The following is a 58,989-nucleotide window of genomic DNA, read 5'->3' as shown; positions in this document are numbered from 1 at the left end:
GGGCAAGATCACATGAGAATGCTCCTTACATGAGAAATGAGAATGAATCTCAACCACACGATTAGATTAGAGTTACAACACTTGTTCATTACAGTTCTACCCCCCTAAAAAATTTATAGCCTAAAAAAAAATTTTTTTTGAATTTTTTTTCTAATATTCTTTTTTTTGGAATTACATCACCATTTCATTTAAGTTCCATCACTTATTCATAAGAGTTATAGCGCGTAGAATTCATTCTCATTTCTCATGTAAGTATCCATTCTCATATGATCGAACTCTTATATATATATATATATATATATATATATATATATATATATATATATATATATATATATATATATATATATAGGGTTGGGATCCAGTGAGAATACCCCCTTATGTGAGAACACATACTTATATGAGAACACTTTAAAATTTAGAACACAAACATATTTTTTTTAGAACATGAGAGTATAATCAATACATATCCATATATACATTGTTCTGAAATATCAAACTTAATTATGTTCTAAATTTATTCAAACATGTTCTGAATTATTTAAATGATGTTCTGAAATATTGCAAGTGTGTTCTAAATTTATTCAAACATGTTATTATTATTTCAAACATGTTCCAGATTATTTTAATTATGTTCAAAAATTTTCCAAACATGTTCTGAATTACTTCAAACATGTTTCAATTCATTTTAATTATGTTCTGACATATTTTGAGTCAAAACATATATCATACGTGAGAATAAAGGTAGTTCAGAACATGATGTACATTGTTTTAGAACATGATGTACAACGTTTTAGAACATGATCTACATGGTTTTAGAATATGATGTATCCGTCGTTTTAGAACATGTTGCTCAATATTTTAGAACATGATATACATTAATTTAGAACATGTTGCTCAGTATTTTAGAACATGATATACATTAATTTAGAACATGATATACATTTTGCATGTGTTGATCATGTATGGTGATAACGTGACTATAATCGAAACGATATAATGTGGAATACCAAAATTTCAATCGATACCACTATAATATTTTTTTTTGTTTTTCTGGTTGATGAAGTAGGAAGGCTTCCTACTTTCGCTCATTCATTTAAGTTGGTAAAAAGGATAAATCATATAGTAAGAAAACAAAATTCAAACAACAATTTGCACTTAAGATGAATGATGCCATTGAAATCGAACAAAATTGAACAAAAATCTGCATTGAAATCAAAAAAAAAAAAAATCGAACAAAATCTGCAAGTCAAGAATATCAAATTAAAAATTTCGAATAAAACCTCTTGAATTATGGAAAGAGTAGTGTGGAATTCGTAAAAAATCGAACTAAAAATTTGAAAAATTACTCCATGAATGATGCCATAGAGGAGAGAGAAAGCTGTGCAAAACCGAGAGAGAAAAAAATGACGCCATAGACGTGAAAATTTGTGGGGAAGAAGGGGAGTAAGGGTAAACCTAATTACAAAAATGCCATGACTCATAAGTGTATTTAGAATAGTTAGATTAGATTACATCTAAAGGTCCAGATTTGTTCTCACATAAAAAAGTGTTCTCACATAGAGGAGGTGTTCTCACAAGATATATATATATATATATATATATCATTTTTCACTACAAATTATCATTTTTACACAAATAGAGAGAAAATAATAACTGAATTACATTAGTTCGAAGCTAATAGGCGTGTCGCGCACCTAACAAAAATAAATAACCTAACTAACCTCCTAAGTATGTAGTAGGGTAAGTCAGGATCGATCCCATAGAGAGAAAGTTAGTCTATGACTAGCCCTTAAATAATGGTAAGAGTAAGAGAGATTAATATCAAGAATGATAGATTGTGGAATAAACTATGCTAAAACAATATCAAATTAAAAGACTCTAGAGTTAAGTATCCCCACTAGCATGAATAATTAATACAATAATAATTCATACACCAAACTAATCAATTAAATGTTCACAAGGAAACGTACACCCTATAAAATACCGTAAATCTCTCCTGAGTATGTATGACTTTCCTAATATGCACTCAAGCTTACTCCTGTGAAATCATGCAAATTAAAGACATTAAACGTGGCACTCTAACTTCCTAAAAATCCATTCTACCTACTCCCATGAAGAACTTCTTGCCCTTGAATGAAATGCTCAAATCCGTCAAAACCCAACTCCTGTTGTGATCTCGACAATGGAATAATAACAATACTAGTTATACCTAATCTAGTATTGGAATATACACAACCAATTAAGCAAGAATAATTAAGCAATTAATTTGGAAATTTAAAGAAATTAAAAATGAATTAATTGACACTAGGGTTCAACTTAACCATAGATTATAAAATTATGGAAGCATAATTAAAATAAAAGAAAGAAGAATAATAAAATTTCATAATAGAAAACAAGGAGAATAGAAGAGATACTTGAATTAATGGAGGAAAGGTAGAGTCTTGAAGAACAATGGAGATCTACAAGTTTGTCTCTATAACTTCTCTCTCTAAAAACCCTAAGTATAAACTAATAATGATGATATAATATCAAATCCCCTAAATATAAGGTTTTTAGTACTTTTTATAAGCTAAGATTAATATAAACCGGCATAAGTTAGGTCAAGCGAATGATATGGCATTATAGTAGGTTGCATGGGTAAGCAACATCTTGCACGGGCGTGCAGGGTCATGCACGGTCGAGCGAAATCTCGCTTGCTCATGCGAGCAAGGCAGAAACATCCATGGCTTTTGATTGCAGGTTGCATAGTCAAGCATAGATCAGCACGGGCATGCGGGCGAGGCAGTGGTTTCATCTCAACTTTGAACAGCTATAACTTTTGATCCAGAGCTTTGTTTTGCACATGTAATATATTTTTGCTGGAAAGATTTTGATGTCTAGATTATAACCCAATTATAATTACCTCATTATCATTCTTGTTTCAAAAGTTATATGTAAAATGGTGCAGAGGTGTAATATTTCGCACAAGTACACAAAGTCGTGTATATATTCTTCACTTCCAATCCGTTTTGGGCACATAAAAAAAGTATTGAAGGTCATTTACGTGTAATAATCTTTGTGTCCTGAAATTTGAGTCAAAATTACCTGAGATTACATCAAAATACCAAACAACCCATGAAAGCATTGTAACTTATGAAAATAGATCGCAATATGCATAAATGCAATGTAAATGCTTTAATTCTACATGAAAATATACCCTAATATGCAAATAAATGAGGTTAGGATATGCACATATCAAACTCTCCCAAGATAAACTATTGCTAGTAATCAATCAATCCAAACTAGAAATTAAAGGGAAGAGAAAAATGAGTGTTGTAAAGGAATTATACGTTCAACAATTCAATCTCCAAGACATGAAATTCGAGCATATATATGAAAGATATTATAATTATAAGATTAGAATAAGATAGACCACATATCACACCTCATATAAATTCATGTAATCGCAACTTGACTCACCATGGCAAACAACAAACCTTTCCCCAAGCTAGACTCAATTAAACTCAATAAACCACACTTTAGTCGAGCACACTTTCTCTCATGTGTTTATAGGTTATGAAATATCCACTCAAACATATATACCAAGTCGACTCGAATGCAATATTTTTCTTTAAACTTGACTATCGTCTCATTATCTATTTAAAAATGGCAATAAGATGCATATAGATCATGAGGACTTACCAAGGATTGTAGCGTGGCTGAGGTAAGAGTGGGAAAATATTTTGGAATGTGGTGTTAAAAACCAGCTAGTGGAGGAAATAACACTTTAAAATCTATGGCCATCAGATGCAAACGCCACAAAAACTTCTACTAGAATTTCAACAACACAGTGCCAATAAATCAAGATGATGCTTATCCTTATCAACTCCAACAAATTTAATTCACCTTTTATTCAGATCTTTCTTTTTTTCCATTTTTTTTTTGAAATAGTCAGAATTATTTTTCACAACTTATTCATCATTATTTTCGTTTGCACTTTCACACTATTTCAAGCAACTTTCTTTCAACACACTTTTTTTTTCTAATAATTACCGCACAACCACAAACACAAGCTTCACATAAGAACTTTAATGCTACTCCACTTAAGAAGGCTTGAGTAGACAAATCAGAAAAGGCTAGAGGCTTGTAATGTAGGTTGATCAAGAGAATGGGATATCAAAAGCTCAACATAGGTTAATTAAAGGGAATAATATATATGAAAAGAAAAATGTCTGCAGGCTCAAAACAATGAAAAAAAGCCTCAATCATATCAACATATGCATATGCCACGCATAAGTCTCAAAGAGTGCCAAGGCAAGTTCAAGAGTCATACTTCATGAGAAACTATCACGCAACAAAAACAGAAGATTGATGTGGATGTGTTAGTCCATAAGGCTTGAAAGATTCCTCATTAGGCTTATGCTACCAAGTATAATCAAGTCTTTCTAAGAGAATGTCAACCAATCTTACCACAAACCATTCAAGTTGCAAAATAATCGTACCATGAAGCGGTCAATGTAGTTTAACTCAATCTTGTAAAATTTGATTATAATATCAAAGATATGCCTAAAACTCATGAATTATCAATCTCATAAATTAGAATATATATTTCCTGTATAAATGCGAAAAAAATGCAAAAACTAACTAATATGCTTCTAATACTAAGAAAGCAATAAATCTTAACTCACTTTCGTAGGAATCACGATTGCACATTGCATGTGCAACAAGCCCTTTAAACTCCTAGGCCGCCCTAGTGGATGAGTAAGGTCTCGTGAAGGTTTTTAGAAGGCATACCCACAAAGCCAAAATATGCAAATATGCAGAAGAAATAAAATATATAATGAACCTAAACAAAAATATATGCAAATATGACCCCGAAAGTAAACCCTCCCCCAAGCTAACTAACACATTGTCCTCAATGTGACAAATAGGGAGGGAAAGAAAAACCTCCACAACCACATAACAGGATCAACTTTCTCAATTACACAATCAAGTTAAACCAAAATAAATGGCAAAAAGAGATATGACTCTCAAAAACTTGAATAGAGGAAAAGGAAAGAGTATACCAAAAGTATTATGGGGGAAATCCTTAATTGAACATCCTCATAGAGCATAAGATCAAGTACCTAGAAATTAACCTCAATGAATAACAGGAACTCAACCCATGGATCAAAAATTACACAAAAACTAGAAGTTATTAATTAAATAAAAAAATTAAAATTTCCTAAATCTAAAATTAAAAAGCAAAAAAAAAAGTTTAGAAAAGTTGGGTTGCCTCCTAGGAATAGCTCATCAAAGCCCTTAGTAATTTGTCAAATGCATCTGCATGCATCTCACAAAAAAGCCAATAATATACAAAAGAAAATGTAAAATAAATTAGTTCTAATTCTCTACAAAACCTGCAAAAAGGAAAATCAAAGAAAAAGTTATATCCACAAGAGAAGGAATTCGAAGAAAAAGAAAATTTATTAGTACTTCTACATGGTCCAATAGATTGGGAAGAAACTGAATGTAATTACATGATCGCAGAAGTCATTCAAAGAGGGAGAAATAAGGAATGATGGAGGATATAATATAAGGAAATAAGGAATGAGGTCATGTTTTTGAGAGAAAGAAATATGAGACTCAAAAACAGTAGGTAGAACCGACAAAGACTCATGAATCACATCACTCTCATCTATAGACTTCTCCAAGGAAGGTTTTTCAACGAAGGTTTCTTCCTCCTTTAAAATATCCATCATATTGATCTCTCCTATAATTTGATCATCATCCTCATTCTCTGTACAACCCGCATCATCATTATCATAAATATGTGGTTGGGGATGAGAATTTTGAGTATAATAATCAAATTCATATTGGGGTGAGGGGGTGAAATCATTCACTAAAATCACATCACAAGACATAATATCATGAGAACTAGAATGAGAATTAGAACAATAAGGAGGTGGTGTATTGTAAGTTGGGGATTAAGGAATTACTCTAACTGATAAAGACATCTCCCACTCATAAGTATCCTAGCCAACCACTCAATTAAATTCCAATAGTATAGAAGATTGGAATAGAAATCTTCCATTAGACATAGATTCTACCACCATCCTAGTTTCTTCATTTAACCCTCATGAATCACTAGGCACATATCCCATTGTTCAATTCCATGATTAGGACCAATGAAAGTACCAAGTCTATGATAGTATTTCCAAAACACTTCAGTCTCATATTGAGGAAAAGAAAAAGTTGCTCTAGAATTACTAGCATATACATGGGATTCACATAACATATGAGGTAATTCAGGAGAACTTATGCAGAATTTGAGAGGATTTTGGCATGATGCATCAAAACTGTAAACACGAGAATCCCAAGAATTATAAATATGCTGCCTAGTAAAAGAATTTTCCTCATCATCAAAATAGCAGAGCTTCATGATACAGAAAAGTTATTCAAAAAAACTAAAATAAAATATTCACAAAAGGGAAAAAAATATAGACATACAATTTAATCTCGCCAACAATAAAAACTAAATAGAACAAACTATCTCCCCAACAACGTCGCCAAAATTTGATAGGCGGGTCGTGAACCTACCAAAAATGAATAACCTAACTAACCTACTAACTATGTAGTAGGGTAAGTCAGGATCGATCCCACAGAGAGAAAGTTGGTCTATGCTAAATCAATATCAAAATAAAAGACTCTAGAATTAAGTATCCCCACTAGCATAAATAATTAATACAATAATAATTCCTACCCCAAACTAATTAATTAAATGTTCACAAGGAAAAGTACACCTTATAAAATACCGTAAACCTCTCCTAAGTATCTATGACTTTCCTAATATGCACTCAAACCTACTCCCGTGGAATCATGCAAATTAAAGACATTAAATGTGGCACTCTAACTTCCTAACAATCCATTCTATCTACTCCCATGCATAGAGAACTTCATGCCCTTAATTAAAATATTCAAATCCGTCAAAACCCAACTCCCATTGTGATCAAGACAATGGAATCATAATAAACTAGTTATCCCCAATCTAGTATTGGAATATGCACAATCAATTAAGCAAGAAAATTTAAACAAATAATTTGGGAATTTAAAGGTATAATCATGAATTAAGTCACACTAGAGTTCAACTTAACCATACATTATAAAACTATGAAAGCATAATTGAAACAAATAAAAATAAAGAAGAGTAATAAAACATCATAATAGAAAACAAGGAGAGGCGAAGAGATACTTAAATTAATGGAAGAAAGCTACAGTCTTGAAGAATAATTGAGATCTACAAGTTTGTCTCTATAACTTCTCTCTCTAAAAACCGTAAGTATAAACTAATAATAATGATATAATATCTAATCCCCTGAAAATAAGGTTTTTAGTACTATTTATAAGCTAAGATTAATATAAACTGACATAAGTTAGGTCAAGCAGAAGATATGACATTACAACAGGTTGCACGGGCAAGCAACATCTTGCACGGGCGTGCAAGGTCATGCACGGTCGAGCAAAATCTTGCTTGGTCGTGTGAGCAAGGCAGAAACATTCTTGGCTTTTGATTGCAGGTTGCACGACGGAGCATAAATCCGCACGGGCGTGCGGGGAGGCACTGTCTTCAGCTAAACTTTGAACATCTATAACTTTTGATCCAGAGCTTTGTTTTGCACATGTAATATATCGTTGGAAATCATTTGAAGTCTAGATTCCAACCTAGTTAGAATTACCTCATTATCATTCATTTATGAAAAGTTATGGGTAAAATGGTGCAGAGGTGTCATATTTTACACAAGTACACAAAGTCGTGTGTATCTTTTTCACTTCCAATCCATTTTGGGCACATGGTATATCGTGTTGAAGGCCATCTACGTGTCTTAATCTTCATGCCCTCAAATGTGAGTCCAAATTACATAAGATTACATAAAAATACCAAACAACCCGTGAAAGTATCGTAACTTATGAAAAGGGACCTAAATATGCATAAATGCAATGTAAATGCTCTAATGCTAAATGAAAATGCACCCTAATATGCAAATAAACGAAATCAGAATATGCAATTATTAGAAGCTGCCCTTGATTGTTTAAATCGCAATACATGAGCAAGATCACAACCATTAGAAAATAAACCAACCAAAGAACAACCATTAAGACATTACAACAACTCCACCAAGACTAGCATCCGGATCCCTCAAAAGCAAGTTTGCTAAAGATGACAGAACTTGGCAAATAAAACCAAAATCACTATAAATTTGGAGGTGAACCTGGGGTGTAGGGGGCAGCGGGGGGTGTTGGGCTTGGGTGGGGGTGTAGGAAAGGGGGAAGCTGGGGGTGCAAGGCTTAAAACGATGATTAGATGCTAGAACTTTGGCTTAAAAGAAATAGCCCGAGTTTTGTAGCATGAAACTTTTGACACACAAAAAGGATACACATAGAAAAAGAAAAAAAAAAGAATAGAATAAAGGTCATGATGTTAATTTGACAATATAAGATAATAATTCTAGTACTTTGGTATTCAACAAGTGTAGCTAAAACAACAAATTCATTTCAATGTATGTCTAATAGAATTTATAAACATTCGACCTATAGAGCAATAGGCAAAAGAAGAAAAAATCATGGCAATTACTGAAGAATGATTGGGAAATGTAATGTGTAATAAAATATCAATATGCAGCTAATAATTTTTTCTTGAAAGCTAATTTTTGATCACAGATTCAAGCAATTACAATTTACAAGTCAGCAACACTAAAGACTTAGTATAAAGGAACACATCGTTTAAATGAAGGCATGAAGCTTATAATTCTTGGAGACAAGACTAAGATATATTACAGAAACAAGAAAAACACATACCTAGGATACATGAAGCTAGTTTGATCCTAGCCACAAAGATATTCCTAAAGCATTTGGGGACGGTACTCTAGTATCTGTTTACTTCACGGATAATTATTTGTAGTGGTTACTATCATGTCAAAGCAACCACTAATATTATATTTTAAACATACCCAATTTACAAGCCAAACCTCTATATAAATTAGCTCTCTAACATCATCTTTTGCCAGGATCCTACATTAGAATGCAAATTCCAGTTTTGAGAATCACTATTGGACGAGGCAGACTGAAATTTCGAGAGGTGACTGGGTGAAGATGTGGAATATAATGTCTCACTAAGCACTCGTTGTGGGGGGAGGCAAAGGAGGATCAGCAAAAGGGGGAGGAGACATCCTCAATCTGCCTAACATCAAGATAAGATTCACATTACGTGTCATCTAATTACTAGTACCAACTTCCAAGGGCCCTGATGAAGAGGGATTGATCACTTGACCTGTGGTCCAGCCCTGCGTCACAAAATCCCCAAGCGTCCCATGCTCATATTCTTGTGTAGGTAGAACCAAAAAAAGGGGTCGAGTTTCCAAGGGGAGTGTCATCAGGAATAGACCTTGGACCCAATCTTTTCTCTAGAGAGGATGTTCTGCAGAAATTGAGAGCAATATGGAAAGACCTTTGTGCCAAAATTCAGGCGCGCAAATATGGTTCATAGGGAAGCCCATGCCCTTGGTTTTCAACCATATCCACCATGCCAACATAGTTTAGGATGCGAACCGTCCACTCCTCATTAAGAAATGTCCATGGCAAATTATGGAACTGAACCCAAAGATTAACAATGTTGAAATTGAGTTCCGCAGGTATTTGGGTCGCAAAACCGTGGCGGAGAATGTGAATCTTGCCATCAACCACCAATGTGGGATTTAAAAGCAGCGCGCCCAATCCCGAGTGTTGAAACACTCGAAGATGAAGTAGTTTCCCTTGTGAAACACGATGATGTGGTCATTGGTGGTTCAATGATTATTAGCTATACTGGCAACAAAATTAGTAGGTGGAGGCACCAAGACAAAAAAATACCCCCACCACCGATCGAGACCAATCCACTAACGAGGAATCAGTGTTTTGTGCTGGGGGTCGACGAGGACTGCCATGCGCTTAATAATGGGAAGAAAGTGTGTGGAGCAACGAGGGGGATGTGTTAGTTGGGGAAGCCATGGTATTTAGTAAGTAGGATGTAAGAGAAAGAGGTTCGTAAAAACTTAATGGGTGGGGAGACAAGCAATTTAATCAACCAGAGGGGGTGATTTTAGGGCACTTTGACAAGCTAAAGTCGTATCATCTAATCAAAAATAACCTAAGGTCCACTAACTAATAGCGTAGTCAGGGAAGTGAGGATCGAATCCACAAGGAGATAGCTATATTATTGTATCTAAACTCTAATATTATACTAACTAAATTAGATGGAAATGGTTGTGTTTCTAAACTAAGCAAATAACAGAATTATATACGAAGGTATGAATCAATTAATAAAGAACTAGGATTGTGGATCACTATGCATACCATTCGGAAAATCAAGGACGAATAACAACTACCTAATAAGTCAATTTATCTAGGGCACATGTAATTTCTCTTGAACATTACGTCCCTCAAAGATCACCTAGCCACTCTCGCATGATCAAGGATCAATCTTCCTAATGATTGAAAGCCTATACGATATCTCTCCTCTCTAAACAGATTCAATATTGCGATATTAGAAATACAATAAGGCCTAATTTATAAATCTAGCATGAACGATTCGATCACAGAAAACAATTGAAATACAAGGCAATTAGACTAATTTATCAATCCCTTATTGCATACATAGATCCCCCACAATCCTAGAAATAGGACTACTCACTCATATTTATGAAAACAATAACAAAATCAATAGAAAAATTCATACTTTGAAACGTTGCAAATAACTAAGTAATTAATCTAATTAATAATAGAAAGCAATAAAAGAAGATTACCAAACCGACGAATTATATTGAACTTGCGAATAATTCAAAGGTTTGATCTTGAACCCAAAGCAAAAAGCAATAAACTTGGGTTCTTCAATTACTCTCTAGAGTAAACTATGATAAACAAGGGCTAAAACAAAGATGAATAAAAGATATATTCTAATTTGGCTATTTATACTACCCCTGAAACAATTAGGAAAAATCTTATAAAAATAGCTCGAAAATCATCAAATGCGCGTGTCGGGTTAACCGCCCGATCAGGCCAAGCATGCCCGATGAAATTGGGCTCAATAAACGGGAAACAACCCTAAATGACCAGCGCCCGATGCAATCGGGCCGACCCGCCCGATGTTATCGGGCCGCCTAACTATCCTCAACAGCGGCACACAACAACATTCTCATCGGTGCCCAATGCAATCGGGCCGAACCGCCTGATCGGGCTTCAACAACGAAAAACAACAGGGTGAAAGTGCCCGAACGGGCCTGCAACCAAACTGATTGTTGTCTCTCGTGGGCGCCCGATCGGGCTAGGCCGCCTGATGGGACTAGGTCTCGCGACTTTTCTTCGTTCTTGGCTCCAAGTGCCAAGTCCTCAACTCTTCTTTTGCTCAAGGGTCCCGAAAAGTGTCCTTGGGACTCAACATCAAACCTCTCCAATCCAGTGTCGCAGTCATATAATAGTAGAAAATAGAGATTAATTCCCTAAAACATGTAATTCGACACAAGACAAAAAACCACAACTAGATGGAGAAAGTTAGTACAAAATGGCTCCTAAGAGCACCATTGACATCCTTTTAGCTTATAAGTAGGGGAAAAAAACTATATATAAAGCCATGACATCACAATTACTTGGAAAATAGGGGGTAGAGTAGGTATTGTGGTTTCGCCGAGAAAATTGGAGTGCAAATGGTTGCCGCATGTGTTCCACGTGTAAGAAACATATGATCCTCTAAAGAGAGACAAAGGCAATGTGGGTTGCGTCGCTTATTCGATAACGCTGGGACTACAGTCCTATAATTCGCAAAGAGGCGATTTCATCCTAACCTAGGAGAGGCGAATCCTCTAGAGTGAGGGGAGAGATTTTCTCTTAGAGAGAGAAGCAATCAAAAATATGAAATTATAGCTCCATTTCCCAAGTAAATACAATAGAATATATAGAATTTCTCCTAAAAGTATCTTGGTTTGAAATTAGCTAGTCCAATTACTTTGTGTTTTATCTCGTCCGTTGTTATTTAGGTTTCTGATTTATATCTCCTAGAGAAAAGGTTAATGATTTATGTCATTTTATATAGTTGTATATTCTTTTATTTTTCCAAATTTTATGTCGTTTGTGTAATTTGTTGATTACAATTTGGGTGAAAATTCAACTATGATTCATTTGGGATATTGATTTGATAAAATTAGGTAGGGTTAATTGATTAGGCTTATCGATTTATTATTAGCATGACTAATATATGGTTGCATACTTGTTGGATTCTTGAGTGTTTATTTTTTATATGTTTCTAATGTAATTTACGGTGACATTTATGCTATTATTTTATGTGATTATTCATAAGAGTGAGACTAAGGTGTTGAGCATGGGTTTCATGGATTGATATTGTGCTTATTATCCATTGGTTGTATGTTTACTAAAATGAAAGAGGCTTAATCATATGGTTCAATAGTTATATGCATCCTTAAAAGAGAGCTTTAATAATCATCTCAATTAGTTTCTTGTCCCTCTTTACCCTATGTATCACCCCCTTGTCTGCCACAATCACAAACCACTTGATTTTTGACCCCTTTAATTTCCATATCTTCATTTAACTTAATGAATTGGTTGTATAATTAAGTTAGATATTAGTTTGATTAATTGTTTCATATTGCAGTTGACAAGTTATAATTTAACCTTGAAATGCTTCTGTCGTAAGTTATTACGAGTATTAGACAACAAACTTGTGCATAACCGTTAATCCTTGTGGAGAAATGACTCTTACTTGCTGTTTTCAAAACATATTATATATTAATAGTACAAATTAAAGTAAGAAAAAAATCTTATTTGTTATAATTTTTGTGAAAAAATACCTTTAATAATGAGTTTTATGAGAAAACATCATATAACCACTTTTTGTCAAACCACTAACCATATCATTATAGATGCTGGCCAAAAACTTAAACTTACAGTTATTGTTGATCGGTGTGGAAGTCACCCATATATACATAATTTTTTTTGTCGGAATTAGGGTATTGGTTGATCCCTTGTTTGCATCTTAGTTTATGTTTTTTTTTTTTTTGATAAATTGCAATCCTCATTTTATTAATCAACTCAAAATGGAGAAGATCTCAACTCAAAATCAGGTATTCCCCCACTAGGTGGGCGACATTTTAATAGTGCATGAGCACACCCAATTGAGAGCAGACCCTCACCATTAAACCGCAATACATGTTTGAGCTACATAGATTACAATACATTACACCTATGAATTTGACTCTTCTGCAACACCATGAAACATTATCCAAAAATCAAAAACAGAAAAACAAAAACCACAAATTACACTCAAAAGTGCACAGGCTCCAAACACTTGCTTCCTTGCGCTGCTTGCTAACCATCATCGAAATAGTGCCAGTGAGTAGGTTTTTTTCCATTAAAACCATGTTATGAAGTTATCTTATCAACACAACCCTTTTCCCCCTTCAACCTCTTATTTTTGCACTCTGATTCACCACGGACCTTTTCACAACCATGCTATAAATTCAGATTGACGGTGGAGGCCTTGTTTGGCCATGGAGTCCGCCACAAAATTTGCGCTTCGACTTCTATGAACGATCGATATGTCAAGACCTCCCTTGTGGATATTCCTGATATAGCTTAATTGAAAATTCAAATTCCACGGCCCACCGCTATCACTGTTGCGCCAAAGAACAACATTCTTTGAATCAGATTCAAGGATCATCTTTGCATCTTTTAACTCTTCATTTGATGAAGTTATCTTCACGGCTCTATGAATTGCAAGAATTTCTGCACTATTTATCTCCATGAAAGGAATCGGAGAGGAGAATAAACACATGAAGTTGCCCAAGTGATTCCTTAAAACACCCCCTATTGCAGAGCGAGAATTAAAAGGATGCACCGATGCATCTACATTCCATTTGATGATCAGAGAAGGAGGGGAACACCATAGAACTGCACTTTTGCCACAAAGATTTGCCTGGCTCACCTCCAATCTGCTGGACCATTGCAAGCATGACGGATTACGCATTATGTCTATAGGTTTGTATGGAAAATCATCTTTCCATACCGATATCCACCAACCTAATCTCATGAGTACCATGTCTTTCAAGGTCTTTACAGATGAAGAATTGTTTGAGAAAATCTGCTGGTTTCTCTCCTTCCACAAAGTCCACAATATTATGAAAAAAACCGCCGACCAAACCTTTTTGAAGAAAGGTGAGTTTTTTGGCCAAAACCATTGAGTGAAAGCATCCCTGAGACTAAGAGGAGATACCCAGTTTATTTGCCATAAACCTGTCCACCACGACCATATTTGGGATGATACGGAGCAATGCAGCAGTAGGTGCTCGGCTGATTCAGGTTCACTCATGCATAACGGACATAGGTTGCTATCTCTTTGAATAATCCCGAGCGATGCTAACGTGTCTCGAGTGTTTATTTTTCCCATCAAAGCCAACCATACAAATAATTCAATTCTATGGGGCACAAGACCCACCCATACGCCTTTGATAGCGTCATGGTGAGGAGGGGGTCGGAGCATGTCAAGTTCCCTTGTTACAGATTTTGTTGAGAACGAGCCTGACTTGGAGAAGGCCCAAATTGGTTGATCTTGGGCCTGCATTGATGGACAAAATTGGAGCAACATGTTATCTAGATTTGCCTTTTCAACAATATCTTGAGGCCTTAAAGCCCTTTTCCATGAAAAACTCCATACCCAGTTAAAACCTTCCCAAAAACTGAGTGATGCTACAGATGCATTGGGATCCATTGTGATTGAGAATAGTCTGGGAAACTATGATTTCAGAGGTGAGGATGCCAACCACTCTTCGTGCCAAAAACGGGTTTGTGAGCCGCACCCGATATTTTTTCGAATACCTTTGTACAACAACTCTTTCACATTTGCTTGTTGTAATATGGCAGCACATATGTGCCTCCATGGACCACCTGAGTTCGGGACCTTGATATCCATAATTGATAGAGAGGATGAGTACTTGTATTTATCACGGACTACTTGGCACCAAAGAGGAGTTGGGTCACTAAGGAATCGCCAAATCCATTTTGACAACATTGCAATATTTTTGTGAAGAATGTTGCCAATGCTTAAGCCCCCCATTTCTTTCGGCAGTTGAACTACCTTCCAAGATACAAGAGGAAGATACCTTTTTTCCATATTACCAGACCATAGGAATTGTCTCGTGATCTTGTTAATCTTTTCGATCACTCCTTTGGGAATGGGAAAGAGAGACATAAAATAGAGAGGGAGATTGGATAATGAGGATTTGATTAGGGTTAACCTTCCTCCAATTGAAAGCATTCGCCCTTTCCATGTTGCAAGTTTCATTGAGATTTTGTTGATGATCGGATCCCATGCTTGAATTCTATGAAGATTTCCACCAATAGGCAAACCCAAGTAGGTGAAAGGGATGTCACCCGTTTTGCAAAGTAGTGAGTTTGCGGCTTCATTAAGCCATTCCTTTGATGTATTCATGCCAATGATTGAACTTTTGTGAAAATTCACTTGAAGTCCGGAGGCAAGGTGGAAGAGAATGAGCGCCATCTTGATGTTTTTTAAAGAATCCATCTTCGCATCATTAAAGACAAGAGTATCATCTGCATATTAGAGGTGCGTGATTTTTATTCCATTTCTACAAACTTCCACACCACTCCACAACCCCATGTTAGTAGCCTTCAAGATCACTTGATTTAATGCTTCCCCTATTAGAACAAATAGAAAGGGATATAATGGATCTCCGTGCCTCAAGCCTCTTTTTAGCTTGAAAGGTGAGCTAGGGGAGCCATTAACTAAGATTGATGCCGATGCCGTTGTAACACAAGTCAAAATCCATTGACACCATTGATCCGGAAATCTCATTTGCTCTAATATCCATTTGAAGAAACTCCATGAGACACTATCATATGCTTTGTGGAAATCAAGTTTGAAAAGAACGGTTTCGACACCACTTTTTTTACAAGAATCTATGACCTCTCCTACTACTAGAGCACCGTCAAGAATTTGCCTTCCTTCAATATAAGAAGATTGAAGAGGCCCAATCAGTGAGCTCATTATTTTTTGCAGCCTCTTTGCCAACAACTTTGCAATTATCTTATACATGCACCCGACCATGCTTATTGGTCGATAATCTTTAAAACTCGTCGGGTTGACTTGTTTCGGGATGAATGTAATGTACGCAACATTGGAGCCTTGAGGAAGGTGCGATGATTCCCAAAACTTGTAAACCATCTCATATATGTCATGTTTTATGATCTCCCACGCACTTTTGATGAATTTGAAATTAAATCCATCCGGCCCCGGTGCCTTGTCCGAGTGACATGAAGACACATCATCATCAATTTCTTCGCATGAGAATGGGAGAGTTAGCTGTTCTGCTTGCTCTTGAGACACGCACTTGAAGTTTAAGTCTTCAAAGAGTGGTCTGCTGCCATGCTCCTCTTTGAATATTTTTTGAAATATGCAGTAGCTTCCCATTTTATGCGTGAAGGATCATCAATCTGCTGCCCATCTATATCCACGCTGATTATTGCATTTTTCCTCCTTTTGTTAGAGGCTATTGCGTGGAAAAACTTTGTGTTACGATCACCTTCTTTGAGCCACGTAATTCTCGAATTTTGAGCCCAATACATCTCTTTTCTTTTTATCCATTTCCATAGCTCAACTTGAGCTTCTTTACGGTTGTCAAACTCCGGAGTGTCAAGATCTCTAGTATTATTGATGCTGTCCAGACGCTGAATTTCCGATTCAAGCTTTTTTATTTTTGAATCAATGTTGCCAAACTCATTGAGATTCCAAGACTTGAGCTGATTCTTCACTTCTTTCAGTTTTTCATTGGTGTGTAATGCTTCTGATTCTTGCCACACCGATTTCACGAGCTTCAAACATTCCGGATCCGAGAGCCAGCAGTTCTGGAACCGAAAAGGCTTCGGTCCCCAGTTTAGTTCATTGGTATGTACAAATAAAGGACAATGGTCCGACAGTCCCCTTTGTAGTAGGGAGACTTTGAGAGTAGGGAGCTTAGTTATCCATTCAGGATTCACGAAAAGTCTGTCAAGGATGCTTTTTGAGTTACCACGGAACCAAGTGAAACCTCCACATGATGATGGAATTTCCAGAAGATGAGATCCCTGCACAAAATCTTTAAAGTTAGCACTGCCTATTTGAGAGAAATAGTGACTACATACCTCTTTCATTTGCATTGAGTACTTCATTGAAGTCGCCAATGATTAGGCATGGATGCAAATTGAGTTTTTGGAACTCCAATATCTCTCTCCACACTTCAGCTCTTCCCGCAACCTCACACGGATTATAAACATTGATGAGGGTGCATTCAAAGTTTACTGCATGAAGACACCCACTGATCTCAATCCAGTACTTAGCAATGTTACTGGACTTCATGGTGAAATTGCTTTTATTCCACAATGATGTAATTCCTCCTGAGTTGCCAGCTGCTGGGCTAAAAATCCACTCCACATCATCTGCCTTCCAGTATGTTCTCACTGATTTTTTATTTATATCATTCATTTTTGTTTCTTGTACAAACACAAAGGTGGGATCATGTTGAATTATCATCTTCCTAAGAGAAGATCTTTTGGGCCTTGCTGTTAGACCTCTAATGTTCCATGAAATCAACAACATTTATTCACACTGTTGTTATGAGTTGCTGTGCTAGGGACTAACAGTTAGCCGCCCAGTTCTGCTTTTGTTCCGTAAGAATTGATCCAATTCTTTTCCTCAATTCTGAACTCGGTCCATTAAAGGTGAGCCCAATGGTCTCTGCCATTTTAATCACATCATCAATGTGAATTGTGCTAACTTTGTTTCTATGTGGAGAGGATGAATCTGCCTTTTGGATGTCTGACTCTTCTCTCTTCAATTTTCTTTTTTTCTCCATTTTCCTCCTTCTCTTTCTTTCTTTTTCAGTCTTTGTGTGAACTGGGATGACATGCTCAAACCCAGGTGGGAAGAGGGGTCCAGAACAGGATGAAGAGCCCATTGATGATATGGAAGAGGAATTTGTTTTCTTGTTTTTAAGAAGTGGCCCAAATTTGTTTTGCAATTGTATGGGAGACATGAGGTTTTTTGGGGGTATGGTCGGCTTTTTTGGGCTGATCAGTATTGGGCTGTTGGTTGTGTGTTTTTTTGTCGGGCTCTCTTTGTGTTTATTTTGGGTTTTGATCTGTGATTGGCATGACTTTCTACAGGTGACCTAATGGGAAGGACCATTTTTACAGCTTTATCAGAGAGGTCATGATTGAGATTTCTTGAATGGGTAATGATGTCCAGTGGGTCCAGCTTCTGATTTCCGAGGTTTTTTAATTCGCCCTCGGTTTTTGTGTGTGTTGGTGACAGGTCTATTGTCTCTTGATAATGACGTTTTGTAATATCAACATTTTTGCATACGTTATTTTCATATCGGCCTTTTGTCTTCTCATCATCATAGCTTGATTTTCCAGAAGATGGTGACTTACCTGGGCCTGTTTCTTTTTGTTTTACTAAGAATTCTTCTGACTCTGATTCTGTCTCATCACGCATCTGCATGGCCTTGACTTTTGATCTATGACCTGTTGTTTTTCGGATATGAACACCGAATAATTCACCTCGTTTATTTGTAGTTGGATTTTGCAATTGATATCAAAAAGACAATCGGTGATGATTAATATATGTGCACAATCACATTCTCCATATAAAATTGATTTCACCCTTCCAAATACACTTCCTATTTTGTGGAAGTTGCTGTATTCCCAGGCAATGAGTGGAGTTCCATATATGCTTATCCATGTCTCTCTCCATAGGGCAGCACTGTGTTTGTTAACTTTTCGGATTGCAATAAACCACCTTTCCAGCCATTTACCTTCAATCACATTCAATTTATCTTCTAGTGTCTCAAAGATTATAAGGTGTTGCATTCCTCCCATTGCTTTTATCGTAATGTAGTTGACTCCTTCTGCCATTATGTGTTCCATGATTGACTAAAAGGTTTGTAGCGAGTCCGTGATACCAATGGCACTCCGTTGCATTAACTCATCGTTCTCTTTGCTCCTTTCTCCTTCAATTGCAGCAGCAAAGTCTCCATTTTCTTCAATTTCCTTCAGCGAATTTCGAGCTTGTTCAGTTTCTTCACCCAGACATCTTGAGCTCATTATTCTATGTCTGGATGGATTTGATTTGAGAAGGGTTACTTCTTGCCTGACTTCAGTGAAGTGTTCTTTCTGTGGTTTTTCTTTTTCTTTCGTTTCAATTTGGACTTGGTGTGGGTTTTTTGTTTCTGGGTTTGGGTGTATTCTTTCTTTTGTATGAGTACTGGGATTCGTCACTTCCCTATACGTTCTAGTATCTCTAAGACTTGATTTCAGGTTGTTTTGCCGGTTTATGATGTGGTTTTGGGAATCATGTGTTTTGGTGGGTTGAAATTGGTGATTTTGAAATACACTTGGTGTGGGCTTATCATATTTCGCCGGGAATACTGTAATTCTTGACCCTTTCACCGACTTTCCGTGCTCATCTCTTAAGGCTGTGCTCATTGATTGAGGAAAATGGTATTTGACAAATGCGAAAACATGTTCTGGGTTTTTCTGGGATGCAGGTATGAGTATGTTCGCTATGGCTCCATGAGTTCGGAATATTTGTGATATTTAAGGAATGGTTATCGTTGAGGGAAGGTTGTTGATAAAGCATGTGCGACGGGCTTGCGGTTGCACTGATCTGGTTTTCGAGTGTTTGACAGTGGTCCATTGGAATTCCTTGTTTCTCTCTCTAGAAACTCTCTCCTTTCTCATCTCTCCTCTAAGGACAATGTTAATGCGCTTTCTTCATTGCATCTTAGTTTATGTTGCTAAAAATACGAATAAAGAACACTATTATTACTTGAACTGAATTTCTTTAACATGTATAAGTTTTGTCAATCTATTGTTCGAACAATATCGAAAACAGAAGTTGATTCCAAGCATCTGGAACACCAGGAAGACACCAATGACTACAATCAAGTAATTTTTGATCACCACTAGCATAAATAGAAGGATGTCCATCTTTTCTTAACTGGGTGAGAAGGGTAATGTCAAGCAAATTAACGTCTTTCTCCATTTGGTTTAGTACGTTCTTTACGATCAATTCACTCGGATGACGACCACCTGCGTAAATTGGATCTTTCACTGGCTCAACTTCGTGCCGACAAAATCTTGCCGTTGGTTCTCCCCATTCGCTTCCACTGAAATTTTCATGAACCCAAAAAGTTACCAAATAGCAAATAAAAGTCAAAAGGAGCTAGTCCTTAGATGATGTATATATATAGATATAACAAATTAAAAACTTACTTTAGATGAGCAGCTGAAGCTCCTTGGAAGAAAACTTGAGTCTTTTTAGGGTCGATATTAGCATCAACCCAGTTGGCCCATGTTGTCATTGCAATTTCGTACGCTTTCAGATGGTCCATGCCTTTGATAATCTTACCTCCAAGCATGAAATAATCCCATCTGCATTACATGTATCATAAAACGTAGAATAGTGTTGGTAACATCTCCTTGCTTGTCCAACTTTATTTGAAAAGGCCACATCTATTGGGAATTTATCTCTTACATGAATTGAATTTCAACATTATCCCATTTAAAAATAATGATGCTTGCATCTTTTTATGTTATCTATCCTTATTAAATAAATCTCATGAAGTTGGAAAGGATTATTAGAGAATGAAATTAAATTACCTTGAGCGTGAAGGAGCTTGGAAAAGAATTAAAGGGGTACATCTTATATTATTAATAACATTTTAATTATTATAGAATACAACTCATCAAATTACAATTTCTTATGCTTTTTGCAACCAATATAAAGAAAACTCAATTTCCTTCATCCATGCACATTAGTATATATATATATATATATATATTATATATATATATATATAATATATATAATATATATATAAAATATAATACATATATATATACATATATATATATACATATATATATACATATATATACATATATATATAATACATATATATATATATATATACATATATATATATATATATATATATATACGTTTTCTTATTCTATCCCAAATTAATTAGAACACTTGAATTTGAAAGAGGCCACTAATATTTTATTGTATATTCCTTCTTTACTTTGTCTTTATATACTAGGTAGAAAATATGGTCAATATAGATTATTTAAATAAAATATATGATCAAACTGTATTGAATAATATGATAGAGGTAGTATTACTAACATGATTATGATAAAACTATACCACATTTGACTTAAAAGTAAATGTGTTACATTTATTAGAAATGTGTGAGACCCTATGATAATATGCATCTATACTTATTAGTAATATTCCAAATTATAAATTACATTGTAAGTTAAGTGGAATAAAAGAGAACAAAAATATGTTGATGCCCTCTAGAGATGTTAGGGAATATTGTGCAACTTTCCTTTAGAATCAGATTAGTAGGACTAGAAATATTATAATAAAAATAACATACACAAGAAAAATTGATAATCCCGCAAGTGTTTATATCTCTAAATATGCTGCAAAACCTTTACTGAAAAATATAAATAAATAAGCGTCTACAACACTTATAATAACGCACAACCCATAGACCCCAATTACACCCGAGAATTTATATATTCTAAAACTCTCTCAAAGCTTTTTTTCTCTCTCTTTCTTTAAGCCTTCTCACTTTTTTTTTTTCATGTGATGATAATTACTCATTTCAAACTACGTATATATAGTTTTTAACTTTCTAAAAATGATTTCTTAAATCTAGCAAATCAATGTATCCCTTGAATATTTTTGGTATTCTAAGTTTTTTTTTTCAAGGGATTGCATTGCTTCCTATTTTGTTTTAACTAAAATATTTGGTGGCTGTTAAACATCTAACAATCTCCCACTTGAAGACTGACTTTAATCTGTCTTCATACCTTACTCCATGCAATCGAGCTTTCTCTTTATGTTATTCATGCAGGCCAACTAAAGTTGAATACAACTTCAATTTGTCAATAGTCACCGTCTTTGTTAACATATCTGTCGGATTCTCAGTTCCTTTAATTTTCTCCAGCTTTAACACTTCATCTTCTAACATAGATCTTATGAAATGATATCGAAGTCCGATATGCTTAGTCCTGGAATGAAATGCTGAATTCTTTGCTAAGTGTATTGCACTTTGACTGTCACTGTGCAGTACATTATTCTCTTGCTTGAATCCCAACTCAGCTAACAAACCTTGAAGCCATATCATTTCTTTACTAGCTTTAGTTACCGCTACATATTCAGCCTCTGTAGTGGATAGAGCAACAATCTTCTGTATTTGCGACATCCAACTAACTGTTGTATTTCCAACTGTGAATATATAGTTGGTGGTGCTTTTTCTATGGTCGCTTCACCTCCAAAGTCTGTATCGACATAACCTTGCACTTTTAATTCGCCTTTACCAAAGTACAAACACTTTTCTGTGGTATCTCGTAGATACCTCAAAATCCACTTCACCGCTTCCCAATGAACTTTTCCTGGATTTGACATAAATCTGCTAATAACTCCCACTGCATGTCCAATATCTGGTCTTGTACAAACCATTGCGTACATCAAACTTCCAATGGCTGAGGTATATGGAACCTTAGCCATATAATCTTTATCTTCCTCCGTCTGAGGTGACTGATCCTTGGATAATCGAAAGTGACTTGCTAAGGGTGTGCTGACTGGCTTAACGTCGCTCATATTAAATCTCTGTAAAACACGTTTGATGTAATCTGCTTGAGATAACTGCAGAGTACCTTTATGCTTATCTCTTGTAATTTGCATTCCAAGAATCTTCTTTGCTGGACCTAAGTCCTTCATGTCAAACTCCTTCGATAATTGCTGCTTCAACCTTCTTATATCATCCATATTCGAACCTGCTACTAGCATATCATCGACATAAAGTAGTAAGATGATATAACTGGATTGATATCTCTTGACGTAGCGACAGTGGTCAGCGTTACACTTATGGAAATCTTCTCTATTCATAAAGTTATCAAACTTTTTGTACCACTGTCTTGGGGCTTGTTTTAGGCCATACAAACTTTTCTTAAGTTTGCACACCATATTTTCTTTCCCACTTTCTAAGATACCTTCTGGTTGATGCATGTATATTTCTTCATCCAGATCTCCGTGAAGAAATGCAGTTTTCACATCTAATTGCTCAAGATGAAGATCTTCAATGGCAACAATACTCAATATAGTTCTGATGGTATTGAGTTTCACAACAGGTGCAAAAATCTCATTGTAATCAATCCCTTCTTTCTGTTAGAATCCTTTGACTACTAATCGAGCTTTGTATCTCTTGGAACCATCATGCTCCTTTTTCACTCGATATACCCATTTGTTGTGAAGGGCCTTCTTACCTATGGGTAACTTAGCTAGTTCCCATGTCTGGTTTGATATCAAAGATTGCATTTCATCTTTCATTGCAAGCTCCCACTTGCTAGAATCACTGGTCTGACATGCTTCATTATAACATTCAGGCTTCCCTTCACCAGTTAATAACAGATAATTCATATATTTTCTGTTAGGCACATGAGGCCGAGAGGATCTTCTTAGGATAGGAGGAGCTGGAATAGAAGGTTGTGTTGTTTCGGATTGCTGCGTACTATTGTGTCCACCATGTTCTCCTTCTTGAGGACTTGTTACGCTTTCTTCTATAACAGGACTATCTGGGATAGAATTTGGATCTACAAACATTGGCGCACTATGATCTAAGTCGCTGCATCAACTTTATGTCTATCCTTATACATGACTCTTTCATTAAAGATCACATCTCTAGTACGGATCACCCTTTTATTTTCATCATCCCAGATACGGTATCCATACTCATCTCCGCCATAGCCAATGAAAGTACATTTCTTTTATTTAGGATCAAGCTTATTCTTACCTTGATCACTAATATGCACATATGCTACACAACCAAAGACCTTTAGATGAGACAAATTTATCTCTTTTCCAGTCCCCACCTCTTATGGTATTTTATATTCTAGTGGAGTCGATGGTCCTCGATTGATCAAGTAAGCTGCTGTGTTGACTGCTTCTGCCCAGAATTGCTTCGATAAACCTGACTGTATACGAATGCTTCTGGCTCTTTCTGTCAATGCTCGGTTCATACGCTCAGCTACACCATTGTGTTGAGGCGTACCCGGCACAGTTCTCTCCATCTTGATTCCATGCTCATAGCAAAACTTTTTGAATGTGGTGTCTTCATATTCACCACCATTGTCGGTTCTTAACTTCTTAATTTTCAGACCTGTCTCATTTTCCACCATAGCTTTCCATCGCTTGAAAACTTCAAACAATTAAGACTTGTGTTTTAGAAAGTAAACCCATACCTTCCGGGAGTGATCATCGATGAAAGTCATAAAGTAGTGTTTTCCACCGATGGATGAAGTAGTGTTGGTCCCCAAACATCGGAGTGAACAAGCTCCAACTTTTCCTTCTTTGGGGTTCTACCACTAGTTTGAAAGCTTACCCTTTTCTGCTTTCCAAGTATGCATTCCTCACACATGTCTATCTCAACAGATTTTAAACCGGAGACTTTTCCCTTTGAATGCATAAGCTTCATTCCTTTCTCGCTCATGTGGCCTAGCTTTGGTGCCACAATTTGAAATTTTCATTTCCTGCTGCAACTGCAATCGTACAACATGCCCCTGCTGTCATGTAAAGAATACCACTCTTTTTACCATGAGCAACTGACACGGCTCCCTTTGAAATCTTCCAATTATCACCTTGGAATTTTGTAGTGTAGCCTTCACTAGCCAATTGCCCAACTGAGATCAAGTTCTTTCTTAGGTTGGGAATATGTCTGACATCCTTCAGCTCCCAAACTGACCCATTTAACTTAATCTTAACTACACCTTTACCAACAATGTTACAAGGTTGGTCATCACCAAGGTATACCTTTCCAAGGTTTCCGGGGACATACCTCTCGAAGAATTCTTTCTTTGATGTAGCATGGAATGATGCTCCAGAGTCTAACACCCAAGACTCTTCCTTGCTCTCTAAGGAGCATATGAACGCATCATCTCCTTCTACAGTGGAAGTAACATTTGTTTCTGCCTTTGCTTCTTCGTTTTTCGGTGCACTCTTGCACTGATTTTTATAATGCCCAGTCTTCCCACAATTCCAACACTCGATAGACTTCCAATTTGAGATTTCTTAATTTTGATCTCCTATCTCTGGATTTACGTCGATAGCTTGATCTTCCACGTTCATTCCTTCTGGTTGTATTTCTTCCTCTTGACTCTGTATGTAAAGCTGAAGAGGTTGATGATTCACCCGACTCTCTTTGTCGGATCACTTCACTGAGAACCAGGTCATGAACGTCGTCAAATTTCAACTTATTGCTTCCTGACGAGCTACTCACAGCTGTGACTGTAGCATTCCACCTATCTGGTAATGAAGACAAAAGTATCAATGCTCGAACTTCATCATCAAAATCAATTTCAACTGAACTCAATTGGGTTGTGATAGAATTGAGTTCGTTAAGATGTTGAGCTACCGATCCTCCTTCCGTCACTCGCAAATTGAATAGTCGCCTCATTAAATAAACTTTATTAGAAGCCGATGGCTTCTCATACATACTAGAGAGAGCTTTCATTAGACCTGCCGTGGTCTTTTCTTTTGCTATATTAAAAGCAACATTGCGTGATAACGTTAACCGAATAACTCTGAGGGCTTGCCTATCAAGAAGATTCTAATCTTCGTCTTTCATGCCATCTGGCTTTGTTTCCAAGAGAGGTTAATAAAGCTTCTTCTAGTATAAATAATCTTCAATATGCATCTTCCAAAATCCAAAATCTGCACCATCGAATTTTTCGATTTTTATCTTTCCTTCGTCTGCAGCCATTTCTCCCACTCAAAATTGACTTATTTGGATCGTTTCTATCTATTCCTCTCTGAATGTTGACAGAATATCAACTCGGCTCTGATACCAGTTGTTAGGGAATATTGTGCAACTTTCCTTTAGAATCAGATTAGTAGGACTAGAAATATTATAATAAAAATAACACAAGAAAAATTGATAATCCCGCAAGTGTTTATATCTCTAAATATGCTGCAAAACCTTTACTGAAAAATATAAATAAATAAGCGTCTACAACACTTATAATAATGCACAACCCATAGACCCCAATTACACCCGAGAATTTATATATTCTAAAACTCTCATATACAACACTTATTGCTTTTGATGAGTCTTGACTATCTTTTTAATTGTTTGATTTATATTAAATTCAATTAATTAATTGGATTTTGCTATGAATTTGTTGTCTAGCTTGTGATGACGCCTTCAATTGTCCGCTTTACTCTGTCGGTGAATAATATCTGTCGTGCAATAGCCTTTCTTTCTTTTATAGACGCCTATCCGCACAGTCAAGCTTCATATGGTGCCGTCGCAGTTTCATACTATGCCTCTCTTATCTTTGATTCCAAACTCAATGTATTGTCTGAAGCCCTCTGATGTTTTTTGTTTCAAAATGCTTGATTGATCAACTAATAATTGCATCAAATTGTCAAAAAGTGTGGGCTCACTCCATCTGAGGCTCAAGATTTTTTAGAATATAACACAAACTTTCGCAAATTAAGATCCATCTTAAGAGTTGGACAAAGCGTCGTTTTGGTCACATGACCAATAAGTTAATTGAAAACAGTGAGAAAATTGTTTTTCTATAACAATGATTATAGGCTCAACCTTTAACCCTTTCTTGGTTCAACATATTAACTATCTCATTAGGCAAAGAGAGAAATTACTTATTTTTGGCCAATATAATTGAGGCAAATTTAGTCGCAGACAATGACTTACTCAAGGAGATTGTATTACACGATTTTTCCATAAAAAAATTGAGAAAAGAACTGTCATCACTACCACTTTTCACGTAAAAAGTATCTTAATCAATGGATAGATTCACCTTTTGCCATTATCTCCCTTCTTTCTCAATCGTGGCTGGGACATTCACATCAGCTTTCTCAATCAGTTTGTCACCAATCGGGATACAGCTAACCTCATATCACCATTTTCATACGAAGACAAAAAATCGGTCTTTTTTTTAGAAGAATCCCCACAAAGCACCATGATCTGATGGTTTTGGAGCAAATCTTTTTCACGCTTGTTGGCCAATTATCGGGAATCAAGTTTGTCTTGCTATTCATGATTTTTTCACCATTGTTGTCTACCTCCATATTAAATCATACGATCATCACACTTATCACAAAAATTACCACTTCGGAAACACCTTACCATTTTAGGCCCATAAGTTTAGTTAATACTCCCTCTACCCCACAATACTATTGGCACTTATCAAGCGATGTAGTTTTAGAAAATAAGTTTTTGTTTGGTTGTCAATTGTTATTTTATTGAAAAAGTAGATGTGAAAGGAGTTAGTAGGTAACAAATTAGTAATAATTTATTTGATGGAGAAAGAATGTGGGCTAGAGGTGGCAAATGGATCATACGGGTCGGTCGGGTCTAGTCATAGTTGGGTCAACTTTGTGTTCGGGTTTCGTTCGGGTCGGGTATGGGTCCATGAGATTTCGATTCATAACGGGTCAGGTTAGATCGAGTCGGTTTAAATTGGATTTTCAATCTCGCAAATACATAAACATATAATACTAATGAGAGTAAGTTTAATACTTAATGGACAATGGCTAAATCATATATAGTATTTCATGACAATTTTTTCCTCAAATTTGTTTAAAAAGTAACTAATATGATAACTTTTAGGTTGCGTTTCGTTCATCATTATCAGGTCCATTTCGGGTCGGGTCACTCCTAGTCGGGTATATTCGAGTTCAGGTCATATTCGATCTATTTTTCTTTCGGGTCTGGTCAAGTTATTTCAGGTTTTGGTTCTATTTCGGGTCATTATTTTCGAGTGGAAAAATGTGTCTCGGGTCGGTTCAACGGGTACGGGTCATTTTGCTTGATATAGTGTGGGCCAATGGTTAGAGTTGATATGTTGTAGGAGTGATATTATTTTATTTGGAGGATAGAGAGTGTGGGACAATGATTAAAAGGTAAAAGATTAAAATAATAGTAGTTCATATCCAAAATTAGAAGTGTAAAGAGTATTCTAGGACGAAAGGAGTACTTCATAAAGCCATTTCTAAACTACTTGTTCAAAGACTATTTCTCATACTAAAAGCAAATATTAGCCTTTTTCGAAACGTTTTCACTAGAGGACAGATCTATCCATGATAATATCCTTATTATTTAGGAGATTCTCAACTCATTCCAAAAGTCCACTATTAAAATAGGATGGTGTGCTTTGAAAATAAATATGGAAAAGGCTTATGATCGACTTGAACGAGATTTGTTATGAAAAACTTTAGTCAAACTGGGGTTTCCATCCAAATGGATTTAATGGATAAAACACTGTGTTACTACTGTAACATCCCATTTGTGGTGTTACAACTACCGTCTCTTACTCTCTTAAAGTTAATGGTAGCACCACATACTGGTTCAATCCTTCCAAACGTCTCCGTCGAGGAGATCCTCTTTCTTTGTATCTTTTTACTATATATGGATGTTCTAATCCAAAAGCTAGTTTTTGGGAGTGCCAAACCTAAGCCAGGTTTGGGCTTCAAGATTTATCCAAGGCCGGGGTTCCGAAATCCCTTGTTAAGTGTTTGTTGATGACAGTCTTGTTTCCTATAAAGTTATATCTACATCTTGTAACAATCTCAAAAATATCCTTGGTAATTTTTGCACCAAGTCTGGTCAACTGGTTAACTTTCACAAATTAGCTTTGGTCCTTTCAAAGAAACTCTCAAATGCTAGAAAAGCTTCTCTTACTAGCCACTTTAATATGACCCCAAGTCTTTTCGTGGTAGGTACTTAAGAGTTTCTTTAAGCTCCTACTACCCTACAAAACATGATTATAGTCATATCTTGGCTAATTTCCTCAAGAGTATTCAACATTTGGAATCTGGCTTTCTCTCAAAAGTTGGGCATCGTAACCTCATTCAGTCTAATCTGGAAGCTTTTACAGCTTTCACTTGCTTCTTAGCTCTAATCCGATCTGATATCTGCAAAACTATTGACTCAATGCACCGTTAGTTTTCTGCCGTCAAAAGAAAGATAAAAATAACACCTCGTTTATAGCATGTCATACCATATGTTTTCCTAAGTGTCATGATGGTCTGGGGCTTAGACGACCTTTGTCGTTCAATATGGCTTTCTTAGCCAGGCATGGTTGGAATTTACTTTCTCAAAAGCACACTTTTTGAACAATTCTAATCAAGGAAAAATATCAATCGAACAAGTCATTTTTTGGTCAAGCACCTAAAACTAATGATTCTCACATCTAGAAGAAGATTAGCACCCGTGACCTTCTTAAGAGAGGATTAGATGGAGAGTCGGAAATAGTTAATCAATTTTTTCTAGCTTGAAAACTGGTTATGCCAACATAACTTATGTGATATACTCAAAATGAATCGAGATAATATCAATCTAGAACAAAGATTAGCCCACCTCATCATAACATATCATACTTGGGATAGCAACATGTTAACTCCCATTCTAGCCCATCACCTTCTTGTCAAAATCAAGGGGATTTCCCTCCCAATAAAATGACATCCTTGATATTCCAATCTCGGGCCCTACTCCAAGTGCTGAGTTTTTTTTTTAGTGAAATCTGCTACTTGATTAGCTCATGACCTGCTTAAAAGTCCACCTTAGCCTTTTACATGGATTTGGAAGCTAGTCATACCTCCCAATTTACAACTTTTTGTTTGGTAAATTTGCCACAATAGCCTTAATGTTAGAGCTACGTTGTTTAGTAGGAAAATATTACTAACACATCTTTTTCTTTGTTGTAATTTGCAATCCAAAATTGCTGACCACTTGCTCTTCAATTGCCCAAACTCCCAAAAGTATTTGACGGCTTGCAGAGGTTACTTCTTGGTGCATTCCACCAATGTTCTTCCCCTCCATTTTACACTTCTTACAAGACTTCAAGGGCGAACATACCTTATCGAAATGAATTTTTCTTTTCTTGGGCATTTGGAAAGAGAGAAATTGTATAATTTTCAACAATGAAAAGTGGTACCCCCAACGTATTGTTTACCGAGCTATTGCTCATGATGAATGGAAGTGCCGCTTATAAGTGGATGCTTGTCACATAACCATTCTATTGGTTGTCCTCATAGAGGTGCACAACCCCTTCCCTTACCACCCCCCTTCCGTTGTAGCATGGGAACCACCACCTCACACATTCTTCAAGTTAAACTTTGATGGCTCGATCGTGGTTTCAATATAATCATGAATGCCAACTTCTATACGTGAAAGCCTTCAATCTCGGTCACACTTCAGTTCTCATAACCAAAGCAACTGCACTTCAATAAGGTATCAAGCTTGTTTTGCATTTGGGTATTCAGAACATCATCATTGAAGGCGACAACCTCTTGGTCATCATCGACGTTGTTAAAAATCTTTGGTCTACTCCATGGAAGATTGCTAATATAATTGCTGATTCCAAGGTCATGCTCTCTCAATTTGCCTCTTGCCAAGTGAGACACGTAATCAGGGAAGTAAATCGCGCTGATGATTAGACAACCAATATAGGCCAGCTAGTAGTTTCTAGCTTCGATGTTTCTCCTTGTAATAACTCTTCTCTTACTTTTATTCTTGAATTCGACACATTAGTTATTCCATTCGAGAAATAGGGAGCCTAATATTTTTTTTCTTACCTTTTAAAAAAAGTGACCGTGGAAATACATAAATAAGGTAAATAAAAAAAAACAGAAGTACCTATGAGTCCACCAATGGTAAGAGTTGAAAATCAGTGTATCAGCTATTGGCCAGGTAGACATAGAGCCGGCACTGATAGAATCTAGCTTGAGTACTCGTCCAAAATTTTCATTCAGAACCTCTACTAGAAAGCCATTTTTCAACATCATGATCGAAGCCTTATATTCCTATTGAAAACCAACAAAACAAGGAAACTGCCATGTTATAGTAAAAGCATGTTCAGTGTGTTTAGTTTCATTAGCTTAATGGAGAAAAAGTCAGATATCCAGATTATATAATACTATGTATGCTACATATTTATACTACTTTTGAATATATATAAACTCCGCAAACTTTTTAGCGAAATTCTACGAGGTGACCTTAAGATTCGAAATTTGGTATGTGGTGGGAACAAAAAATACCAATTCTCTGACGTGACCGTCTGTTTTTGTTTTACAAAATAAAACAATATTAACCAAGGATGTCTTGACCTAATAGATAAAATTGAATGTTGTGAACGATAGGTCACAGGTTCAAAACCCTCTTATCTTTCTTTATACTGCCGTAGTGGCTTATGACAAAGTCATCGATGCTTTTTATACATTAATTTCTAGTTAAACTTAATCAACTACTCCCTCCGTTCCATATTATAGTACCTAATTCTACTAAGGTAAATAGAATCTAAGACGAATGTAAAGAGTGTTTGTGTATTGAAAAAAATATTATGGGAAAAAAAAATTAATTTTAGGAAAGAGAATGACAATAAGTGGTGAAAGAGCATTAAATACATGACTAATTCAACCTTTGGGTTGAATAAACAAAGCAAAATTCTATTTTCAAGAAGCAATTGGCACAATTTTTCTAGTAAAATTCATGGAAACAAGTGGAAAAATGAAAACAAGAATTATATTTTGGGACACTTTAAAAGGAAAGAAGCACTATAATATGAGACGAAGGGAGTATTATACATTATTTTTCATTAATACTTCATAGTTATTCTTAAGTAATTAATAGAATATGAGGGAACACCAAGGATTCTAGAGATATAAAATTAGAACCACGTGGTTAAGGGGATGATAATTGAGTAAAGTAAAAGTGAGTCACAATTATGTAAGTAAGTGGTGGTAATTCTATAAATGAGTAGGTTCTTTTAAGCCTATATTGAGTTATAGGTCACTTATTATGACTTTTCCAAATAAAAGAAACATATTACTTTAAAAAACAAGAAGAAGGAAGTGTATATAATTTTTTATTTATTTGTTAAATGGATTCATTGCAAAATACAGTCTTACCGTTTTTTCTATGTTCCCTACCAAAAAGACCTTGTTTTATCTATTGTCAAACTAGTGGCTACCACAGGCCTTTTGGACAATGGTCGGCCCCTATCTTTTTCTATTTGTATTAATTATATATGAAATTTACTTAATAATAAATCTCCATTCTCTCCACTCGAGAGCTTTTCTACCCATTTATGGAGTTTTATTAAGTGAAATTTTCACCATATACCCTTGAATAATTTTTGTTTCCAACATATACCCTTGAATAATTATTTTCACCATATATCATCGTACTTTTCAAAATTCACCATAGAAACTCCAATATCTTTGAAATTAACCATGTGCCTGTAATGACTAATAACTATCAATTTTTTTTTATAATTAAACCTTGCTTTAATTACCACATCCTAATTAAATCATATTCAATCCAGTAACCTTATATTATCGCCACTTATGACTAAAGAAGAGGGAAGACAATTATGGAGAAGGAGATATAAAAGAGACATAGCCACATAGGTGGTGTTTGATTGCGGGTCAACTAAGATTAATTGGTTAAATAGAGGTATATTAGGATTTGATGATATAATTAGGGCTAATAACTAAAACAATTGACGATCTTTAGTTATTAAGGGAAGATGTTGAATTACAAAGAAATTAAGGGGCATATGATGAATTTTTCAATATTGGAAGGTATGTAGTGAAAAAAAAATTACTTGGGGTATATGGTGAAAGATTCGTTTATTAAGGAACACATATATTGTTTTCATTTCTCTCATTTTTAGAGTTAAGGGCAACATGTTTCCGTCTTCTATTACAGATTTGTTCGTTGATGAAGATTCATATGTTGTCGTGGCATATGTAAGAGCTACTTCTATAATGAACTGAATGAGATTTAGTTCTACTTCAAAAATGCAAAATTTTGACACACCCTCTTGTATATGACTATATCAAAGTGCTATAAAAAATAGGGTATGTAGAATTATTAATTTTCATCTACAATAATCTCCATTTTGCTGAATAAAAAATTTATTTGCATCCATTTTAGTATATATAATTTGATAGTTTTGTTCTCGATTTTGCTAAAATAAAAATTTATTTGTATCAATTTTAGTGTGTTTAATTTGTTAGTTTTGATTTCTCTTGTAAATTTATTGATTTCTCTTGTTTAATTTTAGTGTGATGAAGATTTCTTTTGTAAGGATTCATGTCTTGAATCTCGTCAAAGAGTATTTACGCAGGACCGCCCGATCTGTTCGGGCAGGGTCGCCCGATTGGGTGGGGTCGATGGTCTCGGCAGGGGCCATAAAAGCGGGGGGCCTATTGGCTCGAGCGAGCAGGCTCGCCGATCGGGCGTGGTCACAGAATCAAGGCCAAACGATCAACGCCCGATCGGGTTCGAGACCAATTTAGGTTTGGAGAAATCGACTGCCTGATCGTTCGGTAGGCTTTTTGACGCGACGACGATTTTCAAATTCAGTTATAATATGTTTTAAACCTAATTCTTATTAAATTGTCATTAGTGTAGTATACACATTTGTAATATGGAATTCCTCAATAGTAGTAAAACTATTCTCATTCTATGCTCGTGGACGTAGCCAACACACCGTTGGTGAAACACATAAATCTGTGCGTTCTTTATTGCTTTTCTGCATTCAATATTTGTTCTTTCTCACATTCGTTATAACAAATTGGTATCAAGAACTTTTGATTTTCGATCTGAGTGAGAAAGATGTGTGGGATGAATGTGAAAATTGTTAAATTCACTGGGAGAAACAGTTTCAGTCAGTGGCAAATCAAGATGCAGAATTTACTGAAGCAACAAGGGTTGTGGTCACCGTTGACAAAGAAGTTATCGGATTCAATTACCACTGAGATGGCCGTTTGGGAGGAGAAGGCACCTTCAACGATTATGTTGTGTCTTGCTGACGACATAATCATTGAAGTCGCGGAGGAGGAAATCACATTTGGTGTGTGGTTGAAATTGGAGTGTTTGTATATGAAAAAATCTCTAACTAACAAGTTGCTTTTGAAGCAACATTTGTTAGTCTGTGCATGAATGAAGGTACACCTCTTAGAGATCACCTTGATGAATTTAATACATATTTGTTAGACTTGCGTAATATTGATGTTAAGGTAGAGGATGAGGATGCCGAATTGATTATGCTTGTGTCTTTATTATTGTCATATGAGAATTTGTGCAATGTTTTATTGTTGGTATAGATTATGTGTCCCTAAAAGAGGTTAGATCATCTCTTCATAGTAGGGAACTGCGCCATAAGGCATCTGGTAGTACAGGTACAGATAATCAGGCTTTTGGATTAGTGGCTAGTGGTAGTAGGGGACATTAAAATTATAGGAAAAAGAATTTCAGGAAATTCGTAAATTTCAAAGGGGGTCCTAAACCTAATGATATTTGTAATTAATGTAAGGAGAAGGGGCATTGGAAGAAGGAATGTCCTAAGAAAAAGCATCATGATATTAATCTGGGTCTGATTTTGATGTTTTTGTAGCAGAAAATTAGAATGTTGAGGATGATCTTGCTTTAGAGGCTAATGAACAAACACATTGCAATGATGTACTGGTTCTTGATTCTGGAGCATCGTATCATATGAGTCCTCGTAGGGAGTGGTTCACTATTTATGAGCAGATAGATGGGGGTAATATTTCAATGACTAACCGTGCATTCTTCAAGACAATTGGAATAGGCTCTATCAAGATCTGGACACATGAAGGTAAATTATGCACTTTGAATGTTAGACATGTTCCACAGATGACCATGAATCTAATTTCACCTAGTCTGTTAGACAGTACGAGGTTTAAGTTTCAGAGGTGGGGGTAAAGTTGTGTGTCTGCAAGGGTTCAAAGGATGTGTTCAAGGGGGTCAAGTGTGGTAATTTGTATATTTTTGCAAGGTTCTACTCTCTTAGGTTCAACTGTTGTTGCTTTATCTGAAATTCATAAGGATGATATGACCAAGCTATGGCACATGAGACTTGGGAATATGAGTGAGAAAGGAATTTAAATTCTCTCCACGGTAGATCTTCTGGGTGACAAACCTTGAGTTTTGTGAGCACTGTGTATTTGGGAAACTACATCGTATCAAGTTTCCTAAGGGCATTCATAGAATAAAAGGAATTATGGATTATATCCACTCTGCTTGTTGGGGTCCTTCATGTGTAGAATCTTTGCGAGGTCATAAGTATTTTGTATCCTTCATTGATGCTTTTTTTCAAGAAGGACTTGGTTGATTATTATGAAGCCAAAAGGTGAAGCTTTCAAAAATTTCAAGCAATGGAAGGCATTGGTGTAAAATCAATCTGGGAAAAAGAAAAAAAAGGCTACAAACTGGATAATGGTCTGGAATTGTATTAGTCTGAGTTGAATGAGTTATGTAAGAATAAAGGGATTGCTCGGCATCATACTATCAGAGACAACACGACAAAATGGTGTAGCTGAACGAATGAATAAGACACATATGGAGAGAGCTTAGTGCATGCTCTCTAATGCTGGGATGACTAGAATAATTTGGGGAGGAGCAGTTAATACATCGTGTTATCTGATCAACTGTGAGCCTCACTCCGGGATAAACCTTAAAACATCATATGAGGTGTGGTCAGGTAAGCCTGCATATTACTCTAATATGCGAGCTTTTGGTTGTAGTGTATACTATCATGTAAATGAGGGTACATTGGAGCCGTGATCCAGAGAGGAGTGTTTGTAGGATATGGAGATGAGGTGAAAGGTTACATAATTGGGTCCCCATCAGAGCAGAGGGTTATACTTAGCAAAAATGTCGTCTTTGATGAAAATTATATGGTTAATCCTACTGTGAATTCTAGTGTTGCACCAGATATTGTTAGTGTTGAAGTGCAGGTGGAGCAGCAAGTCACTCCTGATGAGAGTTATGAAACACATGAAGAGAATCAAGACATAAATTCTTCAATACCAAATGAAGAGGCGCCTAGCCTTGCTCGAGAGCGTCCTACGAGGACGAATTTTGGGAAACCCCCAAACAGATATGGTTTTGTAGATATGGTGGCTTAGCACTGCAGGTTGGTGAGGAGGTGGATATCTATGAGCCATCTACCTACAGGGAGGCAATTACATGTACCGAGTCTAACCATTGGCTTACTGCAATGGGAGTTGAGATGGAGTTGCTTCACAAGAACGAGACTTGGGAGCTTGTACCTGACCCTCCAGAGAGAAAAGATGTTACTTGTAAATGGGTTTTCACAAAAAAGGAGGGGATGACATCTGTAGAGGGGGTTAAGTATAAGGCTTAAATAGTTGCAAGAGGGTTCACGCAAAGGAAGGAAGTAGACTTGAATGAGATTTTTTTTCAGCAGTAGTCAGACATACTTCTATCAGGGTGCTACTAGCAATAGTTGCACATCAGGATTTTGAGCTCAAGCAGCTAGATATTAAAATAACTTTTCTACGTTGAGAGTTTGAGGAAGAGATATACAGGGCTCAACCATATGGCTTCCAGGTTCCGGGGAAAGAGAACTCTGTTTGCAAGTTGAAGAAGTCCTTTTATGGGATAAAGCAGTCTACGAGGCAATGGTACAAGAGGTCTGATAGCTACATGATGGAGCTAGGATACAAGAAAAGTTCATATGATTGTTGTGTATATCACAACAAGTTGACAGATGGATCCTTCATTTACTTAGTTATGTATGTCGATGATATGTTGATAGCAGTAAGGAATAAGTCGGATGTTCAGAAGTTTAAGGAGCTTCTGATCAGTTTTGAGTTTGAGATGAATGATTTAGGTGCGGCTTGAATTTTTTTGGGTATGGAGATTTATAAGGAGAGGGATAAAAAGAAGCTTTTATTGTCACAAAAGGCTACATTGAGAAGATTTTGTCAAGGTTTGGCATGTCAACAGCTAACCCTATAGATACTCCAAGTGGGACCAATAATCATTTGTCGGTTGATTTTGCGCGTAAGTCTGCTTAGGAGAAGGAGTACATGACTCGGGTTCCTTATGCTAGTGTACTAGGGAGTTTGATGTATGACATGGTTTGCATTAGGCTGGATCTTACACATGCAGTCAGTGCTGTTAGTAGGATCATGGGTGATCCTGGTAAGGAGCATTGGCAGGGAGTCAAGAAAATATATTGGTATCTTAGAGGTATTTCAGATGTTGGTCTTATTTATGGAGATGACGTGGCATGTTTAGTTACATGTTTCTTTGATTCTGATTATGCTTGGGATGTGGACGGTAGGAGATCTATGACTTCTTAATTGTTTACTGTTGGTGGTTTTGTTGTGAGTTGGAAAGCTACTTTGCAGCATACAGTGACTTTGTCTACTATTGAAGCAGAGTATATGGCCTTGAGAGAAGCAGCTAAAGAGGGAATTTGGTTAAAGGTGCTAGTTAGTGATTTGGGTCTACATCATGATCAGACGATAATGTATTGTGACAGCTTGAGTGCGATATTCTTGGCCAAGGATCAAGCTCATCATGAGAGGACTAAACATATTCATGTCAGATATCATTTTCTAAGAAGTGAGACAATAATTAAGGTGAAGAAGGCAGGTAAATCTGATATAATCCTGCTGATATATATGTTCACCAAGCTGATTCCGCACAGTAAGTTTTAACATTGTTTGAACTTGCTCAATGTTCGAGGTTATTAATTGTCCTTTGGGGAAAGTCTGGAATTTTTAGGTGATACTCTAGTGTCCTTAAGGGATAAATCTAGTTTGGTCGTCTTCGGGGCAAATCTGGTTGCAATGAGAATCTGGGCATTGTGATTAATGCATATGGTTATCTGGTTCGTTGTGAGGAGATTCAAGTCAAGGTGAAAATTTGCAAGGATTCATGCTTTGAATCTCGTCAAAGAGCATTTACATATGCCCGCCCGATCGGGTTGAGCGGGGTCGATGGTCTCAGTAGGGGTCATAACAGCAAGGCGCGCAATTGGCTCGGGCGGGCTCGCTTGATGGGGCATTGTCATCGAATCATGACCGAGCGACTAGCACCTTATCGGGCTCGAGACCAATTTAGGTTTTGGGAAATTGACGACCCGATCGGGCGGTGGACCTTTTGTTAGGGGGGCAATTTTCGAGTCGGGTTATAATATTTCTTTTTAACCTAATTCATTTTAAATAATCATTAGTGTAGTATACACATCTATAATCTGCATTTGCTCTAGATCAATAAAACTATTCTCGCTCTCTGCCCGAGGACGTGGGCAACACACCGTTGGTGAACCACGTGAATCTATGTGTTTTATTGCTTTTCTGCATTCAATATTTGCTATTTCTCACATCTCCTCAAAACAAAAGTTCAAATAAGTTAACAAAGTTCAGATAAGATAAGGCCTAATAATAAGGAATAATAAGATTTAATAAATTCAAATAAGTTCAATTTAGCAAAAATACGATATGACATTATCACAACATAAAATTTAGTAAGTGTAGATAAGGTCTAATAAGTTAAAACAAGTTCAGTTTAGTCAAAATAAGTTAGATGAATTCTGATAAGCACCAATAAGTTGAGTGGAACCAACCTTTATATTAGGATTGTTGAAAGATATTGCCTTAACCATGAGTTATTCTACCCTTCTACTTCCAACAAGTATATCAAGCTTTACTACATTAACTAGGCTAGTATAATAGATTAGTGCCCTAACAAATATAAAATCCTAGATTTACCTCTAATTAATAAGTGTTTTTTGGGGTTGGGGGGGGGGGGGTTGGGTAATTATATTTTTTGGGAGATCTTTTTCGAAAACCCCATAGTAAGAAGAAATTTCCTATGGGCTGCCCTCGCACAAACACTCACCTAGAGCCCCGATAACCACCCCAAGCCCTCCCCCCATCCCCACAACATTCAAGCTAAACTTCCACCAAGATTTGAACCTTGGTCTCTCATATGAACGATAGGAATTGATATTATTGGACCAAGGATCCTTAGTGGTTGGGTATGTATATAAATGATAAATTCAACATTTTACAATATAATACTCCCTCTGTCCCAAAAATATAGTTCCCATTTCCATATTTAGTTCCACATTTTTTTGTAATTTGTCTAGAAAAACCGTGTCCCATCACTAATTTGCTTCTTGAATTTTGTTTTTTCCTTTGTTTATTCAACCAAAATGTTACAGTTAATGCTCTTTCACCAATTATTCTTCATTCTCTCTCCTAGAATCATCTTTTCTCGTACAATATTTATTTAAATAAACAAAAAATCTTTACTAGCCTTCTTAAATTCTACTTGCATAAATTACCGTGAAAAAATGAAAATGGGAACTATATTTTGGGACGGAGGGAGTAATTATTTAATATACTTCATGCATATTGATTGATGATTCATAACGACTCTATTAACGACCGTGTGCATTTATTTAAGATTTAAAAAATGACAGATAAACCAAGTTACCCGAAAAGTACATAAATGAGTAAATGACACATGTTAATGTTAGAATGGAAATAAGTGTTAGGATATCTTATTGGATAAGATTAATTACCAGAAATGAAAATATGGAGAGCGTGCCTTTACTAACAAGAGAGTATTTAGATTGAGGCACCGCGGAATGAAGCATACAAGTCAATGATTCCCATTGATTAAAGCTTAAAGAGTCCCCAACGAACATAATCTTTTTGCCTCTCCATTTCTCAAGAAGAGCACTTCCATTGAACCTAATCACACAAAACATAAGCCTCATATAAATTAAATTATTTCATGAATATTTCGACAATATCAAAAATCAAATAATGTGTAGTATTAATTTGGTGTTTAGATGTTAATAAAATATAAAAAATAAATTACTTATCAATATAATGTATTTGGTTTAGTGTAGCTTTAATACTTGATTTTTATTAAACGTATATCTTCTTTATTTTTGGAGAAATAATAAGATTGTAGTAGATCAAGGTATGAGTTTCTTTCCATCATCTAGTATACATTATGAATTTGAAACTTTGTATTGATTGTATATGTTCTTTTTGGAATGATGAGCATCAAAGAAAGACATTGCCACGTGGTTATTCTACCCGTTGATAATTATAATAATAAAACTAGTTTTTGGGTTTAGAACTTCAAGTGATGCTCATTAGACAATCATGCTACATGAATAATGGTTATGACTTTATTGGCAAGGTCGCCAGCTAAATCATAATTTTTTATTATATAATATTTTCGATATCTTAACTTTTCGTACATTGTCACTTATTATATACTCCATCCGTTCCATTAAAAGATTATCACTTTCCTTTTTGGTGCGTTTCACAAAAAATTACTCATTTTATTTCTATGTCCGACATGATTCCTGTTATGATAGACGTGAGAAAGAACAAATATCAAATGTAAAATAAAGAGAAATCGCACACATATTTAACGTAGTTCACCAAAGGAGTGTTGGCTTTGTCCACAGACAGACAAAGAGAGAGAGAGAGTTTTATTGATGTGGAGGAATTCCAGAATTACAGATGTGTTTATGACGTAATCGCAAATTAACAAAATAGGTTTAATAACACTAATATAACACTATTCAGAATTGCCTATGCGTCCCGCAAAACCGTGAACCACGGTGAGGACCACGAGGCGCGGTAACGGTCGCAAGTCGTGGTATGCTTGCGGCATTATGTCGCGAGTTGAGGCATCCTGATGTGACTCGCCCTTTTGAAGATAACTCGATTCAAGGTACTTCGCTACAAATCTCCACATTGACTTGAATCCTTCCACAACGAACTAAGTAACTAGATAATAGATGCATTGAACACAACACCCAAATTCCCCCTGCAATCAGATTTGCCTCGAAAGACAACAAACCAGATTTGTCCCGTAAGGACATCAGATTAGCCCCTAAGGGCTTCAAACTTTCCCTCAAAGCGCAATCAACAATCACAAACATTGAGCAAGTTCAAACAATGTTGAAACTTACTTTACGAAACTGGCTTAGTGAATGTATTAACAGGATTATCAGCTGTACCTACCTTCTTCACCTTAACCATTGTCTCACTCCTCAAAAAATGATATCTCACATCAATGTGTTTATTCCTCTCATGATGGATTTGATCCTTGGCTAAGAATATTGCACTCAAACTGTTACAATACACAGTAGCCTGATCGTGATGTAAACACAAATCACTAACTAACCCTTTTAACCATATTCCCTCTTTAGCAGCTTCTGTCAACGCCATGGACTCTACTCCAGTAGTAGACAAAGTAATTGTAGCCTGTAAAGTTGCCTTCCAACTAACAACAGAACCACCAAGAGTAAATACATAACCAGTCATAAACCTTCTACAATCAACATCTCCAGCATAATTAGAATCAGAATAACCAGTGCTGAACACCGAGTATCATTCCCATAATGAGACTAACATCATACGTAAATCTAAGGTAACGAAAAATCCTCTTTCATAGCTTGGCAGCTCCTTCGAGGTTGCCCCATGAACCTCTTAACAACACTAACATCATCTGCAAGATCCATTCTAGTGCAGACCATATCATGCATCAAACTTCCAACTGCACTAGCATATGAGACTCGAGACATAATCCTTCTCAGGATCATACTAGGGTTATATATGGGTTTAGCTAATGACATGCCAAACCTTGACAATATTTTCTAAATATAACCTTTATGTGACAAGAAAAGCTTTCTTTGATCTCTTTCCATATAAATCCCCATCCCCAAAATGTTTTTGCAGTACCCAAATCCTTCATCTCAAACTCATCACTAAAAAGACCCTTCAACTTCTGAATATCAGACTTGGACTCTGCGGTTATGAGCATATCATCTACATATAGGACAAGATAAATCATTAATCCATCATCCAACTTGTGGTGATACGCACAACAATCATACAGACTCCTATTGTAGCCCAAGTGAATCATATAGTTATCAAATCTTTTGTACCACTGCCTAAGAGACTGCTTTAGCCCATACAAGGACTTCTTTAATATGCAAACATAGTCTTCTTTTTCAGGCAGTTGAAACCCATATTGTTGAGTCATATAAATCTCCTCTTCTAACTCCCCATGTAAGACAGTTATTTTCACATTTAGTTGCTCAAGTCTGATGTGCATTATTGTTAATAAGACCCTCATGGAAGTGTGTCTGACCACTGGTGAGAAAATCTCATTATAATTAACTCCTTCCCTTTGCGTGAACTCTCTTGCAACAACTTAAGCTTTATACTTGGCCCCCTTAGAAGGTGAGGTCCCTTCCTTCTTCTTAAAAACCCATTTGCCTGTGACAATGTTTCTCTCCTTAGGACGCTTGACTAGCTCCCAAGTTTGATTTTTATCTAGAGACTCCATCTCATCTCCCATTGCAGCAAGCCATTGAGCAGATTCACTACCTGAAACAGCTTCTTTATGGGTGGATGGCTCATGATTGTCCATCTCCACCTCTTCAGCAACCTCCAGTACATAAGCAATCGTATCCTCAAAATCATACCTCATTGGAGGTCCCACACCAACTCTTCTAGCCCTATCAAGGGCTATGCTAGGTCGATGTGCTTTCAGATGAAGCTGATTGATGACTGAAAGATTCACTCTCACTATGATCAAGTGACTTGTAGCTCCACCCGATTATCGATCAACATCGCTACTAATCGACACCACAGTGGACTTCAGAGTAGATGTTAAACATAGAATTTTCATCAAATATTACACTTCTACTCAGTATAACTTGACTCTCAGAAGGTGACCAGATTCTATAGCCCTCAACTTCACTCCCAAAGCCCACAAATACACCCTTCTTAGGTTTAGGTTCTAATTTACCCTCACTTACCTAATATTAAACAGTATAACCTAAAACTCTCAACAAAAAGTAATTTGTAGGTTTACCGGACCACACCTCATAAGTGTTTTATAATTAATACCTGTGTGATCTCCACGGTTGATCAGTTAGCAAGATGTACTTACAACTTCTGCCTAATATCTTCTAGTTAACCCAACATTAGAGAGAATGCACCTCGCTCTCTCCACCAGTGTCTAATTCATGTGTTCTGCTACCCCATTATGTTTTGGAGTATCCTTGATAGTATGATGGCGAACAATCCCTTCATTTTTGCACAACTCATTAAACTAAGACCAACAAAATTCCCGACCATTATCAGTTTGCAACATTTTGATCTTCCTTCCAGCTTGATTTTCCATCAAAGCCTTCCACTGCTTGAAATTCTTGAAAGCCCCAGTTTTATGCTTCATCATAATTATCCAAGTCATTCTTGAATAATCATCGATCATCGACATAAAATACCTCTGACCTTTAATAAATTCAGCTCCGAAAGGACCCCAACAATCAGAATGGATATAATCATGTGTGCCTCTTTGTCCTATGAACAACCTTTGAAAACGTGTTGCGATGAAGCTTCCCAAGCATATAATGCTCACAGAACTCTAGATCCTGCACCTTGTGCCCACATAGAAGATCCCTTTTCGACATGATTTGCATCCCCTTTTCACACATATGTCCAAGACTCATATGCCAGAACTTGGTCATATCATCCTTGTGAATCTCATATGCTACAGCAGTAGCGGAACCTGTCACAGTAGAACCTTGAAGAAAATACAAGGTACCATTTCTAATCCCTTTCATAACCACCTTCGAACCTTTGCAGATACTCATAACTCCACCCTCACCTTGAAAACTGAAACCCTTACTAGAAGAGTCAAAGATATCAGATTCTTTTTCATCAGTGGAACATGCCTAACTTCGTTCAAGGTGCAGAATGTACCATCATGAGTCCTCAACCTGATGGAGCCTATTCCAACTACTTTGCTGGTAGTACTGTTGGCCATAAAACATTACCCCCATCTATCTACTCAAAAGTTGATAAGCACTCCATGCATGGACTAATATGATACGATGCCCTAGAGTCAACAACCCACACATTCCTATAATGTGACTAGTTATTAGCAACTAGGGCCAGATCTTCTTCAGAGTTATCATCAGTTTCTGCTAGACCAGCAGAACCTTCATTCTTTTCTTGTTGCTTCATTTTCTTAGGACATTCATTGTTCTAATGCCATTTCTCCTTACACTAATTACATACATCGTTAGTTTTCGGACCCTTACAATTCGAATTTTTATACTTCGATTTCGTTTTAGCAGATTTTCCTTGTCCCTTACCCCTAGTAACAACTAATCCCAATGTCTGATTTTCTGTACTAGAACCAGATGCCTGATGATGAACCTCTCTAATATGAAGAGCAAATCTTACTTCTTCTAGTGAAAGATAATCTTTCCCAACAATAAAAGAATCCACAAAATGCTCATACGATAAAGGTAAAGATACTAACATAATTAAAGAAGCATTCTCATCATCAACTTTAACATCAATATTACGAAGATCTAGTACGATAGTATTGAATTTTTCTATATGGTCTCTCGGAGACGTACCTTCCTGCCTACGCAGGCTGAACAAACTTTGGTTCAAGAGCAACTTATTGGTTAGAGATTTCGTCATGCATAGACTATCTAACTTCAACCACAGACCGGCGGCGATTTCCTCCTTTGAGGCTTCAGTGATTATGTCGTCAGCAAGACACGACATCATCGTTCAATGTGTCTTTTCCTCCGGAACATCCATCTCATCGGTGACTGAATCTGTTCACTTCTTGGCCAACGGTCCCCACAATCCGTAGTTGCTTCAGTAAAGCCCGCATCTTGATTTGCCACAGACTAAAACTATTTCTCCAAGTGAATTTATCAAATTTCACATTCATTCCAGACATCTTTCTCAAACAGATCGAAAACAAAGCTCTTGATACCAATGTATTATGACAGACATAAGAATGAACAAATATCTAATGCAAAACAAAGAGAAATCACACATAGATTTAATGTGGTTCACTAATATAACACGATTCAGAATCGCCAACGCGTCCCATAAAATCGTGAGGCGCGGTAACGGCCGCGAGTCGTGGTATGCTTGCGGCATTGTGCCGCGAGCTGAGGCATCCTGTCGTGGCTGGCCGTTTTGAAGATAACCCGATTTAAGGCACTTCGCTACAATCCCCACCTTCAATTTTAACTTTATTATTCACATCTCCTTACTTTGTAATTGTTTCTCTCTCCTCAACATACCTTTTCACTTTCTCTTTTTAAGATCTCCCCAATTATATTGGTTCTTATGAAAAGAGGAGTGTCAATTTTTTAGAAATGGAGGGAGTAGGTTTTTCAAGAGAATGCTTTAACCATGGATACAGGAACCTATATATATTAGTGTGAAATTTTTTAATTACATATACTGAAAAATGTGATGAAAACTTAAAACTAAGGACTCATTCAGGACCCAATTGGGACCCGTGGATTCGCTAGACCCAGCAGATCTGGTCTGAAAAATCTAGACCCAACGGATCTGGAGTGGGTCTGGGTATGTGAAAAATAAACGGGTTTGGGTCTAGACGGACCCGCCCCATTGCCATCCCTAGGTACAAGCACTATTAGTTTGTTGGGTAATAATAATAAAGATGTCATTTATGTTATAAAACTTGCTTCACCACCTGTCCACCCCCACCCACCACTGCACCTCCTCCCAACTTCTACTCGCTTTAAATACTTACAAATCTCTATTATACTCCCTCCGTTTTGTTTTAATCTACGCACTTATACTTTTCACGCATGCCAATGCAAAACTTTGAGGACATATATCTTTACTTTTGTATTTGTATAATTATAAAAAGCACATATTAATAAAATACATGTTATGGTGAATCTAACAAGATCCCACATCACAATTTTTTCATCCGTATATAAATGACAAATGATGGTCAAAGTGAAATTTGTGAATAGTGTAAAATATCAAAGTGTAACAATTAAAATGAAACGGAGAGAGTATAAGCCAAGGGGGGAGCAATGGTGTCCACCTTTGAATTTACATATTCACCCCTCCATAACATAAAAGTTAAATCCATTACTCACACAAACTTACCAAATAAAATTCAACCAAAATCTCTCATTACATAAACAACTCATATACAAAATTAATCACATAAACTTGTCAATACAAAAGATTCAATCAAATTGAATTTAGATCCAATCAACTAAAATAATTCGTAATCAATAACTTACCCAAAATTAATACCATAGACAATAAAAAAAATATGACATTTCTCATTACATAAACAACTCATATACAAAATTAATCACAAATACAAACTTAGATATATAATTTTATCATTTATAGTTACTTTAAAATGTTTTTAGATACTATTTGTAAGTATTTAAATACTTCTTGCTCACCAAATGAAGGTGAATATAGTTACGTACTTTCATAATTTTATTTTTCATTTCTTTTTATATCGAGTAATAGTTATGCCTAAAATGTCACCACACGCATAACGTGCAGAAAAAGCTAGTTTTTTTTAAAGTAAGAGGAACTGTCTAGCTAGGAGGGGAGGAATGGGAATCCCTTATTGCAAAGAGTGAGACTCGATCACAATATATCTCTGCCTTCAAATCTGATGCCAACACCACAAGGCTATCACCTGCTGCTCTTAAATACTTACAAGTAAGCTTGTTACAAGCTCACCAGAGTCCAAACCCTTTGATTTCGCTAAAACAAGGGTTTCAAACTTTCAACCTACAATTAAGCTCATCCACATAAGACGAAGCGTCGACGTTTCAGAATAGAACCGGAGTGAGACTATATATGCTCGCCAAAGAAGAGTGATTCTGACAATTTCAGAAAGACTTCGTGAGTTCGTGACCGCTGGACCAATCCTACACTTGGTATCAGAGCCACATTATCGTTTCAATATCAATACCTCAAAATGTCGACCAACTTTGTTCAATCACAAGTACCTCAATTGTTCAAAGACCAATATGAAGATTGGTGTATCAAAATGAAAGCTTTGTTTGGCTCCCAGGATTTATGGGATGTTGTGAGTGATGGTTTCGAAAAACCATATGATGAAACAAAGACTTCTTTAACCAAAGCACAAAAAGAAGATTTGAAGGAAAATAAGAAAAAAGACGAAAAGGCATTATTTTTTTATCTATGTTGGTTTAGATCGTGAAACATTTGTAAAGATTTCAAATGCAACCACAAGCAAAGAAGCTTGGGACGCACTTGCGACAATATTTAAAGGTGTCGAGAGGGTTAGGAAAATCCGTTTACAAGCCCTGCGAGGTGAATTTGAAGAAATAAAAATGACAGAGACTGAGTCTATTTCTGATTATTTTTCTCGGCTTCTCACGAATGTGACACAACAAAACAAAATGGTGAAAAGATAGAAGATAAAAAAATTGTTGAAAAAGTCTACGATCGTGTAATAAAAAATTCAATCATGTATTACCAGCAATTGAAGAATCAAAGGATATTGATACATTATCAATAGAAGAACTCATGGGATCACTTCAAGTGCACGAACAACGAATTCAGAAGATGATGGACCAGCTGTAATAAATCAAGCACTTGAATCAAGATTCCAATCAAATGAACAAAGAGGGGGAAACCAACGAGGAAATTTCCGAGGACGAGGAGGTAGAGGTCGTGGTAACTACCAACCTCGCAATCAAAATAATGAGAGAAGTTTTGGCCGTGGAAGAGGGTCTAATAGAGGAGGAAGAATTTTCAATGAACGTGGTAAGACAAAAGACATTCAATGCTATAATTGTCAAAAATATGGACATTATGCATCTGAATGTGGAGCAAGCAAAAGATCAGGGAAATCATTTAATTTCGCTGAATCATCAAAAACAATGAGGAAGTCCTGCATTGTTACTAGCACATGAAATGGCTAGTAATCAACAAGACATGTGGTTTTTCGATTCTGGTGCGAGTAACCACATGTGTGGTAGAAGATAATATTTTATCGACCTTGATGAGAAGGTACAAGGAATGTAAGTTTGGGAGATTCATCCAAGCTACAAGTTAAAGGTAAAGGAAAATAAGAATATTTCATAGCAATGGAAATGAAGAATACATTTCCAATGTTTATTATGTGCCTAATATGAAAAGAATATCCTAGTATTGGGCAACTGCTTGAAAAAGGATATATTGTTCACATGGAAGGTAATATTCTTCTACTCAAAGATAAAAGTCGAAGACTTATTGCTCAATAAAAAATGGCGAAGAATCGCATGTTTCCGCTGCAACTTAACACGAAGTACAAAAGTGTTATTATGGTGCTAAAGATATGATCATGGAAATGGCATAAACGTTTTGGGCATTTATATTTCAATGGCCTAAAACTTTTGCAATGAAGAATATGGTGCATGGTTGCCTAAAATTGAAGATCCTAAACAAGTTTGTGAGATATGCACGGCAGGAAAACAAGCTAGACTACCATTTCAGAAGGGATTATCATGGAGAGCGAAAGCACATTGCAATTGGTACACACAGATATATGTGGACCATTGGAACCGTATCTTTAGGAGGTAATCGTTATTTTATTACCTTCATAGATGATTATAGCAGGAAATTGTGGTGTATATGTTAAAGGAGAAATCAGCTGCATTTGATACATTTATGCAATTTAAAGCTCGGGTGGAGCTTGAAAGTGGGTATAAGTTGAAAACCCTAAGATCAGATCGAGGGGTGAATATAAATAAATTTATTCAAAAATTATTGCAAAGCGACTGGAATAGACAACAATTCACAGCCTCCTATACACCACAACAAAATGGAATTGCCGAGAGAAAGAATCGAACAATTCTAGACATGACATGAAGCATCCTGAAAGAAAGGGGATTGCCGACGAAGCAATTCTGGGCAGAAGTTGTTGCTTGGACAACTTATATTCTAAATCGTTGTCCTACGAAAAGTGTGAAAAATATGACTCCACAAGAAGCATGGAGTGGTGAAAAGCCAAATGTTGAACATTTGAGAGTATTTGGGTGCATTGCCTATGCTCAAATACCAGAAGCAACAAAGAAGTTAGATGATGTGGTGAAAAATGTATCTTTATTGGATACAGTTCACAATCCAAGGCTTATAAATTATATAATCCAATCACTGGAAAGTTGATTGAGAGTAGAGATGTAATATTCAGCGAACGAGAATCTTGGAAATGGGATGACCAAGAAAAAGAGAAAAAGAAAATTGTGTTTGAAGAGTATGTGATGTTACGGAGAAGATTTCTGAACAAACTCCACTGAACACTCCACAAAATAATAATGATTCATCATCACCATCAACTGAAGGATCGGATTCATCATCGAAAACACCTGTTAAGATGAGAAGCTTAAGGGACATCTATGAGAACACAACTGAAGTTGAAGAAGTAGATTTATTTTGTCTATATGCAGATCATGAACCGATCAATTTTGAAGAAGCTGTTAAAGAAAAAGAATGGCTATTTGCCATGAAAGAGGAGATCCAATTAATAGAGAAGAATGATACGTGGGAGCTCTAATACCAAGTGTAGGAGTTACACAATTTACGAATTGCTAACTCAAATAAAAATAATAATAATAGGAGTATACAAAGGAGCGAGATATATGGTTTACAACCCGTAATGTAAAAACAAACTTCTTTGGAATATATATAACTTTAGAAAATAAAACTCCTTTTAACTCCCTAATCTTTCTCTTTCTTTCTTTTCTTCTGCTTCTGCCTTACAAGTTACAATGAAAAACAATTCTACATTTATAGGTTCTATTTTCTATAAAAGTAGTGGATAGAAATCATTCTTAATGTTATTCTCACAAAACTACGGTAAATTCTAATATAAGAAATGTAATAATAGCAATTGTGAACCACAAACATTAATTTTAGAATCGCTATTATTACATTTCTTATATTAGAATTTACTGTAGTTTTGTGAGAATAACATTAAGAATGATTTCTATCCACTACTTTTTTAGAAAATAGAACCTATAAATGTAGAATTGTTTTTCATTGTAACTTGTAAGACAGAAGCAGAAGAAAAGACAGAAAGAGAAAGATTAGGGAGTTAAAAAGGAGTTTTATTTTCTAAAGTTATATATATTCAAAAGAAGTTTGTTTTTACATTACAGGTTGTAACCCATATATCTCGCTCCTTTGTATACTCCTATTATTATTATTTGAGTTAGCAATTCGTAAATTGTGTAACTCCTACACTTGGTATTAGAGCCACGTTATCGTTTCAATATCAATACCTCAAAATGTCGACCAACTTTGTTCAACCACAAGTACCTCAATTGTCCAAAGACCAATATGAAGATTGGTGTATCAAAATGAAAGCTTTGTCTGGCTCCCAGGATTTATGGGATGTTGTGAGTGATGGTTTCGAAAAACCATCTGATGAAACAAAGACTTCTTCAACCAAAGAACAAAAGAAGATTTGAAGGAAAATAAGAAAAAAGATCAAAAGGCATTATTTTTGATCTATGCTGGTTTAGATCGTGAAACATTTGTAAAGATTTCAAATGCAACCACAAGCAAAGAAGCTTGGGACACACTTGCGATAATATTTAAAGGTGTCGAGAGAGGGTTAGGAAAATCCGTTTACAAGCCCTGCGAGGTGAATCTGAAGAAATAAAAATGACAGAGACTGAGTCTATTTCTGATTATTTTTCTCGGCTTCTCACGAATGTGACACAACAAAAACAAAATGGTGAAAAATAGAAGATAAAAAAATTATTGAAAAAGTTCTACGATCGTGTAATAAAAAATTCAATCATGTATTACCAGCAATTGAAGAATCAAAGGATATTGATACATAATCAATAGAAGAACTCATGGGATCAATTCAAGTGCACGAACAACGAATTCAGAAGAATGATGGACCAGCTGTAATAGATCAAGCACTTGAATCAAGATTCCAATCAAATGAACAAAGAGGTGGAAACCGACGAGGAAATTTCTGAGGACGAGGAGGTAGAGGTCGTGGTAACTACCAACCTCGCAACCAAAATAAGAGAGAAGTTTTGGCCGTGGAAGAGGGTCAAATAGAGGAGGAAGAATTTCCAATGAACGTGGTAAGACAAAAGACATTCAATGCTATAATTGTCAAAAATATGGACATTATGCATCTGAATGTTGGAGCAAGCAAAAGGATCAGGGAAATCATTTAAATTTCGCTGAATCATCCAAAAACAATAGGAAAGTCCTGCATCGTTACTAGCACATGAAGCGGCTAGTAATCAACACGACATGTGGTTTTTTGATTCTGGTGCGAGTAACCACATGTGTGGTAGAAGAGAATATTTTATCGACCTTGATGAGAAGGTACAAGGAAATGTAAGTTTGGGCGATTCATCCAAGATACAAGTTAAAGGTAAAGGAAAAATAAGAATATTTCATAAGAATGGAAATGAAGAATACATTTCCAATGTTTAATATGTGTCTAATATGAAAAGTAATATCCTGAGTATTGGGCAACTGCTTGAAAAAGGATATATTGTTCACATGGAGGGTAATATTCTTCTACTCAAAGATAAAAGTGGAAGACTTATTGCTCAATCAAAAATGGCGAAGAATCGCATGTTTCCGCTGCAACTTAACACTGAAGTACAAAAGTGTTATTATGGTGCTACAGAGGATAATGAATCATGGAAATGGCATAAACGTTTTGGGCATTTACATTTCAATGGCCTAAAACTTTTGCAATCGAAGAATATGGTGCATGGATTGCCTAAAATTGAAGATCCTAAACAAGTTTGTGAGATATGCACGGCAAGAAAACAAGCTAGACTACCATTTCAGAAGGGATTATCATGGAGAGCGAAAGCACTATTGCAATTGGTACACACAGATATATGTGGACCATTGGAACCGGTATCTTTAGGAGGTAATCGTTATTTTATTACCTTCATAGATGATTATAGTAGGAAATTGTGGGTGTATCTGTTAAAGGAGGAATTAGCTGCATTTGATACATTTATGCAATTTAAAGCTCGGGTGGAGATTGAAAGTGGGTATAAGTTGAAAACCCTAAGATCAGATCGAGGGGGTGAATATAAATCAAATTTATTCAAAAATTATTGCAAAGCGACTTTAATACAACAACAATTCACACCCTCCTATACACCACAACAAAATGGAATTGCCGAGAGAAAGAATCGAACAATTCTAGACATGATACGAAGCATCTTGAAAGAAAGAGGATTGCCGAAGCAATTCTGGGCAGAAGTTGTTGCTTAGACAAATTATATTCTAAATCGTTGTCCTACGAAAAGTGTGAAAAATATGACTCCACAAGAAGCATGAAGTGGTGAAAAGCCAAATGTTGAACATTTGAGAGTATTTGGGTGCATTACCCATGCTCAAATACCAGAAGCAAACAGAAAGAAGTTAGATGATCATGGTGAAAAATGTACCTTTACTGGATACAGTTCACAATCCAAGGCTTATAAATTATATAATCCAATCACTGGAAAGTTGATTGAGAGTAGAGATGTAATATTCAGCGAAGGAGAATCTTGGAAATGGGATGACCAAGAAAAAGAGAAAAAGAAAATTGTGTTTGAAGAGTATGATGATGTTACGGAGAAGATTCATGAACAAACTTCCACCGAACACTCCACGAAATAATAATGATTCATCATCACCATCAACCAAAGGATCGGATTCATCATCGAAAACACCTGTTAAGATGAAAAGCTTAAGGGACATCTATGAGAACACAACTGAAGTTGAAGAAGTAGATTTATTTTGTCTATATGCAGATCATGAACCGGTCAATTTTGAAGAAGCTGTTAAAGAAAAAGAATGGATATTTGCCATGAAAGAGGAGATCCAATCAATAGAGAAGATTGATACGTGGGAGCTCGCTACATTACCAAAGGGCCAGAAGGCTATTGGTGTAAAATGGGTTTATAAAATCAAAAGAGGTGCTGATGGAAGCATTGAGAGATACAAGGCAAGACTTGTAGCAAAAGGTTACAAGCAAAAATATGGAGTTGATTATGATGAAGTATTTGCTCCCGTAGCTCGTTTAGATACCGTGAGATTGTTGATTTCACTTGCAGCACATCATAAATGGAAGATATACTAGCTTGATGTTAAATCTGCATTCCCAAATGGCATTCTCAAAGAAGAAGTCTATGTAGCACAACCAGAAGGTTTTATTATCAAGGGACAAGATGATAAAGTGCTTCATTTGAAAAAGGCACTTTATGGTTTAAAACAAGCTCCTCGTGCTTGGAATGCACACATTGTTGGATATTTGATACAAAACGGTTTTACTAAATGCCCGTATGAACATGCAGTTTACATGAAGATAAATTGTGATGATATTCTTATAGTAAGCCTATATGTTGATGATCTACTATTCACTAGTAACAATGAAAGAATGTTTGAAGATTTCAGAAGAGCCATGTTCAAAGAATTTGAAATGACTGACTATGGGCTGATGAATTACTTTCTTGGGATAGAAGTCCAACAAAGTGAAGATGGAATTTTTATTTCACAAAAGAAATATGCAAAAGAAATTCTTGAAAAGTTCAAAATGGCCTCATGCAAACTTATGAGCACTCCTGTCGCAACAGGGTTAAAGATGACAAAAGATGGAGAAGGAAAATTGATCAATCCAACTTTATACAAGAGTCTAGTTGGAAGCCTAAGATACCTAACTATCACAAGGCCAGATATTGTATACGGAGTTGGGCTTGTGAGTAGATATATGGAAACACCGAAAGAGTCACATTGGTGCACTGCAAAGAGAATAGTAAGGTATATTAAAGGTACCTTAGATTACGGGATGTTTTATTCTCATGGAAATGAAACAACATTATATGGCTATTCAGATAGTGACTGGGCCGGTGATCAAGATGAAAGAAAAAGTACAAGCAGATATGCATTCTATCTAGGTTCAACTGCTTTTACATGGAGTTCGAAAAAACAACCGGTTGTCGCATTGTCAAGCTGTGAAGCAGAATACATAGCAGCTTCATCTGCAGTCTGTGAAGCAATATGGTTAAGAAATCTATTGCAAGAACTTGGTCATGTTCAAGAAGAATCTACGACAATATATATAGACAATGTGTCCGCGATAAAATTGCTAAAAATCCAGTTCAACATGGGAAAAGTAAACATATGGATACTCGATATCATTTCTTACGAGATCAACTCAAGCAAGGAACAATTGAGCTCAAGTATTGTAATACTACTGAGCAAGTTGCGGATATTTTTAGAAAGCCCCTATCTCTAGACACATTCAAAAGGTTGAGAGAAATGCTCGGTATGAAAATTAAAGTTTGAGGGGGTGTGTTGTGAACCACAAACATTAATTTTAGAATTACTATTATTACATTTCTTATATTAGAATTTACTGTAGTTTTGTGAGAATAACATTAAGAATGATTTCCATCCACTACTGATTTAGAAAATAGAACCTATAAATGTAGAATTGTTTTTCATTGTAACTTGTAAGGCAGAAGCAGAAGAAAAGAAAGAAAGAGAAAGATTAGGGAGTTAAAAGGATTTTTATTTTCTAAAGTTATATATATTCAAAAGAAGTTTGTTTTTACATTACGGGTTGTAACCCATATATCTCGCTCATTTGTATACTCCTATTATCATTATTATTTGAGTTAGCAATTCGTAAATTGTGTAACTCCTACATCAACGAAGTAGAGAAGAACCGCACACGATTTCAACTGGAAAACGACGCCATATGGGCGAATTTTGCAGTATTTCAAAATCGAACTTTTGACAACACTAGAGTTTAAGGTGTTGTGAAATGTGAAGGGCAGGGCAAAGCTTGACGATGAAAATAGGGCAGTGAGGAGTTTTCCACAACTGGATATTTCTAGTTAACTCAACGATCTCCTCTGCTGCAGAGATACAAGATCAACGAAATCAACTCGAGAATCTCAATCTCACCAGCTTTCACCATCAATTCGACAATCGAACTATGTATACAACTTTCTTTATTTTTCAGTTGATTTGATGTTTGTTTTTTCTTTTTATTTTCCAAGTTCAATTTTGTGTTATGTTACTTTGAGAATATTTATACTACACCTGTGTGTACCATGCTCATGGTACACCTAAGATTTCTCCAAATGAGCAAAATAAGCGAATGAGCAAAATAAACAAATGAGCAAATAAATCTACTCATTTAAGAAAATGAGCAAACTCTTTTATTACAAAATAAGCAAAATGAGTAAATGAGTGAATGAGCAAAATGTCTATATGAACAAATTTGGTATCAAATGAGCACCTGAAGTTCTAATTTATTATAAAAATACCCCTGGGTGTACCATGCTCATGATACACCTGGGTGTACTATGAGTGAACTCTGTTACTATCTTTGATCATCTTTTCAAATGTGAATGCGTTTTGTGGTGGTTCAAGTTTTTTACGTGGGAGGGAGGAGAGAGAGAATGTCAAAACCGATAGAGAAGCAGCATGAAGGAAAGAGAGGGGGAAGACAATGTATTCGATTTCACACGTGTGAAGGTCTTGTTATACCATAAGCTACGATGTAAGAGTTACGTCTAAAACTTTGTGTATGTTCAAACATCAGTATCATTTTGAAATTCAAATAAAAAAAAAATCAAAGCACTAATGATTTTTTGAAAGATATTTAACATTTATATATAAGCCTTAAGCCCTAGGGGCGGGGCAGGTGGGGCGCACGTCCAGGGCCTATAATTCTTAAATCTATTTCAGTACTTAACTCAGCATTAGATTGCAATTGCAATTATCTAGTTTGACAAAGATAATAGATGTTTGTTTCTCTGGGAATGTTGAGCTTGTGTGATTTTAGTTATTCAAGATATTGCAAATATTTTATTTTGGTTTCTTTCCTTTTCTTTTCCATTAGTTCTAGTTTGGCAAAAATGTTCTCCGTCCTTTGTTAGTTACTTTCTTCTTCTTTTTTATTTTCTTTTTACAATAACTCAAACTTGCTTCTTGATTTTCATTTCTGCCACCATATTATATTATTCTATTAATTAGTATGATTTTATATCTTATATACCTTAAAATTGTAAATTATTAAAAAAATAATTTATACAATCTAAAGCCTATACTTAGATTCTAGTATTTTTCATAGGTGTCTGGTGATAAAATGTATTCTATATTTCGATATTTCAAAATAATTCGTCCAGTTATTAGTTTATCTAGCTTAATACGAGCTACTCCATTTGTCCCGTAGTAGTCTAAACACTTTTGTTTTTTGTTTGTTCCATTTCTCTTTTAAACACTTTTATTTTTGATATGATCCCACTATTATTCCTTAAATTACTTTTAAATAGATAGTACCATTTCAAAAAAAGGAGTATAAATAAAGCCCGTGTTTAATTGTTTATCAAGAAACACATATTAATGATTGTTTAAATTTACCAAAAACATGGAAAACCATAATTTATATTTAATTGATCATAATTACCTTATTAATCCTACTACATATGCATTTATGTATTGAACCATTACAAGATGATTCAAAATTCTGGCAGAGACATAAGAGTGTATTGGAAAAGGGAGAATAATAGGAGTATGGGGTGAAAGGTGAGGATGAGGGATATAAAAGAAATGTATATGTATATATAGAGCGAACACTAATTTAAATACTGAGAAATAGTTATATAATAAAATCACCCACTACATAGGTTTATATTAATAAATACTGAGAAATAATATTTAGCAAAAAGAAAAATCAAATTGTCTTTTAAATTATTTTTGTAATATAACGTAACTAACTATTTCTTCTCCTAATTCCTAGCACAAAAAATCAAGGAAAAAAAATCAATGAATGAGGGATATACACAAATCACACCAATTTTTAGAATTTTAGATTTGACATCTTCCATTTCCATTTCTGAATACATTTATGTTTCCGACTGGGTAGTAGGTGCTACTCAGGCTCCGTTTGGTAGGACGTAAAACATTTTCTTAGAAAATCGTTTTGCTCTATTTTCAATTTTACATTGGTCGGTTTGCAAAGGAGTGTAAAACTATTTTTCTTTGGAGTAAAATTGCTCTTCCAATGATGGAAACCTATTTTCCTTTCCAAATCAAGGAATAATTTTCCTTCATATTCTTTATCTCTCTTGTACACTCATCTCACAACCTCCATACTTTCCCTTTCATCTTCCTTTCATGTCATCATTTTTCTTACATGGTATAAACAACGGAAAACTTACTTTGGAATAGCGTTTTCCAATGTAAATTGTTTTCCATGAAAATCATTTTACACTGAAAATATTTTACACCCAATCAAACGAAACCTTAGTCTCACCAACCCTTACACTAAACGTAGACATGTTGTCCAATTTATGTGACTTATATCTCTTAAATACTACTAAACAGTGATATCAATATGATCTAATACACTACTAACAATATAAGAGATTAAGAGCTTCGAGTGAATTGAAAAAATAAATGAAGGACAAGAAGAGAAGTTATTACCTGTGAAGATCACAATGATTAGGTTGCCATCTATACTTAAGATAATCTATATCAGGCCTTCCATTCTTCTGGCAATCAAATCCTCCTCCAATAAAAGGACAATTTCTTGCATCATAAAGAGGGTATGATGTATCATAAACCCAACTTCCTTGGAAGATATCACAGCCGTCAATCATTCCTTTTTTTACTTTGTCATTTATGCGCCGTTCCACACTGGATAACTCCTTACACCTGCCATTTGTTACGATGAGTACTAAATTTGCCACTACAAAAAGAAGAAAAGAAAAACTATGTGAAATGAAGTTGTTCTTCATTTTGTTTGTTTGAGAGAAAGAAGGGGCTAGGAGTATGAATTTATAGGGGTAGGTGAGCAAAGTGTATCTGTATAACTGTATGTGTAAATAATTTTTGTTTGGTGTGTGAAAATAAAGACATTGGTTTAGATGAAAAATATATACATGAAAGGAAGCAAATTATGATAAGTTTTGTTGGGTTGTATTAGATAACATTGTATATAAAATGATAGAATAGTCTTTTACTAGTTGTAGATCTGTCTTGTAAATCTTATATATATTGAATGTTAGGTTAAATAACATCAGGTTAACACAATAATTCTCCACACTTGTACAGGTTGATTTATTAGTGCAATAAAATGGATCATATGTAAGTAATAATTAGGACCATATCTGATGAAACAAAATATGGTTAGTCTTTGAGATTTTTTTGGGGGGCAGCTAAAATAACAATTTTTGTCTTTGAGTTAACTAATGTACTATATGTTCTACATTTCCTTAGATCTGGACAACCCAAAAGTTATGCAGATATTAAGGAGTATTTGGAAACTTTCCAAATGCTAATATTTTAAAATTTATTACTAATAGTTTTCCTTTTGTCACTATTATCCTTGCATATAAAAATCACAATTATAGGATCCATGCTTACAGATTTTGCATTTAGTAATTTAGTATTAGGACTTAGGAAGTACAGTTCCAACAGACCAAGAAATATTACATATAAAGAGTTTTTTAATGGTGGTTTCAACCACCTCTTCAATTTTTAACAAACTGAAAAATTACAATTGTATAATAATGCATGCATATTAACTTCATTTGAACTGCTATTAACTGCATTTATTGTAATAGAATATGTGAACTACCATAAGACTTCTTGTCTAATAATGATATAAAATAATTGGAGAATAAGTAATTTGTATTTCCTTCCTAAACTCCTAAACATCCCACAAAATATAGACTTATTCGTTTTCCTATTCAACCAAACTTCTAATTTACATGCGTGTACTTCTTGGTTAGCGACCAATATTTAGACGCCCTTATATGGTTGAAACACTAAAGGTTGTATGGTACACGCGCAACCACAACTTTACCAAGCTCAATTTTGACGATTCCTTAAAAAATAATCCGTGTGTCCCATAATATTATATTATTTGTGATCTTGGCAGGATACATAAGTAAATAATATAATCTTCTGATTCTTGAGGGGAGTTTGGTTTTGTATAACAAATCCATCATAAGCTCATTAAAGCCAATATTCTATTAATGATATTAGAAAAAAAAAATAAAAAAGAACTTCTTCAAAGGCATGAATTCGCTAAGAAGATAAAATGTACAACCTTTAATTATTTAATTTTAGTTGGTGAATTCAACAAGTTAAACATGTCCATTTTATAAGTA

At 35.6% G+C, this 58,989-nt stretch overlaps 1 protein-coding gene across 1 annotated transcript; it reads right to left on the bottom strand.

Annotated features, from left to right (window-relative positions):
- Nucleotides 1-19,904: 19,904 nt before the first annotated feature.
- Nucleotides 19,905-57,649, bottom strand: LOC104891363 (protein trichome birefringence-like 42). Its single transcript, XM_019248759.3, has 5 exons — nucleotides 57,299-57,649; nucleotides 39,526-39,697; nucleotides 30,789-30,955; nucleotides 20,329-20,487; nucleotides 19,905-20,222 (listed from the first exon to the last, which is right to left on the bottom strand). Exons 1-5 carry the CDS (start codon nucleotides 57,610-57,612, stop codon nucleotides 19,922-19,924), a joined length of 1,113 nt encoding a protein of 370 aa, XP_019104304.3. The 5' UTR covers nucleotides 57,613-57,649; the 3' UTR covers nucleotides 19,905-19,921.
- Between the last annotated feature and the right edge of the window lie 1,340 nt (nucleotides 57,650-58,989).

This window comes from Beta vulgaris, chromosome 4, assembly GCF_026745355.1.
Source record: "Beta vulgaris subsp. vulgaris cultivar EL10 chromosome 4, EL10.2, whole genome shotgun sequence".
Lineage (NCBI taxonomy): Eukaryota > Viridiplantae > Streptophyta > Magnoliopsida > Caryophyllales > Amaranthaceae > Beta > Beta vulgaris.
The sequence above is the reverse complement of the archived record's forward strand: the minus strand, read 5'-3'. Positions and strand labels throughout refer to the sequence as shown.

What these genes read in the sequence shown, in the direction of transcription:
- LOC104891363 (XM_019248759.3), bottom strand. Translation starts at nt 57,612, where the DNA reads ATGAAGAACAACTTCATTTCACATAGTTTTTCTTTTCTTCTTTTTGTA. An exon ending in AATCATTGTGATCTTCACAG is followed by an intron (nt 39,698 to 57,298) that starts GTAATAACTTCT and finishes TTGTGTGATTAG; the next exon opens with GTTCAATGGAAGTGCTCTTC. An exon ending in TACCATTGGTGGACTCATAG is followed by an intron (nt 20,488 to 30,788) that starts GTACTTCTGTTT and finishes CATGTAATGCAG; the next exon opens with ATGGGATTATTTCATGCTTG.